At 38.3% G+C, this 72,089-nt stretch overlaps 6 protein-coding genes across 10 annotated transcripts in view; 4 read left to right on the top strand and 2 right to left on the bottom strand.

Annotated features, from left to right (window-relative positions):
• Positions 1–18,321: 18,321 nt before the first annotated feature.
• LOC110696657 (pentatricopeptide repeat-containing protein At2g13600-like) lies at positions 18,322–20,765 on the bottom strand. Its single transcript, XM_021874016.1, has one exon. It carries the CDS (start codon positions 20,747–20,749, stop codon positions 18,887–18,889), a length of 1,863 nt encoding a protein of 620 aa, XP_021729708.1. The 5' UTR covers positions 20,750–20,765; the 3' UTR covers positions 18,322–18,886.
• A 143-nt stretch (positions 20,766–20,908) lies between these two features.
• Positions 20,909–24,425, top strand: LOC110696668 (glutathionyl-hydroquinone reductase YqjG-like). The gene is made up of 6 exons (XM_021874026.1): positions 20,909–21,023; positions 22,837–23,055; positions 23,147–23,323; positions 23,405–23,629; positions 23,754–23,795; positions 23,876–24,425. The coding sequence occupies exons 2-6, from the start codon at positions 22,843–22,845 to the stop codon at positions 24,107–24,109; spliced, it is 891 nt and encodes a 296-aa protein (XP_021729718.1). The 5' UTR covers positions 20,909–21,023; positions 22,837–22,842; the 3' UTR covers positions 24,110–24,425.
• Positions 24,426–28,765: 4,340 nt separating this feature from the next.
• On the top strand, positions 28,766–29,562 carry LOC110696947. Its single transcript, XM_021874287.1, has 2 exons — positions 28,766–29,315; positions 29,399–29,562. Exons 1-2 carry the CDS (start codon positions 28,766–28,768, stop codon positions 29,560–29,562), a joined length of 714 nt encoding a protein of 237 aa, XP_021729979.1.
• Positions 29,563–32,249: 2,687 nt separating this feature from the next.
• LOC110696637 (glutathionyl-hydroquinone reductase YqjG-like) lies at positions 32,250–36,792 on the top strand. Of its 4 annotated transcripts, XM_021873984.1 has the most exons (7): positions 32,250–32,410; positions 33,157–33,295; positions 34,928–35,146; positions 35,232–35,408; positions 35,502–35,726; positions 35,828–35,956; positions 36,262–36,792. In XM_021873984.1, the coding sequence occupies exons 2-7, from the start codon at positions 33,233–33,235 to the stop codon at positions 36,493–36,495; spliced, it is 1,047 nt and encodes a 348-aa protein (XP_021729676.1). In that variant the 5' UTR covers positions 32,250–32,410; positions 33,157–33,232; the 3' UTR covers positions 36,496–36,792. The 4 variants fall into 4 exon arrangements, with proteins under 4 accessions (XP_021729676.1, XP_021729682.1, XP_021729698.1 ...); XM_021873990.1 differs by lacking the exon at positions 33,157–33,295 and having other exon boundaries at positions 32,261–32,410; XM_021874000.1 differs by lacking the exon at positions 33,157–33,295 and having other exon boundaries at positions 32,265–32,410; positions 34,984–35,146.
• A 748-nt stretch (positions 36,793–37,540) lies between these two features.
• LOC110696630 (putative F-box/kelch-repeat protein At3g17570) lies at positions 37,541–41,215 on the bottom strand. The gene is made up of 2 exons (XM_021873971.1): positions 40,710–41,215; positions 37,541–39,133 (listed from the first exon to the last, which is right to left on the bottom strand). Exons 1-2 carry the CDS (start codon positions 40,713–40,715, stop codon positions 37,976–37,978), a joined length of 1,164 nt encoding a protein of 387 aa, XP_021729663.1. The 5' UTR covers positions 40,716–41,215; the 3' UTR covers positions 37,541–37,975.
• Positions 41,216–65,510: 24,295 nt separating this feature from the next.
• LOC110696615 (cell wall integrity protein scw1-like) overlaps positions 65,511–72,089 on the top strand; it is a 13,856-nt gene continuing 7,277 nt past the window's right edge. Inside the window, exons 1-6 of one of the 2 annotated variants that reach the window (XM_021873964.1) lie at positions 65,511–65,817; positions 65,897–66,076; positions 66,171–66,246; positions 68,201–68,330; positions 68,448–68,568; positions 71,086–71,177. In XM_021873964.1, the coding sequence (XP_021729656.1) occupies positions 65,662–65,817; positions 65,897–66,076; positions 66,171–66,246; positions 68,201–68,330; positions 68,448–68,568; positions 71,086–71,177 (755 nt within the window). In that variant the 5' untranslated portion in view covers positions 65,511–65,661. Of the gene's footprint in view, positions 65,818–65,893; positions 66,077–66,170; positions 66,247–68,200; positions 68,331–68,447; positions 68,569–71,085; positions 71,178–72,089 lie in introns of both variants that reach the window. The other variant, XM_021873957.1, reaches the window with a different exon arrangement.

Raw genomic sequence — 72,089 nt, 5'->3', positions numbered from 1 at the left:
CTATGCCCTTCAACCGTTGCCGGGAAGCATCGGCACCAGGCGGCGTCTTCCAACCCCTGCAAGTACATGAAGTTGGTGTAAGCCATTAGGTGGTCTTCTAGGTTGGTAGTACCATCATAGGTACCAACAAACACATTCTTAACCTTGGCCGGCTGAGCTGCCTCTATTATCTCCCTGGAGAACGCAGACGACTGTTCCCCAAGGTTTAGTAGCCGGAGCTTCTAGTCCATAGGCTGGACTTGCTGTGCCGCCGGACCCCCAAAGAGAGCCGGCTGCATGTATGGTGACCCATACGGCATGTATGGCTGTTGGGGTACATACGGAGCCGGCTGGATAATCTGAGGGCAAGTACGTGCGGACATGCCGCGTGACTGACTCTCTCGGTTTGTCTCCGAATACTTCATTGAAGTATTGCAGAAACCGTCTGGATAAGTCGAAGTTGAGGCCGACTCAGAGATTTGTTAACTTCTTTTCTCCTTGATGAAAATCCGGGCGTCAGAGTAAGTCTTTTTTGACCCGTGCGACTGAACTTGCCGGATGGCCTTTCTTTGCCATGATTTAGGGAAACGAAGTCTAGAAAGGTCGATCAGGGGCCCATCCCCCCTCCCCCTTTGGTTTAGGGTGAGGAGTAGGCACCCTTTGATGTGCTTCTTCCCGGAGGGAGAAGGCTTCTTGGACGACTGACCCTTGTTAGAGCCAGTTGACTTCTTTATTATGACCTTGATTTCCCCTTTGAAACTCGTCATGAATTTCATGAGCTCGTCTCTGATGACGGGGGCTATACCTTCCGCCGCCTGGGGTTGCCCAGCAGGCTTGCCGGCTGGGTTGCTTGGACCATCTTTGTCTTCGCCCCGTTCCCTTGTTTCTTTGGATCGGGTGCGCCTTGTTTGGAATGACCCGTCTGGGGCCACGTAGGAGTCGACCTCAAAGTCGTCACCACTATCCTGGTTTGTATGGACCTCAAGTTCGGTCGTAGACCGCTTGCCCTCACCAGGCGGTACAAAATCGGATGCCATCTCGGAAGTACTCTCCTAACAGACGGCGCCAAATGTTTCGGGGTTTTTGGAGTCCCTCGGGAGAGTTATAATTCCGGGAACGCGCGTCAACCGTCTATGCCTGCAAAATCACGAAACTGCGGTTGGGTGGAGTTCCGCCTCCGACGATCAAGTTAGAACGTCTACGGATGTATTAATGTGCGGAAAGTAAATGGATTTTCTCTCTGATTCAGTGAGAATTCTGCAATTCATATTGCTCGGTTTCTATGTTTGTATTTATGAATATGTAATAAATGACGATTTTCCTCTACTTATAGTAGAAGGAGATCAGTTCCCCTATTAGGGTTACGGTGCCATGTGTCAGCATACCATTGGGCCACGTGGCATAGGGTAATTTTGCCCCAAACACATGCCGTTGGATCTCCAACGGTTAAGTTATTAACGTTACAATTTTTGTAACGTTAATAATTTTATAACATATTATTTAATAAAAAAAATACCAACATTCAAAAAAATTTCGTTCTCCATAAATAGACACCCATATTGATATATTTTCGACAATCTCAAAAATTACCTCTTTTTGAAACCATATTTTTTCTTGAAAAAGAAACCATTAGTGTCTTTATTTAATTTCTTCCACAAATCTAGCCAAAAAAATTAAAAACCATGGATCCAATTATTCTTAATTATGCTTTTAAAAATCCAAAGCCTCCAACAAAGCCCAAAAAAAAAAAAAAAAAAAAAAACAACACAACAAAATCCACCCAATTATCCTATACATTAAGAAAATTGTCTTCAAACTCCCCTTAATCACCCACAAAATTATTCACAAGTAATCCCCCAAAGTTTCACCCTGAATTTTGAAGGAAATTGTCAAAATTACCCACCAAGCTTCAACTATGCTCAACCAAGTCAATCAAACTTCTCAAATGAACCAATTAACCAACAAAATTAGGGTGAATATGGTCTAGGGAGTGGTTTCAATATTTCTCATCAGTTAACACCCAGAGGAGGCGAAGCACAAACAAAAATTATGCAGTTGATGACGAAGAAAAAGACGATGATGAGGAGGAGGAATTCGATGTTCCAAGCACCGAGAGGAACTTCACCGCTAACATAGTCGATCTTCCAATCTGCTCCTCAACAACCCATTGAAGAGCCCAATAAAAAAAATGGGGATGATGCCGAGACAACTGCTTTATACTCTCCGTACATGAACACAACCAACGATCAAATTGCTGGAACAAATCAGAAGTCGAATGTATTCTAGAAGAAGGTTTTAGTGTCCTACGACGAAGTAAGAAAAACAATTCCGAAGGAATTCGCCATCAGCACCGTTAGTTGTTTCAAGGGACGATGGTTAAGAATTGCTCCCGCTGTTGTCAAGTGGTGTTGTTTTAGGGTTTCGTAGTGACCCTCACTACGCGGAAAGAAACCCCCCAAGACCCGCCCTGATAACTAAAGCAATTAAAGCATGCAACTATAATTAATATATAATTAAAAGAATAAGGGATAAAGAATTATACCCTAGACGCGTGCTTCGCTCGCTAATAGAGCTCTTACTTCAACCTCGCAAATGCAAGGCCTCCGACGGTTCGTACCCTCGAACCCAACCTGATCATCTTAAGCCCCGAAGGTTTTTCGGGGCCCGGACAAAATATAAACTTTGGAGTTTTACGAAATTAAGGTATTCTCAACAATGGAGATGCCTTTATAGCTCCACTCAAGTGTGTATTCCCAAAATCCCACTCAAGGGGTATTTATAGGGAATGGGGACTTGAACCCCTTGTTCATGATCAATGTGGGATCATGTGCAAATGCATTAATTTATTTAATTCTAAATTAAATAATTAATCAAATGCAATCACAATGCAACAAGTGTCAAGGGGAGAGAGAGAAAGTTTTGTGAAGACTATGTCCATGGGGGGGACCATTGCCTTGCTCCCCAAGGCATGCTCCAAGCATTGGTCCCCACCTCTCACAAAACCGACATCACCAAGGCAGCAAGGCTGGCAGCCAGCTAGCATTGCCAGCATGCACAACCAGCATGCATCAGCCCTAGCCAACACATGCACGCTGCATGCTGCTGTGCTGGTCAATGCCTTCGCTGCTGCTGCTTGCTAGGCGCTGGGCGCTACTAGTGAGCTGCCCAGCCAACGCATATGCACACGCACACGCACAGCCATGCTAGCTGGTGCATGGTGCTGCTGCCTACCCCTTCTCGCATACACTCCCATAGCCAGCATGCGTGCTGCTAGCGAGCCACGCGTGCTGGGCCTTGCCTCGCTAGCCACACACACAACCATGCTTGGTGCTGTGCTAGTGAAGGGTTGTGATGGTGCGACAGCCCTAGGCATACACACGCACGCAAACGCAAGTGCCTAACACTGCGATGGTGCTGTGCTTGTGCGATGGGCTGCGATAGCAATGCTATGCCATGCAAAGACTGCGATGGCATCTAGGCACCCAAGCACACATGTTGCGGTGGTGCTGTGCCATGCGAAGGCACGCACACACGCAAGCATGCTGCTGCGATGGGCTGCCTTGTGCGCCTAGCATACATGGCGCGCCTAGCACACACATGGTGCGCCTAGGCTTGCGATGAGCTAGCCTAGCCTAGCACTTCACATGGCTAGGCCAATGTGATGCTACGACTATGCTCGTACTTGTTGCTTGTGATTTTGCGACGCTCGGTCTCAACGCCCTAGGCTCGATATCCGACGTCTGTGTTCGTAAAACTCCGACGAGTCATTAAACCCTTCGGATTGATTCGTCGTCTCGGATCGGTTGTTCGATTGGGTTCGACCTGAAGGGTTCAGTTAAGATTAAGCTTTAATATTAATTATACCTTAATATTACTGATCGGAAGCGGCCTCCACCTAGGCATTCCGATCACTTGACCTTACTGAAGAATTAGCTCTGTAATAATTCTGAACCCTCTATCAGAATAATACACTTGTTAGAAGGACACCATTCCTTTCAGTTGTAGTATCGACAAGGAAAAAACAAGGAAGCTTAGCGGGTGAAATGTTGATGATGAGATTGCTGAGGCCCACAAGATCTAGAACACCTTTGGAAAGTTCCAGTTCTAAAAAGAGTGGCTCCAACTCAAGAAGTGGGACATATGTCGTCCATCAAAAAATCCCGCGACGATTGACACCCCAAGGAGCAGTAGCAGCGGTAAGAGATCAAGGGATGAAGATGGTGGTTCAACACCAAATACACCAACAAGTGGAGACGTTCTTGCTGATGAGTTTGCACCATGTTCTGATGGTGCGAAGAAGGCTAAGTCGAGGTTGAAGGGCAATTAAGGAAGTAACAACTCAGGCACTTGATACTTTCGAATCTTTTGGTGACAAACTTAAAATGCATGGCGAGATGAGGGATAAGGCCATTGATAGAGATTTAGAGAGGCTAGAATTGGAGAAGAAGAGAGAAGCTAGAAAGAAAAGGCAAATTGAACTGGCTGGAAGAGAGAAACATTCAGATACAATAATATAAAATGAATTGGGACATGTTCCACAATTGCTTGTCAAAGAAGTTTGTGCCCCATGGGAAGATCAGATGATCATCGCACAACAAGAATACTTCAGCATATATAGGGCATTTAATGTTATGTTATGTAATAGGTTGCATTGTGTTAGTGTTGTGTTTTAAGTATTTTTTTCATTCATTGTTTTCCGTTTCATGTTGGGTTTTAGTTGTGTTATGTTTAGTTTAATATGTTTAACCTTCCAATCGGTAATGTTTGTGTAATGAATAGTATTGCAACCATGTAATAAATTTTAAATATTTGTCGTTTAATGTGTGAAACATTGTTCTTGTGATTTGTCAATTCCTTTCCAGAGTCTATTAATACTTTTCAGACTCAATTTGAAGATTCTTCAAAGTCCATTTATTACATGTGATGGCCTTCCATGTGATGACTTTTCAGAATCCATTGACTTGTCAAATCTACATAAAATTTTATTTAATTTACATGTGATGCACTAGTGCATTCACATCATCAATCTTTTTTATATAAATACAAACTACTGCTACGAAAGTGCAATCTGTTTTGGGGTTTTTGGAGTCCCTCGGGAGAGTTACAATTCCAAGAATGGATGTCGACTGCTTGTACCTGCAAAATCACAGAAACTCCGGTTGGGTGGAGTTCCGCCCCCGACGATCAAGTTAGAACGCTTCTTGATGTATAAAAGTGCGGAATGTAAAGGTTTTTCTCTCGGATTCCGAGAGAATTCTGCAATTAATATTGCTCGGGTTTTTTGTGCATATTTATGAGTGTGTAATAAATGAGGATTTTCCTCTATTTATAGTGTAACGGGACCAGTTCCCCTTTCGTGGGTTAGAGTGCCACGTGTCATTAGAGGGTTGGTTCACTCAGAACCTCTCTGATGCTGACACGTGTCAGCACTTAATTCGTCCACATGGACAGGGGTATTTTTACCCTAAACATTTGCCCCTCACAGGTGTGACGTGTCTTGCCACATGGCACCTGTGACAGGTGTCATGCTCTGAGAAGGTAACGTAAACGTCTCCTTCTCTCAATCTTTTTTTTTTGAATTTGAATTCGAATTTGGAAGGTGACGGTTTGCCTTATGGGGTTCTCTATAAGTGGAGACCCCCTCCCCTCATTTTTACACTTTGCAATTTTTGGGAAGTTTTTTTTAGAGAAAAGAGCTCTGATACCAGCTGCTATTTCTTGCGCAACCGTCTTCCTTTTCTTCACTCAACCGGTTACCGTCTGAGTACTCATCACCCAAAACACATTAAAACCGCGTGGGGGTCCTTGCACTGATTCCCTTTGCTTTCAATACACCCATGACGAGGGTTAAATCGGTCGCCACAATCTAACTCTCAATCAAACAATACTTATACGAACACCCTATAACCAAGTACAATGGCAAATAAAGGTTCGGTCCACGAGGAACGAGAGTAATTGCAAATCAATCTTAAACCTAAGCTAGTTCGAAATCAATGGAAAATGGTGTTCTAAAATACTACTAATAAGATGGGATAAACCAGATAAACTAAGACACTAGGGAAGACGGGAATTCACCAAACCATTGGTAACTACGCAACAAGGAATCACAGAGACAAACGGGATATGCAAAGACTATATGTCTGATCAATATCATGAGGTAGGAAGACAACGGGCAATATTAAGCTTGGATTTCTCATGCACTTAACATTACTCGATACATAATCAAACCACATTCAACAATGAAATACTCAATTCACAATCTCTTGTTCAAATCAAGGATATCATGCAATCAAACTCAAGATTCTAGGTTAGCTACTCCTATTACAATGAATTAACATGCAATCGCATATAATCAATTTAATCACAATCCGTTTATCAAAATCAATCCTCAATTACATAGGTTACCTAGGCCGGGTTTCATCCCGAAACCCTAGCTAGGAGACTACTCACACATATTCATAATCAAAGCAATAATGAATTCCAAAAGCATAATAGATATAAACATGAATTTCTTATTAAGGAATAATAAAGCTTGATTAATTAAACAAGAATGAATAATACCAATTGTATTGATGCGAATCAATGGAAAAGTTCAGAACTTTGATATCCGTCGTCAATGAATAATACAAAGAATCTTCACAAATCTTGCTTCAAATCAATCCAAGAAAACTAAAATCGCTAGAATAATCTCTAAGAAAACTAATGAATCTCTAATACTAAGAACGTTCTCCAATAACTCTCTACAAAAGCTCTCAAAAACTATCTCTAAATCTGTCTCTAAATCTCCCCTAAACCCTCACAATAGGGTTATATATATATATATATATATATATGTTTTAATTTAGAAAGCAATTGCGCAGGCTGCCCTTCGTAAATCAGCACGGCCGTGCTAGAAGTGGCACGGCCGTGCAAGCATGGCAGTAGCTGATCCGCAATATATTCAATTTTGGCACGGCCGTGCTGAATTTGGCACGGCCGTGCTAATGCCTGACACGGTCGTGCTAATGCCTGGTACGGCCGTGCTGAATCTGGAGAATGGCACGGCCGTGCTAATGCCTGGCACGGCCGTGCAAGCATAGGCAGGAAGGTTGCAGGCACTTTGGTCTTCTTAAAACAGTCACAACTTCTTATCTAGAGCTCCGTTTGAGGCGTGCAATATATCGTTGGAAAGCTCTTTAAGTCTACTTTCCAATGCAATTGGAATCACACCATTATCATTTGTATACCAAACGTTGTGATCAAAATAGTGAACAGGTGTCATATTTGTGAACTGTTCTGCCTTGCCTGCTACTTAACTTGCCTTTCAAAGCCTTGAGAACCGCATCAAAGTCTTAGCCTGGTGGACTAGGATCGATAACAGCCTGATTACGCACCAATGGTTTGGGACTCGACATAACTTGGTCAACTATACCTGTTAACACACCAAAAACAGACCGAAACCCGTGAAGCACGTATTATGAAGGAAACGAGTGTAACAAGACAATAAACGACCAAAACGGGCCTAAATACATCCAAAATCACCCATTTATATGCCTTAAAGCGCGCCCTAATGTGCGCTTGTCAACCCACAGCCGGTCAACCGTCTGGGGTATCTTCAAGCAAAACTTCTGAGGAACGGCTGGGTTGTTTAACAATTTTCAATTACTCTTCAAGTGGGTACATCCGGGAAACCGTCTGGGTATCTAGCAAGCAACAAAGAGATTTCCGGCTGCTGATCCATATAGCCAACTTTCCCCACACTCAAAGCCCCTTCGAGGTACCGTCTCTACGCCTTGCAACTTTTTTAAGTTTTTCCGATTGTATAGCCTGTAAAGAATAATGGACTCACCCAACACACACACGGCACGACCTAGTATAGTTGTCAGTCGGTCACCGGATACGGCTGAGTCTAGGACTAGGGATGCCGTCTGGGGGTGTTGGGACCACCCTTACTCTTCTGCGAATCCGACCGTCTCTGTTCATGTGCAGGACAAAATGGCTCGGACGAGACGAACGATTGTAGACCCAGACTACCAATCAGACGGCTCAGCCGAAGCTCCGGCTGACCTTGTACATTATGACCATCCGGGAGTACCTAGCACGCCCAGTGATGATATTATATAAGAGTCCGAGGATATAGGCGGTGAAGAGACCGTCCAACAATCAGACTCTTCAAAGTCTACCTTGGAACCGGATGACCCCCCAAGGGGATGAGGAGGCATATAAATGGCCCTCAATTAATAACTCAACAGAGGCGCACATGACCGCCAGGGATGTGGTCACTCTAAACACTACCCTACCCGGATTTTTAAAGATGTGGTCACTCTGACCGCCGGGAAATTGTGGTGCCGCCTGTAGAGGCAACCGTCGTCTGGGATGATGACCTTGATCACATCGACGAATATTTCGGCTGTTATGAGGCGGCATTCAAAACCAGCCTTCGGTTCCCCCTTCATAATATAATAAAAGTCATTCTAAGAGGCTACAACCTTGGCGTTTGGCAGCTAACACCCAATTCTTGGGTGAATATATTAGGATACATTGTCGCCTGCGAGATGCAGGACATAACGCCTAGCTGGGAGGCGTTTGCACATATGCACTACCTCAGCCGTACCCCAGGCAGCTGGAATGCGTGGTATACATTGACTACGCATCCGGAATTCATGATGACGCTTGACAAGCTATCAAAGTGGAGCAGCTGGAAGAGCAAGTTTTACTAAGTTTCTTCCCCATCATTGCGTCTAAACCATCGACTGCGTCATTACAATAAGCACCCGGCTCTCCTTTGAAAGAAATGTGCCCTTCCTAAAGTAACGGAATAGGCCTAGATGCAAATAATGGAGACGAGGCTCTTCAAGAAGACCTCAATGCCTTTGGATGATGGGACTGAAGTCATTATCCCCAAGAACTGGGTCCCTCATCCGGACTGGCTAAAGGACGAGGTGTTCCTTTCCGCCTTTGGCCTTAGCACAATGTTTAGCAGACGTATGTTGACTAATAACCGGCACTTTATGCCGTCTGTATCATGCTTGAATGGGTTTAGACTTTGAATTTCTTTGCAGAGAAAGGATTAGATATGGTGCCTCTAGAGATGACGCCTGCTAAATCTGCTGCTCAGATCCAGAAGGATCAATTGGAGAAGAAGAGGGCCCAACTGGCAGCCAAGGATGATGGGGTAAGCTCTAGCTGAGCTCTTTTACCGTTTGTATAGTTTGATGTTAATTCTGATATTGAGCGGTTGCTTTGTTTCTTTTTCAGACGGGGAGCAAGAATGCTCCTCGCTCCCTAACTAAGACGGGGAGCCCTCCCAGCCTGCTTCCAAATCCAGGAAGGTTCCAGTTGCCCCTCTCTCTTCTGGAAGGTCGCCTGTGCCTGACAGGCCCACCTCAATAGCCAAGACCCTGAAGGACCTTGGCCTAAATACAGGGCCGGCTGAGGTTGAGACAAGGGAGCTTGAAACTCCCTCAAGCCGGCAGCTTTCTGTAGCGAACGGTTCCAATGCGGCTGGGGGTGGGATGACCCCTCAGCCTGAAAATGAAGGTATGGCTTTCACCTTTGATCCTGGCCGCTTGGGCCTATGCGAGTCAAGTCCCAAGCTACCTAATCAGGGAATTCTTCAGGCAGCCGGCAGAATGTGGGTGCCGCCTATGCTCAATACTTAACAAATAAATCTATTGATGCAAATGCCTCTTCCCGTTGGCCTAACCTCCAACAATATGCCAAGAGGATGCTGAGGACCCTCACCCGGTCTAAGAAGGAGGCGATGCCGGGTGTGCACCAGGTCAACATTGACTGTATCAACTCGCTGCTTACTGAGGTAATTTGCCGGTTGGGGTGCTTTTGTACAAATTACTCTTATGCCGGTTGTACCATAATTGAGAGACTAACCCTTTTCCGGCTGACTTTTTAGGTGATACTAAGGGTAGACGGCCTCAAGGTTCCCTTAAGGAAGAAGCAAGAGAGGTAAGAGACGCCAATAGGTGGCGGCTGACCTTATTGATGTTACTCAATACAACACCTTAATGTATGAAATTCAAACTAAAAGCCGGGAGATGAAACAGGAGGAGCTTATCAAGGAGCTCACTGCGGCTGCTGACACGGCCAACAAAAGGCGGCTGACTTCGAGTTGCAAGTAAAAAATCTCCAGGCCAATGTCATAGCAATGGGGGATGCCGACAAGGAGAACACCTAAATGAGGGAAAACGTCTCCCGACTGAAGAACGAGCTGGCCTAGACGCAGGCTGATCACAAGGTCAAGCTAGAAGCCGAGCAAGACCGGTTAGTTGTTGAAAATTAGCAGGACTGCGAGGCTCGCATGAAAATGGCCTGGTCCCTCATCCACCCGGACACCGAATGGGATTTCTTTGAGCTAAGGTACAAGTATGCTACAAAGGTGTACGACGCTCAAACACTTAGGCTTGAGAAGTCGGCTCCCTTCGAGGAATGGGCTGGCATTGTCGAGGAAGATTAGGAGGAGGAGCAGGCGGAAGAACGAGCGTCAGATGATGCTAATCAGGTCCAGCAAACTCAGGATGCTCCTCCATCCGGCTAAGGCCAGACGTCTCAGCCTCCCCAGCATCAATGAACCTTGATTGTTTTTCTTTTTCTATCTCCGGCCTGCGAGCCGAGTATCTCATGTAATCTTCTTTTCCCCGAACGTAGTTCTGGCTGACAATCATCAGTTATTAATAGAATTTACCGACTGAGTCGGTTTTACCCATATTTGCCTTTGCTTCAATTTTTGCACTTTCAAGTATGCTCGTACGAATCTTTTTCTTTTTACCAAGTGACTCAGCACATGCGGCATGCCGGATGCATTGGCTTTACCTGCCCCTGGACGGTTGTTTGCTTGATTAGCAGGCAGCCGTCCAATCAAGCATCCGGACGGATAGACAGACGGTCATTGACCATATTTAAAGAAGTAGAATTATTCTCCAAGTAGAATTAGCAGACGGTGTCGGCTAGGGCCAACGTAGATTATTCGTTTAACCGGCTACGAGTTACCCTTTGGGTAATCTACCATTGTCGTTTGTTAGGATGCACGCGACCGTTGGCCGGGGGTAGGCATCATAACCAGGTTATGAATTAGCTGCTAAGGTTTTGACCTTGCTTAATTTGGATTTGTAACCGGCTGTAGTGCCTTTGGGCAAAGACCGGTTATATTTGACCAAGATATCAGTTACCGTTTGTGTTGCTTTGAAGCAACGACCGGTTATATCTAGGGTTCAATTGATTATTCAAACGGCCGTGAGTTATATTTAACCTAGACAGTAGGTTAAAGTTGCTTGAGTTATGATTTATAGAACGATGTACCACCCAAATGGGAGATGCTCTCTTCGACGAATTCGCCCAAATGGGCATCGTCGGTTGCCTGCTCATGTTGGAGCACGCAATTTAAAGGCTATCTGGCCATTGGCCTTATAAATAGCTGCTAAGTTTGAGACTTAGCTTAAATCTACTCAATTTAGAGCAGACGTATGCCCGGTTGTGCAGTGCGCAAATGGGACTACAAGAAAACATAAATAAAGCATCTTTTCATTAACACTCTTTACAAAGATTTCAAGTCTTTAGAAGTAGTTTTTTTTCAAGTTATCTACATTCCAAGTTCTGTCTAGCTGCCTGCCATCTAGAGTTTCCAGGCGGTAGGTGCCGCCTCTAACCTCTTCGAAAATCCGGTAGGGGCCTTCCCAATTAGGGGGGTCAGCTTTCCTTGCTCATTGGCCCTACCGGTTGCCTCCATTTTGCGTAACACAAAGTCCCCCACTTTTAAGGGCCGTTTGTGCACTCTTATGTTGTAGGCTCTCGTCATTCTCACACGGTATATCTCATGACGCAAGGCGGCATTGCCCCTGCGCTCCGGGAGTGAATCCAATGCTAGACGCATGGCCTCCCAATTAGCCTCTTCATCATAGAGCATGATTCGAAGTGTTGTCTCATAATGTTCAATTGGCAGGACGGCTTCAGTGCCGTACGTCATGAGAAACGGGGTTTCACCGGTAGCCGCTTTTTTAGTTGTTCTGATGGCCCATAGGACGTGAGGTAACTCATCTGCCCATAGACCGCCAGCCCTCTCAATTTTCTTTTTGATGCCGTCTGAGATGAGCTTGTTGAAGGCTTCTACTTGGTCGTTTGCTTGGGGACGGCTAACTGATGCAGAACAATGTAAGATCCCTTGATCTCCCAACCAGCTCTTGAGGGTAGGCGTTTCAAACTGAGGGCCATTGTCAAAGACCATAGACATAGCTATCCCAAACCGGGTGATGATGTTCCTCAAAAAGAAGGAGATGACATCCTTTATCTTTATGCCCTTGACCGCCTCTGCCTCAACCCATTTGGTAAAGTAATCTACAGTAACCAGGAAGTACCTCCGTCCGCCTGTAGCAGGCGTATGTGAACCAAGGATGTCCATGCCCCATTTTGCAAATGAAACCGGGTTGTAGATAGCCGTCAGATCAGTAGCCGGACAGTGTTTGAGTTTGCCGAATTTTTGACATTTATCACACTTCTTCACCATTTCGATGGCATCTGCCTCAAGCGTGGGCCAAAAGTAGCCTTGCCGCCTGGCCCTTTTTGCTAGAGTTCTACCGCCTATATGTGATGCACAAAAGCACGCGTCTAGATCCTCTAGAACTTCTTCCCCCTTTCAGGGGTAACACATTTCAGCAGCGGCTGGAGGTAACCCTTCCTGAAGAGTTCTCCATTATGGACCTCAAAACTTGCGACACGCTTCTTCAGTGCAGGCGCTTCTGAAGGGGCATCCGACAAAGTGTCGTCTGCCAGATAAGCCCGGATGACATCCATCTAGGTCGAGCTTCGGTCCAAAACTCCAATTGGATCATGTTCAATACTTCTTTTTTCTATGACCTCCCAAAAGACTGACCTAGGCGTATCACAGGAGGCGGATGATGCCAGCTTAGAGAGTGCATCCGCCTGGTTGTTTTCTGACCTGGGCACCTGCACATATTTGATCATAGCCGGATGGGTGGCCTCGTAGTCAACATTGTATTGGCTAACGATCAATTGAGAGTCAGAACAGGCATCAACTTTCCTTTCCCCTACCGCTTTACACATACGGATACCGGCTAGCAGGGCCTCATATTCCGCCTCATTATTTGAGGCTTGAAACTTGAACCGTAGTGCATATTCATATTTGTCCCCTTCCGGAGACTTGCAAATTACGCCTGCACCACAGCCGTTCATACTAGAGGTCCCGTCTACATATAACTTCCAAACCTGATCAACATTTTCCGGCTAATCCGGCCTTGTCATTTCGACAATGAAGTCGGCGAACGCCTGACCATTCAATGCCTTTCTTGGTTCGAAAGTTATTTCCAAACTTTGCATTTCAATAGCCCATTTGAGCATTCTGCCGGATGACTCCAAGGTTGTCATTGGCCGCTTAAGGGGTTAGTCTATATAGACCACCACCGGATGTGGCAAGAAGTAAAGTTTCAACTTCTTGATTGCCATGAAAAGAGCAAGGCCAAATTTTTCAACCAAGGGGTACCGTAGCTCAGCATTCCAAAGTAAATGGCTAATGAAATATACCGGGAGCTGATTGCCGTCTCTTTCAGCTAGGAGAACGGCACTGAGGGCATGATCTGAGATGGCCAAATACATATAGAGAGCCTCTCCTACTAGAGGGATAACTAGTCGTGGCAATGAGTGAAGGTGCTCTTTCAATTTCTGGAATGCCGCCTCAGCATTTTCCCCCCATTTGAATCTAGTCTTCTTTTTTATTGCCTGGAAGAAGTAGAGGCACTTGTCACCTGACCGGATGAGGAATCTCCCCAAAGCCGCCAGACAACCGATAAGTTTTTGAACTTCCTTGACAGTGCGGGGTGACTTCATGTCAATTACCGCTTGCACCTTTTCCGGGTTGGCCTCTATCCCCCTTTGATCAATAAAAAATCCAAGAAACTTCCCACACTCAACACAAAAGACACAATTCTTGGGATTAAGCATGACCTTGTGCCGCCTAAGGGTGGTGAATGTTTCTCGGAGGTCAGCAAGGTGATCCGTCTGTAGCTTAGATTTGACTATCATGTCATCAATTTACGCCTCTATATTCCTCCCAATTTGATTAATGAAAACTGTATTAATCATTGGTTGGAAAGTAGCAGGCGCATTCTTCAGCCCATACGGCATCAACGTATAACTGAATAACCCTTGATCAGTGACGAATGTTGTCTTCTCTTGATCTTTTTTCCACAAGGGTATCTGATGGAAGCCTGAGTAGGCGTCCATGAAGCTCATCAAGGCATGACCGGCTGTAGAGTCGACTAGACTATCGATCTTTGGAAGTGGATAGCTATCCTTCAAGCATGCCTTATTCAGATCTGTGTAATCAACACACATCCGCCAGGTACCATTCGACTTTTTAACAAGGACAACGTTTGCTACCCAATCCGGGTAGTAACATTGCCGAATGAACCTAGCATTTATCAGCTTCCTGACCTCGGCGGCAGCCGCTTGAGATCTTTCCTCACCGTGATTTCTTTTCTTTTGCCTAACCGGCTTCTTTTTTGGATCCACGGTGAGTTTGTGGACAGCAAGATCCGAGCTGACGCCTGGCATCTCTTCCACTTCAAAGGGAAAAATGTCTTTGAATTTTATCAGCAGTTGGTGCAAGTCGGCACCCAACTTTGCAAAGGCAGATGTCCCCACCTTAACAGTTCGCTCCGGACGTGCACCGTCTAGAGGGATGTCTATGTGCTCACCAGCCGGCTGGGGACGGAGATCATCTGACCGTTCCCCGATCAGTGATAGTTATTGTTTGTCTTTTTTTACGGCCACCAAGTGGTCCGCCTTTTTCTTTTTGCCGGCTGCTTTGGGAGCAGGCGCGGCTTCCTTGAAGTCATCAAGGTCAATGGGTTCCTCGCCTTAGCCGGCTGCAGCTACAGTAGGCTTGACGTATGAGAGATAGCACTCCCTTGCCGTCTTCTGATCCCCATTCAGGGAACCCACTAACCCATCATCCCTCTCAAATTTCAGCAGCATGAGGGATAGGATGATAACTACCTTGGACTCGTTGAGGGTTGGACGGCCCAAAATCAGATTGTAAGCGATCAATTCCTCAACCACCAAGAACTTGACGACCATGTGCCGTCCCTCTCCCTTTTCTCCTAGCCAAATGGGTAGGTCAATCCTCCCCACCGGATGCACTACTCCTCCCCCAAAACCAACTTAGGGGTGAGAGACTTTGTGCATGATGCTAGGCTTATACTTGAGCTTCGCCAAGCGCCAATAGCTAATAAGGTCAGACGAGCTCCCGGTATCAATAAGGATTCGGCCCACTCGTTGGTTCGCAACCTTGCATTCGATAACTATGGGGTCATCATGAGGCCGCCTGACCTTGCCCCACTCCTTCTCAAAGATGATGACCTTAGGGAAGGTGTCTTTCGACGCCTGGCCCTCATCCACTGAGTTGACCTTCAACTTTCTTATATTATACTTGGTGCCCGGGATGGTAGAACCCCCTTCCACGAAATAGCCTGCTATAGTAAGGATTTACTCTTCATCAGTGTCAGAGCTTATAGCAAGGTTGTTGGGCTTCTTGGACGGCTGACCACTATTTGTCCTGGGGTTACCCTTGGACTTCAGAAGATAGGACTTCAAAGCCCCCTCACCAGCCAGACGATCCAATAATCGCCTGAGGCAATAGCAGCCATTGGTGTCATGCCCTATATCCTCATGGAAATGGCAGTACTTTCTCTTGTCCCAACTTTTGATAGGACTTTTCAGTGCAGCCGGTTTTTCAATAGCCAACCGGTCTTTAATCTCCATGAGGATGGAGGAGTAGTCCTTGTTGAACTCGTACTTGGGGACGTACGACTTCAACTCTTTCTTTTTCTTCTGGGACGGTTGACCAGAATTGTCCGCCACCCAGACTTCTTTTCTTTTCTTGCTCTCTTTTTTTTAGCTTGCTGAGCAGATCGGCTCTCCTTTTTGTTGGACTTTTTAGGGTCCGACAACTGCTTGATGGCACAGAGTTCCGTTGCCTGTATGTAGGCTTTGGCTTCCATCAAAGCTTCTTGGAGGGTAGCAACCCTCTTTCTGACAAGGTTAAACTTACAGGTCGACTCGTCTTTATGACCCTTGAAGAAGTATGTATAGGCAACTTTGTCAGACGGCCCTTGGATCTGAATTCTCATCGGATTGAACCGCCTGACATAGGACCTTAGCCCTTCTCTATCTCCCTGCTGAATAGCCCCTAAATCAAGACTTGTCTTTTTGGCTGGGATGTTCATAGAGAAGTTGGACACGAACAAGTATGCAAGCGTCTTGAAGTTATTGATGCAACCGGCTGGCAGATTGCCAAGCCATCATTGGGCTATGCCCTTCAATGTCGCCGGGAAGCATCGGCACCAGGCAGCGTCATCCAACCCCTGTAAGTACATGAGGTTGGTGTAAGCCATTAGGTGATCTTTCGGGTTGGTGGTACCGTCATAGGTACCGACAAACACATTCTTAACCTTGGCTGGCTGAGCCGCCTCGGTTATCTCCCTGGAGAACGCCGACGGCAGTTCCCGAAGGTTTAGCAACTTGAGCTGCCAGTCCATAGACTGGACATTCAGTGCCGCCTGACCCCCAAAGAGGGTCAGCTGCATGTATGGTGATCCATATGGCATGTATGGTTGTTGGGGCACATACAGAGCCAGTTGGATAATTTGAGGGCCAGTTCGTGCGGTCATGCCGCATGACTGACTCTCTCAGTTTGTCTCCGAATACTTCATCGAAGTATTCTGGAAACTGTCTGGGTAAGTCGACGTTGAAGCCGACTCAGACAACTATTGACTTCTCTTCTGCTGGATTAACATCCAGGAATCTGAGTAAGTCCTTTTTTATCCATCCGGTTGAACTTGCCTGATGACCTTCCTTTTCCCTGGTTCAGGGAAACGGAGCTTTGATAGATCAATCACGGGCCCATTCGTCTCCTTTGGTTTAGGGTGAGTAGTAGGCACACAATCCTTCACATGCTTCTTCCCTGAAGGAGAAGGCTTCTTGGCTGACTAACCTTTGTTGGTGCCAGTCATCTAGTTTATCAGGTCCTTGATTTCCCCTTTGAAACTTGTTATGAATTTCATGAGTTCGTCTCTAGTTACGGGGGCAGCACCCTCCGCCGCCTGGGGTTGCCCAGCCGGCTTGACGGTTGGGTTGCTTGGACCAACTTTGTTTTCGCCCCGTTCCCTTGTTTCCTTGGAACGGGTGCGACTTGTTCAGAGTGACCCGTTTGGGGCCACATAGGTGTCGACATCGAAGTCGTCACCACTCTCTTGGTCTGTATAGACCTCTACTCCGGCCAAAGGCCGGTTTTCATTAGCAGGCGGTACACACTGCTATGAAGCCATCTTAGAAGTACTCTCCCCACATACGGTGTCAAATGTTTCGGGGTTTTTGGAGTCCCTCAGGAGAGTTACAATTCCAAGAATGGTTGTCGACCGTTTGTACTTGCAAAACCACGGAAACTCCGGTTGAGTGGAGTTTCGCCTCCAACGATCAAGTTAGAACGTGTCCAGATGTATAAAAGTGCGGAATGTAAATGTTTTCCTCTCGGATTCCGAGAGAATTCTGCAATTAATATTGCTCATGTTTTTTGTGTATATTTTTGAATGTGTAATAAATGAGGATTTTCCTCTATTTATAGTGTAAGGGGATCAGTTCCCCTTTCATGGGTTGGAGTGCCACGTGTCATCAGAGGGTTGGTTCTCTCATAACCTCTCTGACACGTGTCAGCACGGGATTGATCTACGTGGACAGGGGTATTTTTACCCTAAACACAATCGCTCTTCATCAAAACCATAATCTTATTCTAAAACAAATTCGTTATTTGTGATTAATAATGGTAATAATAATCAATTACATATCACATAAGATTATAATATAGTAAATTATGATGTATCTTAATTTTTGATTAAAGTTAAATTGAGGTTGGGTAGGTAATTGTAAGTTTGTAACATGAACAATTTATTTTTTTTGGTTCATTATTAAGAGAAGGAAGTTGGAAATTATCTGTTTGGTTGATGTATATGAGAGAGGGAGTAATTTTTTTTTGTGAATAGTAACATGAACAATTTATTTTTTTTGGTTCATGAACAAGCACGCTCTTAGACAAGAAGCTGTTGTAATTGCCAATTGATGAACCATGCTAATTTTTTTGTCAGTCAACCTTGTGGATGCTGCATCTGGAGAAATTTTTGCTAATATGCGTAATTTGTTGCAAATCCCATAGTATTTATTTAAATGTCCTTCACTTTGTGATGTACTATAGCATTTCACCTAGATTTTGAGAATCAGTGAAGATTGTGATTGTCCAAAGTGAAATTTTGGAAGCGATTTGTAAAAGAAATAGAAAAACTCCATTATTCATCAAATCCCATCAATCCAAAATTTCTTGGTCCTGACAGAATATTATCCTAATCTTTGTGGATTTTTATGTGTATATCTAGTCTAGAGACCCTAGAAAATACTCCTAGTTACTACTTACTAGTAGCATTGCACTGAAGAATGCTGATACAAATATGTTAATCAATTACCTTCAATTTGCATTTCATGTCGCGATTTCTATGACTAATCCTAAATAAATGTCTAGTTCACTTATTTTTAATTGACAATGATCCTCATATGATTTTTCGAAATATGATATAAACCCTTAAACTGTTTAATTTTTACTGGTTTATTGACACTAAGATGCAAGCTAATCTGAAGAAGCTCAAAGCATACACATTTTATGATTAAGCTCAACAAATGAATTCTGATGTTTAGTCTGATGAACTTTTTGCAAGTTGTTGCTGCAGATCATGCAACTCTTTTTCTGCCCATAGGTAATGTTTCTTCCTTCCCAAAGAAGCTCAAGAACTAGCGAAAACTGCTCAAAGAGGAACAACCGAACGTATAAAAATTAGCAAGACCTTTAAGAATCACGGAATCATTTGTTAGAGAAGCAAAGAATATCCATAGATAATAACAAGCTGCTTCCCTGAACTTTGTTTACATTTCTAGCTTTCAGCATGTCCCTCATTTCTTTTGATCCTTCCCAGTGATTCAAATCCGCAAACAAGTTTGATAACAAGACATATGTCGATGGATCAGTCTGCTTAAGATGGATAGCACACGCTGCTGCTCGCTTTCCTGCTTCAAAATCCCCATGTATATGACAGGCGCCAAGTAGGGTGTTCCAAACTAATGGTCCTGGTTTGAAAGGCATTTTTGAGATAAGTTCTTCTGCTTCTTTGATATGTCCAGTTCGTCCAAGCAGATCAACCATACAAACATAGTGATCCTCTCCCGGTAATATTCCATATTGGTGACTCATTAAAGAAAAATACTTCCATCCTTCCTCCACAAATCCACCTTGGCTACAAGCATAAAGAACACACACAAAACCAATGTAATTTGGCTCAACGCCTTCAGTTATCATTTCATCGAAAACTTGGAGAGCTTCTAATGCTTGGCCATTTTGAGCAAATCCCATAACCATAGTAGTCCATGTAATGGTTGTCCGATCCTTAATACGCCTAAACACCGTCATTGCATTATCAATACAGCCACATTTGACATACATATCAAGCATAGCATTGTCCACAGATACATCCATCTCACTTCCAAGCTTAATTCTCAAGCCATGTGCTTTCTTTCCTTCATCCAAAGAAGCAATATTAGCACATGCTTTGAAGGTAGTGGCAAGACTAAACTGATTTGGTCTTGTACCTGCAATCTTCATTTCTCCAAGGAGCTCTAGCGCCTTACTTGGCGCCCCACAAATCAAGCACCCGGTTGCTATAGTTGTCCAAGACCGAATATTTTTGCCACTGATCTCACGAAAAGCTTTAATCCCTTTAACCAAGTCCCCAGACTTCACATACATATCAACTACTGAATTCCCAACACATGTTTCACTTGCATGGCCAAACTTAACAAGCTGACCATGCATCTGCATTCCAAACTTATCATCACCAACATCACCCAAGGCACTTAGAACAGCTGAAAATGTAAAACCATCAGACTTCGCGCCCTCACGAATCATCCTCAACCAGAAGCTGGGCACTTCTGAGGGTGAAAACTGCAAGTACCCTGACATCAAAGCATTCCAAGAAACAATATCTTTATCTAAACACCCATTAAAAGCCTTAATAGCATTCGTTAATTCTCCATTCGTAACCAAAGCAGTCAAAAATGAATTCTGGACATAAACATTCCATTCAAATCCCAGTTTAATTACCAATGAATAAACTTGATACGCCTGAGAAACAAACCCAGAAAAGGAACAAGCATTAAGTGCACTAACTAAAGTGAACTCATTAGGCCTCACATCAGTGCTAAACATACAGGAGAAATAAAAAAGACCTTGCTTAGCAAAACCACGGCGCACAAAACCAGCAATAAACGAAGACCAAGACACAACATTTCTCTGGGGCATTTCGTCGAACAAGTAGAGTGCACTATCAAGGTCCCCGAATTTAAGGTACATATTAAGCAGAAAATTCTGTAGAAAAATGGAGGAATGCAAACAACAGTTTTTGATGATCTGGGTATGTATTGCTTTTCCATGGGGTAAATCTGAAGTTTGATGGGCATTTTTGAGAAAATTATAGTACCCCCTTTCTTGCTCAGTTAATAATACATCATTACCCAGATTAATGGAAGCTTTTGAGGTTGTAGTTGTGGAAAATTTATAGAAAAAAGATGAATATAAATGGTGGGTTCTCCTCACTTGAGAATAACAAGCAGGAAAAAGCATCACAAAATAACAGAGAGGAAAGAAGAAGCTTCTTTCTAAACAAATGTCCATTTTGGTTTCTGCTTCCTCAATATTAAAAGCAAAAGCAATCTAAATTGGCGTGCTCTCGCGACATTATTTAATTGTTGTATTACTTAGTTCAAATTACATTATCGAAGTGACACTTAATGTCAAATGAGGGAGTAGTTTGATTTGTTTATATTACACCCAATAAAACATTGAAGCTTTTTACCAACTTTTTTTTTTCCTCTTACTTTCCCTCTCAGTTTTCCTCAGGCAACAGCGGAAGAGGCGGCGGCTAGTAAGATCAGTCGAATTATATTGGGTATATTTTGAATAATTCACTGTTTTATATATATGAATGGTGTTTTGAATTTTAAGTTATTGCGGGAATTGTTTGTTCTAGTATTTCTTGTACATAAAATTTGACTAATCTGTTTGAGCAAATTGATTATATAGATTTGGTATATGAGGTACGATTAGTTTTTAAGCTTGTTCATTACTAGATCAAGTGTGTATTATGTTTCAATTTAACAGATCTTGTTTGTCTGATGTACTAGCATTATGTTGTTTACCTCTTAGCAAAATAAGTATTACTAACTGATGTCAAAATCGAAAGCCTTGATCAATAGAGAAATTTCACCAATTTGGTTCCATAAAACACCGATGTATGATAAGGTCGTTCACTAATCATGGTAACAAACATGAGAGGCAAGCTAAATCTGTCACAATTTAACCCAAATACTGTGGTAGTTCAGTATAAGACCCGAATAGGAAGGAAGTGCTGATTTTGATCATGTTCTTTATTAGCTGCACAAGTTGATATATCGTTTTGCTTTGTTTTACATAAATCACCAAAAATCATCTATGTATTAATCCTGATCTAGCTGCAGGATTTGCATAACTTGAAAAGCTAAAGGACAACCAAAGACAATAGTGCTCATATCATTTCATTTAGTCACAAGACTCCCTCTTTCACTGGCTATACCCAGATTATTGAGACTGTCCCTGGTAAGAATCCCCTTGTAGCAAAAATAGGAAGCGAGTTTTAGAATTTGTTATTAGACCTTAAAATTCCTCGGAAATGTTGTTGTGTATACACATTTGAATCTAAACATTTAAGAATTGTAAAGACATGATCTATATACATAAAACTAATTGGTTGCTATTCGCACCAATTTATATCTTAATGATTTTTATGATACAATTGATAATTTGATGTTTTATCTGCTGGAGCAGCTATTAATTGGACAAGTATAGCAATTTCTGCTTCAAGTTTATGAAACTTCTGCCCTTCAAATCATCTGGCACAAAAGCAAACAAATAGAATGAGATTAGAATGAAAGTGAATAAGTGTTGAGGACTTGAGGAGTACGAGGACTTTGCATTAAGATTTATGACATCAATTGTTGTATTACATTTTTATTTATTTTGGAATGTTCAATCTCCCCTTGCTTCAATTGACCTTCAGGCTCAGGTTTCTATATTTTTAGTTCAATCTTCCCTTAATGTAATAATTGCAGTTCTATTTAGAAGCTGCATTCCTTTAAGCCATTGTGTGTGGGTGGGGGGGAGATGAGGGCTCCTGAATTGGTATCACACTAATAGAACCATGTCGGAATTGCAGCTTTCAAGCTATCTTTTTTCCCTGTGTTGTGCATACGTCATGTCCCTTGAGCTATCTATGAAAAACTATATATGATTTTCATATTTTCTATAAAGAATGTTGGGCCCGGGTCACCCACTTTGACAGGTCACACACACACTGCACTCCACATTAGTATGATATCGTCCGCTTTGGCCTAGCTCGCACGATTTTGTTTTTGGGCACCTTCCCAAAAAGCCTCATACTATTAGGAGTATGCACTCACTTATAAGGAAGTCCTCTCTTCCTTATTTCTTTCATGTGGGACTTGGGATGAACTACCCCAACAAAGAAGACAGTAGTAATTTGCTTCAATCACATGCTACAGAATACTGCACAATTATTTGAACTTCGAAGTCTTATTTCACTGCTATTTAGTTGTCCTATATGTTTCTCCGCATCTACTCTCATTTCACATAATAGGTTCTTTAATGAAATTTATTCTCGTCATACGTTAGAAAACATTGCTAACCTGTTCTGTTTTCGGTTTTAGTGTACCATGGCTCAGACTGCAGAAGATACAACAGCAAAGACTGGTGCTTACATTCGCCCTCCATCAGCATTCTGCAATTTTATTTCAAGAGATCCAGAATCAACCTTTCTGCCTGACTCTGGAAGATATCACCTATATATATCTTATGCTTGTCCGTGGGCATGTAGATGCCTTTCTTTCTTGAAGCTTAAAGGGCTTGAAAAGGCAATCAGTTTCTCGGTAAGATGGGCATCTATAACTGAAACAATGTTCGTACCATCATATGTAGAGCCCTAGCTTAGTATAACACATCATTTCCTTGCACTTGCAGTCAGTCAAAACCAAATGGGAAAGAACAAAAGAAGGTGATTCACATATGGGATGGGTTTTTCCTGACTCTGATACGGAAGAACCAGGTGCTGAGCCGGACCCTTTGAATGGTGTAAAGACTATCAGAGAACTGTATGAGCTTGCAAGTGCTAATTACTCTGGCAAATATACAGTTCCTGTATGTATCACTCATTCTATGTCACTAACATGACAGGTTTCGATACTCTTATCTTTTGATTTACAAACTTGTTTCCTACAGGTTATTTGGGACAAGAAACTTCACACAACTGTAAGCAATGAGAGCTCAGAGATTATTCGCATGTTAAACTCTGAGTTCAATGATGTAGCTGAGAATGGGGATTTGGACCTCTATCCCCATCACTTGCGAACTCAAATTGATGAGGTTAACAGATGGATATATGATAAGATCAACAATGGTGTCTACAGATGTGGATTTGCCACTAAGCAAGAACCATATGATCAGGTTAATACCGTTGTTTTTTGAATCTTACCTGATGATCCATCTTTGTTTTGTTGGCTTTTAATAGGCAAAGTTCTGGTGTGCAACATTGTGTCCTGATGATATATTTTTATGATCCGTTTCTTAGGCTGTTGATGGACTGTACGAAGCACTGGAAAAAGTAAATACTGTAAGTCATGCTTTAGATGATTTTCATTTTTTTTTTTCAATCTGATTCTACTCCTATAACTTTAATTTTATTGCTCATAGGTGTATGCTGTTTACTTCAAACGCAACAAGAAACTGATCCGCGAGTACCCAAACTTGTTCAATTACACTAAAGATATCTTCCAAATTCCTGGCATTAGCAGCACAGTGAACATGGAACACATCAAGAAGCACTATTATGGAAGTCATCCATCCCTTAATCCTTACGGGATTATTCCTCGTGGCCCTAATATCGACTTCTCTTCTCCCCATGGTAGAGAAAGGTTTTCTTCTTAGTGATGCTGACAAAACTGTTCAAATTATTGGCATGTAGGCCTTAGATGGTGGCCTTCCTGTATTTGTTACTACGTATACGATTTTTCTTGCTCAAGTAAGATGCATATTCTAGTAAGTGAGCTCATATATAGTTGCTATTGACTATTGTTCTTGTTGATCGGATGATTTATGCTATTGACTATTATGATTTATATTTTCTTCTTCTATTGGTGTGGTTATTGTTTGAAGTAATAGGGAAATACATACTGTATGTTTGGGTTCTATTGTATTAAGAAACTAGTGTTTGTTTTGTTAAAGCTATGTTACTCGAACTCTTTATTTTATCTCAAGTACCTTGTTGGACCCTCGACCCTCGGAGACGGATATGATAGTTGGACACTTCATTTTAGTTCTAAATAGTAGAATTTTCACAAAATAGCCAAGTCTGACACTTATGTACCCATGTCAGACATGGATACCCGAGTCCGATCGAGTAAGGGTAGAAGGAACTAGCATTCGCGTATAGTGTGCATTTCATCTATGGAAAATAACCAAGGTCTAAGCCAACATCTTTTCGAGTATAATGTTCAGAACAGTTTGAGGCAACATAGTAGATAAAATAATATCCTTATAACAATTAACAAATAGTATCATGCACATAGGTTACGATAATTACCTAAGCACCAATAATCTGTCAAACACTATCACAAGCCGCTAATCGAGGTGAATAAATCACAACAATGGTCAATGAGACAATGAGATAATACCAAGAGGATACATTAATATTATCTTCAACATGATAGAAATTCTTGATGTAAAAAACAAAGATATTAGAGAACAAAAGTGAGAAAAAAATCCAACATAAAAGAAAAGGAATGTTTTTCCTATATTTAAATATTGGAGCACTTTAATAGTCGTTAGAGCAATAACAACAATCTCCTCATCCTCATCCTCATCTTCTAATTTACACTTTTATATACCCTACTTTCTTAACACCTCACTTTCTCTTTTTATATACCCTACTTTCTCCATCCTTTTACTTTTCTCATCCTTTATTTCCTTCCACGTCAATAAGGATCTGATCCTCGATTAATCCTCTCATTAATGCAAATGGAGTGCCACGTGTCTATTTATAGTGGCCACATGTTGATGAGTAAAGAAAAAAAAAAATAAACATTGTTTGGGTGAGCTTCCATGCGTCAGACATTGAGCCCAAGAATGTACATCCTCTTAGTGTAGAGGATGTTGCTCTTAGTTGGGAAAGAGGGAGGTGGGTTGTTGTACCCCACATGCACGTCAAGCTAGTCGGCTTGGCCCTGGGACTTGGGTAATGTGATGTGTGGGTGGGCTATTGGGGATAATTCTCTGTTTCTAATTGTGAGAAATAAGTTTTGTTTCTCACGGAGTATGTGTCAAGATTTGGGGCTCCCACTCATGATACACACGCGGTCCCCACCAGTGAAAAACATCACATTATTTTCCAAAATGTCATTATGAGAAACAAAAGTGTTTTTCATAATGAGGAACTGGGGCTCCCTCGGCTATAGGCCCTCTATTTTTTTGGCGATTTATTTTTCTCTTTTGTGCTAATATCCTTTTTAAAATAGGAAAAATTAATGGCAATAATTTGACCTTTTTCCCATTCTTTTTTAATAATCCGACCTTTGGATTATTATTTAATAATCCGACCTTAGGGGGTCTTCAATTATTATTGGTCCCCTTTTACTTGTAACCGGCTAACAAGGTTAAGCATTCTGACGTGGCATTTGGTTCTCTAATTTCTTTAAAAAAGATGCCAAGTCATCTCTCCCTCCTCCCAACCACCCTCGTTAATGTTTGAAAGAACTCCTCATTACTCACTTGAATAGAGCCTGCAAAAGAAGTTCGTCAGTCATAATTGAAGCTTCAACCAGTTGAGTACAGTGCCCTAAAGTGTGAAGCTGTCATTGTCGTTGATATTTGGACTGCAAAGAACTCCATTCAAGGTAAGTTTTGAACCCTAATGTACGCCTGAAATTTTTCTAATTTTGCAAGTGTATGTCGAACCTTAAACAATTAAACTCGAAATTGATGATTTTGCGAATTGTGGGAGTGAATTGTGGTTTGCTTGTCTTATGTTGTGATTATTGTTGTTGGTTTATGTTAATTGAGTTCGAATCCTAAATGCTAGGTTTTTGTTGTGTTGTTGTTGGTTTTTGTTGATTGTGCTAGGTTTTTGTTGTGTTGTTGGTTTTTGTTGAATGTTGATTGTGCTATAGTTCCTGTTAATTTAGGTATGGGTCGTAAATCAAGTAATAAAATAACCTTGAAAATGTGGCATGGAGGGGTGTGTCAGAAGCTTGACAATGGTGGGTTGTGTTATATGAATGGGAAAGGTAGAACTTTTAGTGTAGACCCTAATGAAATATGCTCCTTTTATCTTGTGGAGTTGGTTATGAAGTGTGCTAGATATGATGGTAGAATTCAGGGGTTTTTATACTTAGTTCCTGGACTTAGTATGGTGGATGGTTTGAGGAGGGTGACTGATGATGATAGTATGAGGGAAATGATACAGGTGGCAGAGAAGCACGGGGGGTGGAGGTTTATGCTTTGCATGGTGAGAATGACCCAATACTCTTTCCTACTGAACTACAACCTGCTTCCTCAAAACAGACTCAGCCCAAAACTGTGAGAAAAAAGAAACTACCAATAAAGAGGGGACCACCAGTTAGGTCTAGTCCAAGAAACAAAAGTTAGCCATTGATTATTGATGAACCTTCCCAAAAAGCCCTTGACAGCTCATCAATTCCAAAAAAAGATGCTCCCACTGAAGTTATTCCCAATCCACCAACCATTACCCAATCTACCCAAAGTACATGTAGAATAAAGTATGTTATAAAACCTAATACCACATTTGAAATATCTCAGCCCACTCCCTCTTCCATAGCAGTTGCAAACACAGAAAATAACCTTGTTAACAGTTTTGAGTGGGAAGATTCAAGGCCTGATAGCCCTATCCCCATTAATGACTTGATACCAGATTTTAGCAGTGATAGTGACACTGCTGACCCTAGTTACAACCCATAAGTTGACAAAGGAAAAGGAGTTAGTAGCCAGCCTTTCTTTGGAGAAGTGTATACAGATGACAGTGGGGAGGTGGATGTGTTACATGTAGAGTTTGATGGTGGTGTTGATATAGGTGAAGAGGATTATGATGTTGGTGCTGATATAGGTGAAGAGCATTATGATGATAAGGAGGCAGAGGATGAGTATGAGAAGGAGACTGAAGAGATTTTGAATGAGGAGCTACAGTATCAGTCTGATAGTGAGGATGAAGAATACAACATAGCTAGGCAAAGGGTAAGGGATACAACTGCCTAGCTTGTTGATATTGCAAGGATAATCCAATCTGAAGCAGTTAAGGGTGTAAGCATACAACAGGAGGTTGGGGAAGTTGGAGCTGAGGGCGTAAGCATACAGCAGCAGGTTGGGGAAGCTGGAGCTGGTGAACCTTCTGGCCCCCTGAGTGATTATGAAGAGAGTGATGAGGAAATTCATACCCCACCTGATAGTGGTGAGGAAGACTTGATTCCTATAAGGAGAAAAAGATTGGGTCTATTAGTGTCTAGAGAAACAGAATTTGCAACTTTTGAGTGGAAAGTTGGGCAGAAATTTGCAAATAGAGAGGATTTCAAGGATGCTGTAGCAAAGTATGGAGTGTTGCAGGGAGAGATGTGAGTATTATTATGAGTAACAAAAACAGATCTCAGAGGTTTGGTGTCAAATGCACAGAAAGCTGTCCATTCTATGTGTATGCTTCTTGGGATAGTAGGAGAGCTACAACATTGTGAAGACAGTGAAAGGTGTTCACACTTGTCAGAGAAATATGAAGAGGAACAGGCAGCTAAAATCAAGTTTTATTACAAAGAAATATCTAGATGTGTTTAAAGCCAGGCCACATTGGCCAGTAAAAGAGATTATTGAGTGTGTAAGGAAGGCATATAGGATGTTGGTCACCAAATACTTTGCCTACACAGTTAAGTACACAGCCCATAAACTGTTACATGGGTCAATGCATGACCACTACAACAAGCTAGGAGGGTATTTGAAGGCAATAGAGGAATGCAGTCCTGGAACAGATTTGGAGCTTGTAACTGACACTAAAAAGCAGGCTTCTCCTCCAATTTTCCAGAGACTGTTCATATGTTTTGAAGGTTTGAAAACTGGGTGGATGCAAGGTTGTAGGAAGGTCTTGGCAGTGGATGCCTGTTTTTTGAAGACCTTTATGGGGGGTCAACTGTTGGCTGCTGTTGGCAAGGACAGTAATGACCAGATGTTCCCAGTGTGCTGGGCTGTTGTTGAAGGTGAAAACAACTCCAACTGGGAGTGGTTCTTCATGAAACTTGCTGGTTGTCTAAATCTGGAAGAAGGAGAAGGGATCTCAATCATTTCTGATGAGCATCAGGTATACTTCATTCTTTAGATGAGCTAATTGTATATACTTTGCCTATTGTATGATTAATTGAATTTTGTATTGGTTGTTTTCTAATTTGACAGAGCATAGTGCATAGTATCTCAACTGTTCTGCCTAAGGCAGAGCATAGACACTGTTCTAAACACATATTTGCTCACTGGCACAAGAAGTATAAAGGAGATGAGCTGAAATTGTTGTTTTAGAGAATCGCAAAGGCATACAATATGGTTGATTACAATGAAGGACTTCAGGAGCTTGCTGAGTTGAATGTGGATGCAGCCAATGACTTCAAATTGCATAGGCCTGAATTATTCTGCAGAGCTTTTCTGAATCCTGCAGTCAAGACTGATGCAATTACTTCAAACATAGCAGAGACATTCAATGGGTACATCTTTCAAGCAAGGACCAAGCATTTGCTGTACATGTTAGAAGACATAAGAGGTACTTTGATGCAGAGATTGGTGGTGAAAAGGCAAGCTATGATGAAAGCCACCTCAATACTTTTTCCAAGAATTAAAGCCAAGCTGGAAGCTGAGAAGGCAAAGGCTGCACAATGTGAAGTAATTCCTTCCTCTGAAACCCTTTTCAATGTGAATTATAACTTGGATCAGCTAGTGGTGGATTTGGAAAGAAGGAGTTGTACTTGTAGGAAATGGGATATGCTTGGCATCCCATGTTGCCATGCAGTGGCTTCCATATACTTTCTGGGCAAGGAACCTGAGTTGTTTGTGGATAAATGCTACTACAGGGACACTTATTTGTCAGTGTATGTAGGTAAACCCTTAAGGAATGCATTTTAGCCTTTCTTTTCTGGTTTTTGTTGTGAACTAATGCCTTTCTTTTATGGATTTTGTTAGGCTCCATTCCACCAATTCAAGGTGAAAGACACTGGCCAGTGGTGTCTATGCCTATTGATCCTCCACCAATCAAAATTGGTCCAGGGAGGCCAAGGAAAAATCGAATCAAAGATCCACATGAGAACCCCAAAAAAATCTGGTTCCTTGACAAGAACAGGGATTGAAATGACTTGTTTCCTCTGCCAATTAAAAGGACATAATAAAAGAAAGTGCCCTAACAAGGACAATGTACAACCACCTGAACCTGCTCCAAAAAGGGCTAGAGGGAGGCCTCGCAAGGATGCTGCAGTTGCACCTCAACCTACACCAACATCTGTGCAATCCACTCATGCTACACCCTCTTCTAGGCAACAAATTGATACAACCCACCACTCATTAATAGCTCAACCTAGCATACTTGGTAGAGGAGGAAGAACAATATTAATGGGTAGGGGATCAAGGGGTGGAAGGGGTACAGGAGGTGATGCTGTCAATGCTGGAAGGGGAAGGGGTTCAGATGTTGCTAGTTCTAGCAGAGGTGCTTCAAGTGGGAACAGGGGAGTAGGAAGGGGCAGGGGTAGTACCAGAGGTAGAGGAAGGAACCAAGTATATTTTCTTAGTTGTACATAGCTTATTGTTGTAACTTTTTGTTGCTTAATTGGTGATGTGTTATAACTGTTCAGGTCCCAGAAGGTGTAGGTGTATTCATTGCATCAGATGGATCTACAAGGACTAGTGTAAGTGCCTTTATGTTATCACTTTCTGTGTGTTTGATTTAGCTTGCAATTAATGTTATACTAATGTTAGTTGTTGTATCTGTGTGCAGAGCCAAGCCAATCAAAGGAGAACAACATCAGCTATGGCCTGGTTCCAGTGCAGTCAAGAAAGTCAACTTTCCACCTTACATCAACCAAGTCAATAGTCATCTAAGTAGTGGCATGAACAGTGACTCACTTTTGGTGTAATTAACTCATTCAGTGTTTGCACTTTGTTTCTGTAAGCTTTTGGGAACAGTTTGTTTGGGCATGTTGGCTTATAGAAGTCAATATGCATATTACTTTGAAATGGCATGAACCATGGCAGGGTTCATTTTGTGTCTTTTGGACTAAACATTGTGAACTTATTATGTTCAATATAACAACTATAATGTGTTCAGTTCTATATGATAATTGAAGTTGTAAGCAAATTTTTGTCAAAATAAATTCCTTTTATTCATCAAATCATTGCAGCATACATATCTTGCATAATCTAATGGCTATTTTGACCATACATGTCACAAATGCCCAACATCATCTGCCTAAACTAACTTATTCATTCTAACTAACTATCATCTGCACAACATCACTGTCATGCCTTCAAATACACTAAAAGAAAACCAAAGAAAATCCATGACACAAACAAAGCAATGGAGAAGTTTTTTTCATTCCTTGACGCATTCATTAGTTTAATTCTAGTGTGGCAAAGCTCCATTTTGGTATCATTCAACTCATCCTCCTTTATTCCCAAATTCTTCTCTACTTTTTTCAACTGCTCCTTCATGAAATCAATTTCAATCTCTTTTTCAGCAAGTAGAGTATCTCTTTCAAACACCTGGAATCCTAGATCTTCAACATCTAATTTGTTAGCATTAACCCACTGAAAGAATCCACAATCACCCTCCTGTAAAAAAAAAGAAAAAAAAAACACCCAAAATCAATTGAATTTTAAAACCCTAATTCAATTTTCCCAATGTAATTATCTTAAGTTCAATAGCAAAAACAAAAAAAAATGTCACTTCCCACCACACTTACAGGCCATTTAGGGCATCCATAGAACTTCATACCCACATTATCGCCATTCCTCACCGTCCGAATTACAACTTCTACACCACATTTGCACTTCAATTTTGGCGAACCTTAACCAACTGATCTTGACGAAGATGATCCACTTGACCCAATGTGCCTCCTACTAGCCATTGCAACCAAATTTCAGTGACAATAGAGGGGGGAATTTGAGAGCATCAATGTCGTTTAAGGAAGAGAGGAAACAGAGAAAAGAAGAAGAAGACCCAACAATTAAGGGATGTGGCATTTTAAACAAAAATCAAAATAAATATAAAGGGAAATCACCTTTGGAAGCCACGTAGGACTAATACCGGCTACAACAAGTCAGGCAGCCTGTAGGGACCAATAATAATTGAAGACCCCCTAAGGTCGGATTATTAAATAATAATCCAAAGGTCGGATTATTAAAAAAGAATGGGCAAAAGGTCGGATTATTGCCATGAATTTTTCCTTTAAAATATTGTAATTAGTTACATTATTTTCTGATTGTTGGGGATTGATTATTAACGGCTGGTTGTTACAATGACCATTTTAATGCCTTAATTGTCGATTAACTCGTTGGTCTATTCTTCTTGATTGCTGATTGTCCGTTTCTCTTTCCCTCAAGCCAGCTTTCTCACATTCAAAAAAATAAAACTCAAATGGACAATGGTTGAGGAAGTTTGATTTAGACAACTTTTTTCCTTAATAAAAAATCTAGACAACCTTTTAACAATGGTACGATCTAGACGACTTTGAGAAAAAATCAGCAAATTGATCATCTGTTGAGACATGTACTATCTGTAACGCTCCATCTGCAAAAAATATCAGTCTGTCCAAAAAAACGAATTGAGACATTTTTTTTATTTTATTTTTAATAGTAAACTACAAGAGAGGACCCCACTCTATCACAGTAACGGGGGGCTGTGAGGAGTCAAACCCCATCACATCATGCATCTCCTCACTCCTCAAAACGGATCGAGTCATGAATGACCTCAAGCCATCAAAATTTCTCGCAGAAAAAGGGCATCAGAAAGTCAAAAATGAAAGGGACAAAGCAGCTTCCTTTAAAGCAAAAACAGTGTCACTGGCGGCCTAACAGCAAAGTAATATAAAATGACTCCAAATTAATGAAGTTATCCACCAATTCTTCTCTTCTCTTCTCCTAAGCCTCCTCTTTCTCCCTCTGTTTTGGAAAGCAACCAGAAAAGATCAACAGAATTTTTACTGGGTATTTTTCTAAGTTTTCATTCTTGTTAAATCAACTATTATCTGATTCTTTCTGTTTAAGATTTTCTTGTACTCAATTACATGAGCTTATTACTTTTTTATTGCTTTAATTGATTATAAACATATTGCATACTTGTTATTGTTATGTCTGAATCACTTAACTTTTACTACTGTGAAAAAGTAAACAGAATTATGGTGTATGTAAATTTCTGTCAAGATATCGAAATTCTTGATCGATGGAGGATTTTTGTGGCCGATTTTGTTGCATTAGAATTTTAGATTCTGAGCTGCAATTTCTTTATTTGTATCGTATATAAATCAGAAGGGTCGCAATTCTATGAGAGTGTTAACCCCAATGCTTTCGTATGAGAATGTTAACCCCAATTCTATGAGAATAGGGACTTCTGTGAAAACGTTAACCCCAATGCTTTCGTATGAGAATATTAACCCCAACGTTAACCCCATTGTTAAACCCAATTTCTATGAGAATTGAGACTTCTATGAGAATGTTAACCCCAATGTTGAACCCAATTTCTATTAGAATTGAGACTTCTATGAGAATGTTAACCCCAACGCTTTCGTACAAGACTTGTGTAACAACGAATTCTGAATTTTAAGTCGGGTTTTTAATTAGCTGCATAGCTTTGGCTGATGTCAATGTTTAAGAGTCAAGACAGCATCACCAAAGTTGCTGTCCTTCCGCCTTTTTTCTAATTAGTTGCTACAATTTTTTGCCATATTTCTCAGACAAGGGGGTGTTATTAATCCTAGCCTAGCTGTAGACATTTGGCGTAAACTGAACACCTAGAGGCAACTTGAGAAAATGAGCTCCGTTGTAAGACTCTCTCTTCCACTGGTTACACCCAGGTTGTTGAGACCATCTCTGGTATGAATCCCTTTACCAAATCAGTGGCGTGTATAGGCACTGAGTCTATATTTGCATTAGCCCTATCGCGTTCAATCATCTGTACGACAAGCTGCAGAGCGCCTTAGAAATGCTATGAAACCATTTTAGCTGGTTCAAAATTTTCTAACCTAAAAATATTTTATGTCCTAAAGTGAAAATTATAACCACTTCATCCTTCATATGAAATTGAAAAGTCATTGACATGAAGGACAAATTGCTGTGGTATTCTATTTAGGCATCGTTTTTGGAGGAAGTACCTCTACCCATAGTTGTAGAGTACGTGATATCCTCCTTATTGTGTACTTGATATCCAAACCTCATTAATCATGGAGACCTTAGCCAATATGATTTATATGAATGGAAGTAATTGGTTGCAAATTTGCTATATATAAATTATAAATTTATAATAGACTTAAGGTATATACTAGAGTTGAAAGTTACGAGATTGATCTAACTGTGCTGAGGTGATAGAAGATTCGAGGTTTTCATCTACTTCATCAGCTATAGGTCAAACTGGGTATAGTAATTAATTGACTGTGTCTCTACGTCACTTATCCATTATACCAAGGATCACATTGCTTAAAGCAATCATCATGAAGAGATTAGAATGAAGTAAAAGCGATCAGCTTTAAATTTTGTATTTTTTCTACTTACGTCCTGGTCCAGGCTGCTAGGAATTGATTAAAGTGCTTAAACTTGTAAACACTTACAGCAAAACATGCTGCAAGTTTCCAATTAATGTTTTAATTGCTTCAGGAGCGTTAAAATTTCCCCTCATTTTCTGAAAAAAAAAAAATTGTTGAATACCTGGTCTAATTGTGCTTATGTGGGTTATGCACATAATTAAAGCTGGACTGTACACGTACTACACCTGACTTAGAGAAAAAAAATATTTGTTGAATACCTGGTCTATTGTAAGGGTTCCTAGCATATCCTAATTAAAGCTGGACTGTACACTACACCTGACATAGAGAAAAGACAGACTTAATAAACAATCATTTGCATAATGCCATACTGTCTAGTTAGAGAGTCAAACATATAACCAGTTCATGGCAAACTCGTAGATGATCCTCTTTAGTTTAATGATACATGCTGCTACTCAATAGCACAGAGTGAATGAAAATTTCACCTACATTCTTCTACAGTAATTTGTTTGATATTCAGGTCTAAATAGAAGCTCAATTGTACACCTTTCTTTTGGGGGGGGGGGGGTGGGGGTGTACATTGCTTAGAATCCGAGCTGCCTCCTGATGAAAGTAGGTAAGAAAAAGGGGCAAATACATTAGTAGTAGGGAAAAGTGAAAGGAACCTTGTACCAGTACCATGCTATGATTGTAGAATGATCGTGTTGCCTTGCTCTGTGCATGCCTCAAGTCCTGATCTTTTGAATAGTTTAATTTGTACTTGCTATTCATATTATGTGTGCAGTAGAGTAGTGTGCATCAATTATATATTACAGAATACCAAACAATGAACTGACCCTTTAAAACAATGAACTATTTCTTTTTGTCTCTCCACATCTACTCTCTCTTTCCACATACTTAGGTCCAAAGTGAACTGTATTCTTTCAAATGTCAGAAACGCTGCTAACTAGTTTTTATAAATCATCAGTGTACTATGGCCCGAACTGCAGTTGATGAGATAGAAAAATCTGGTGCTTTTGTTAGGTCTCCTTCAATATTTCGTAATTTTATTTCAAGAGATCAAGGGTCGACCTTTCTGCCTGAGTCTGGAAGATATCATCTATACATATCTTATGCTTGTCCTTGGGCATCCAGGTGCCTTTCTTTCGTGAAGATAAAAAGGCTTGATAAAGCAATAAGTTTCACGGTAACATGGATGTCTATATTTGCTAAAACAATTGCTTGTTAGTGCAAGTACCCTAGCTTAGTATGACGTTTCCTTGCACTTGCAGTCAGTCAAACCCAAATGGGAAAGAACAAAGGAAGGTGATGCACATATGGGATGGGTTTTCCCTGCCTCTGATACAGAAGAACCAGGTGCTGAGCCAGACCCTTTGAATGGTTTAAAGACTATCAGAGACCTTTATGACCTTGCAAGTGCTAATTACTCTGGCAAATATACAGTGCCTGTATGTATCATTCATTTTTCATTCTATGACATCTTTATAATAGGTTTCTTACCGTGTCAAATTGTCAATTGATTCACGAATTGGTTTCCACAGGTCCTTTGGGACAAGAAACTTGAGACAATTGTAAGCAATGAAAGCGCAGAAATTATTCGCATGTTAAACTCCGAGTTCAATGATATAGCAGAGAATGGGGATTTGGACCTTTATCCCCAGCATCTGCGAGCTCGAGTTGATGAGGTTAACGAATGGATATATGATAGAATCAACAATGGTGTCTACAGATGTGGATTTTCCACAAAGCAAGAACCATATGATCAGGTAAACACCGTTCCTTATTTTAATGTCACCTATGATCCATCTTTGTTTTGTTGGCTTCCAATATATGTTCTGAATTCTGATGATTTTGATCCATTTCCTAGGCTGTTGACAAATTGTATAAAGCGCTGGACAAATGCGAAGAGATACTTGCTAAACAGCGATATTTATGTGGCAGCTCACTGACTGAAGCAGATATACGTTTATTCGTAACCTTAATAAGATTTGATGAGGTAAACTGACCATGCGTAGCAGATGATTCATCAATGCTAGTCCTACTGCCTTCCATGTTTAAGTCATTGATTATCGTCATTAGTTAATTTTCAAAATTGTGTACTATTTAGAGGCATGAATTTTATGTACTCCATACTCCAAAGCTACCATACATCAAAATGATAAAGGTGACCAAGCCATTTTTTTCTCATTAACAAATGTAAATTTGATGTAATTTTCAATGTTGTTCTTTAAAATGTTTTTCATTCATTCATTTCTGTCTGGAGTTGCTCTTCACTTAGAATTAAATTTACTTTGTTCACAGGTGTATGCTGTTCACTTCAAATGCAACAAGAAATTGCTGCGCGAGTACCCAAACTTGTTCAATTACACAAAAGAGATCTTCCAAATTCCTGGCATGAGCAACACAGTGTACATGGATCACATTAAGAAGCACTATTATCAAAGTCATACTTCCATTAATCCTTATGGGATCATTCCTCAAGGCCCCAATATTGACTACTCTGCACCCCATGATAGAGAAAGGTTTTCTCTCTAAGATGTTAGAAAAGTATTGTTAAATCCCTGCTAAAATAAAAATAAAGCTTTTCTTCTTTCTTTACTTTCGACTACAGTCAAGAGGTAGCATCTAGCCATCTAAACCTTAAATAATGGCCTTCTCTGTTAGGATTATGTGTGATTTCTCTTTTTTAACAGTACGAGTAAGGTGCATGTTCTTGTGCATAGTAATATCTCTAAGTAAATAGTTTCTCTTATTCATATTGAGTTGGTGTGTATACTTTGATTAGTAATGGTTGCAAAAATGATCATAATCGATTTCTTTGTTTGGTTATCATTTTTATTTTTTTTCCATCTTCTTGGACTCTTGATTTCATTTCAACTCTTCTTGGTGTGTTTTAGTACTCGAACACAAGAACCGACATTTGAAACATGCAAAATTCTAGATTTCAGGAAGTGGTGAGTTTGACACCTGAATGTGTACCAGTGTTCAATGCATTATGCATATATCCTAAGTCTAAACCATTATGAAATTTTGAAATATTAGCAAGACTAGGCAAACAAAGGACAAGCATATGTATAGAACATGATCATTTAGCTTTTGGAATTTTATTTGATCACAATCCTACCAGTATGTGAGGCCTCTCCTCACTCGTATTACATGAAATTGGCTTGTTTACTAGTCGGAGTACTCACCCTTCTGCAATATACTCGTGCCATATCCATAAACCTTGTTTGCAGACTACATACTGTCGATGTCTGTCATTCTTATCTTTAACCACAAGAAAAAGAGAAGGGATGTAGAACAAACTGATGCATCATTTTTTTGTTTAAATGCTAGCAAAATTGAGTAAAAAAAACTAACAGAAGACATTCTTATGAACGTTTGCTAGAGATGTACGGAGAACAAATTGTCGGCAATCACCAATATTTAGAGAAGTTTACTACTACTTCACACTTACAACACATAATCACCTTTAAAACATCTTAATGAGACAATGCTTACTTATCAGCATACAGCGCAGCTTAACCCTTAGCAAACTAACTAAAGATACATGTCCATTCGGGTTACATGCAGACATTAAGACATGCATACTCATTGTTAGCTAACATAAAAGTGAATGTCGAAATGAGCATGATTGTGACAACGATGTTTCACTTCACTTAAGTCTAGCATTCCATTAAAATAGATAAGGCTGCAAAAGATTACTACATTAACCACATTAATCGACCAAATGTACTGTGACTTTTCTCAAAAACTACGGATTCTACACCAGATTTTTGGCAGCAGCCGTATACAGTATGTTCTGGAACAATAAGATTACTGCATCAACCACATTTACTACTAAATGTACGTGACTTCTCTGAAAAACTGCGATTTTTCAACAGAATTTTGGCAGCCATATGCAGTATTTTAGGAACAAAAGGCTAGTAACTATTTAACAGGTAGAACCTAGTAACACCAATTGCGTAGTTGCAATATGCATGTACCCAAAAATAAGAAGGGGCAGATAAACCATCTAGGAATCAGCCACTGATGCCATAGTGACAGAATACGGAACCACTGTTGCACCAACAAATTCATGACCAAGATCAAGCATGTCACACAGAAAACAAATCCTCCTTGTCTGAATGTCAAAAGAGTAGGCAGAATTGGAGACCCTTAAGAACAGTTTGCCATCTTTGAACGCCAAAAGTTGCATCCATGGGACTTTTTCTCCAACAGATGTTGAAACTCTTTCTGCCAAATTGCATAGATATTGTGGATTTTCTTCTTCCATCACCTCGAAGGATATGAACGACCTGAGGTCCCAGTTGGAGCTGAAACAGTCCTCAAGGGCCCAAATCATAAGTCCTTCCGGTGATACCACTACACAATGCAGCTCTCCATCAGATTCTCCAAGACAAATTTCAGGGAGCTTACCTTCAGTGAAAGGAATAGGGAGAGTAATGAGCAAAGAGAGCTCATTTGCAATGTCGAACATAAGAAGTATGTGACCATCTGTCAGCCAGTATAAAATACCCTTAACCAAAACATATTTGGTGATGCACAAAGAATCTTCACAATGACAAATTTCCTTAGATTTAACCCATACCCTTCTTTCCCAATTGTATGTTTCAAAAGTGAAGTAGAATTCTTCCTTCCCAGGAGTATGCACATCAACTTCAAACACCCTAACTAGATTATAGTCTGTGTTCTCATTCATGGAGGAAGTAGAAGATGGTTCGAAGGAGAAAGCAATATAGTCCTTCCTGTTGATTCTATCCCACTTCACAGTCATCCATTTCTTACTCACAGGATTGCAGATGTATATCAATGGGTCGGGAGAAGGGATACAACTCCTACAGCAGACTAGACCATTGCTTGATCCCAAAATAGTAACCTTCTCAGGCAAAAACTCTAGGATATTCTGATAAATTTTGGTTTCCTTGGCTTTAATGGGAATGTAACTGAGCTTTTCAACATCGATATCACAGTACAGATACTTTTCCTGGAAGAAGTATCCTGAAATCAAAATTGGTTCTGCCATCTTCATCTGCAAGCGCATGAAGTCAGGATCTGCAATGAAGTGCTGCCACCCTTTTGAGACCATCTTCAGCTGGACCAATATATCAGCAGGCAGTCGAGACAGTATATTATATGAGATATCAGTGTTCAGTAAACAAAGATCCATATCCTGAAATGTACATTGCAATATTCAGCGACAAAAATCTGATAGTAATCAAAATTTCTTATCAAGACTATCATCTTATAAAAAAGAATTAACAAGTGCTAGCTAGTACTTCTTATACATTAAGATATGCAAGAGTATTTTCAGAGTTAGGACAGAGATCTACTTGCTCTTCATAAGATGACTGAGTAATATACATTCCTTATAAGATGCATATTAAGCAGCTGAATGAAAAATTAATGCTGGTGCACTAAGATTAACGGTGCTCTAGTTAAGTGATCAAATATATTGCATCTTTGAAATCCTATTCTTTAGCACTTACTATGTGAGACTTCACTGTCCCCTCATTACATTCACTCTAACACAAAACATGCACAATAAATGAAACATGACCCATGAATAAGAACTAAAGTAGACATCATTAACTCTCATCATCCAAACAAAGCTACTTTGTTGAACGGAGTTAGATGATGTTGGATATACATTATGCCTTATTCCTGGTTAACAAAAGGGCTAGAACCTTAGTCCTTCCGTTCATTGTAGTCCTATTTAAGATCTAATAAATATCAATGCAAATAGAATATAATATCTTGTTGATAATTGTGAAAGACTCCTACAACAAAGATCTATGTGTAAAACGTTCAAGGTTTTAGCATTATACATTCACTAAATTGGTACTATTAGCTAATCATGCATCGGAGTAATTAATGTTGTGTTTTATGCCTAACAATGTCGCCATTCTATGTTCTACTTATTTATTATGGATGCGCAATTTAAGAAAAATATTGAAAAATGTGGGTTTGTGTAAAATAAATTACGATAAAATTGTAAAAATATATCATTATTGCAGAGTTGAAAGAGTAACATTAAATAAAAAAATCGAATAAAAATGGAAAGTGAGTATTTAAAAATAAATAAATAAATAAATTACTACTTCATCCATCTGAAATCTTATGATACTGGTTGCTTCAAAAAAAATAAAAAATAAAAAATAAAACTTATGATACTGGTATAAAAATCTTCTAAAATTTGTCTATGTATAAGAAAAAAAAAAAAAAAAAAAAAAAAAAAAAAGGTTATACTACTAATATCTAATTTTAATAATGGATAAATAGAGATATTTGCAATGATAAATGTAAATGGAAACATTGTTTAAAAATGGATGGGGTACATAGTTACTCACTTTGTAGAGAATGTGACCAACAAAATGGGATATTAATGTGCAAATGTAATAATCATTTATTTTCAGAAACAAAGCAATAATCATACTTCGTAGTAGATTCTACGTCAAACCTCAAAATCTCGCACAACCACACACACACAAAAATTAAAAATTAAAAAAAAAAACTCTGTTTTCCCAAAGTCATATTCAAACAAACAAGGTAAAATTTATAAAAGACATATTTTTTCCCGTTTTTATCTCACTTTTAAGAGTTTATTATAACACCTATATATCAAACTTTCACCTAAAATGAAAAAAATACCCAAACTAAAAAAAAAAAAAAACAGACAAATGCTTTATTGAAGAAAACTCGCAAGGAAAAACGAGATGAAATAATATTGAAGATGATGAGCTTAGTACCTCCATAGCAGGTGATTTGGGGTTAATGGAAAAAGAGGAGAGAAAGGAAGAAGTGGGTTTTGCAGCAATGAGCTACTCCAAAAGGCTGGCACTATGTAAAGCTGCCAGTCCCTGCCACTATGTATTCTAGCGTTTTATTTTTTGATGCCTTTTTAATTTGTTGTCTTTTCGCCTTCGCCTTTGTAATCCTCCTCGGACCAGAACATTCCCATTTCATGCTAATGTATTTTTTGTCCGTGTTTTCTTTGTATAGTACATTCCTAGCACTGTCAAAAACCGAACCGAACCGGTGAAACCGAACCGATTCAAACCGATTCGAATGAGAACCGAACCGATTAAAAACCGATTTTTTGAAACCGAAAACCGACCCGAACCGCATTTTAGTAAACCCGAAACCGAACCGATCCGAGTAATGTTAAACCGTTTTAGAACCGAACCAAATCTAAACCGAACTGGAAAGGAAACCGAACCGAAAATAAACCGAACCGTTTCTAACCCGAAACCGTTTAAACTGGCATAAAAACCGTTATAAACCGAACCGTTTACAAACCGAACCGTTTACAAACCGAACCGTTTACAAACCGAACCGTTTATAAACCGGACCGTTTATAAACCGAACCATTTATAAACCGAACTGTTTATGAACCGAATCCTTATAAATCGAACCGTTTACAAACTACTTACTACTAGGAGTGGTTATTGGGTGGGTCAGTGTGGGTCGATGCAGATCATTTACGAAGTGAGTCGGTTGCAGGTCAAGATGAATATTTAGCGGGACATAAATAATAACCAATAACTCGAGATAAAAAAAGGAACAACATATCAATATGTAATGTGACTAAAACTATTAATACTTGTTCTATGAGATTAAAACATTTTAGCAATGAAGCAACACAATATATATTAAGCATCACCAGTTCACTACAATACAACATCCATGTCTTCTTAATTAGATGCAAAACTTTCATCTATCACTTCTTTACCAATTTCAAGGACGTCTTCTTCAATATCACAATCATAACCACGTAACCAATTTTGTGTGGTCACCAACGCCTCAACATTCTTAGGCAAAAGCGCACTCCTATACTTGTTTAAAATACGACCACCCATGCTAAAAGAAGACTCTGAGGCTACCGATGTAATAGGAATGGCCAAAACATCCCTAGCCATAACAGCTAATATGGGGTACACACTACTTTGAGATTCCCAATACTTAAGAACATCGTACTTCTGCCCTTCATAAATTGGTTGTCGAGGAGTACACAAATAAGAATCAATCTCCATCGATGGCCGATTTGATGTGTCATCCTCCTCATCATCATCATTATCAACATACTAGAAAAGTTCAAACAAAATGCTTTTATTAAATAATAAAATTAAAACATAAAATTATTAATTTTGTAAACCACAATAATCAGAAATTGAATACCTTGAATATATCATCATCCAAGTGACTATTTGAATTTTCGATAACAGCTGGGATGGAGGGTGGAGCATTTGTACTTGATGTAAAACCGGAAGACAAAGAAGAATAAAAGTTATACAACTCCAAAAGAGCATCTTTAATCACCTTCGCCTTTTCAACACATGCCTCATCAACATAAAGCACTTTTAACATCTTCATCACTCGAACAAGCTTATAACGAGGATCAAGAACAATAGCAATTGATAGGATCAAACTATATTCATCCCAATAGCCCTCAAACTTTTCAAGCATAACTTTTGCCATGGGTGCAAGTTTAGGATCTATATGGGCTTTACTTATTGTGTGCTCAATTTTTAAAACACTAGCAAAATACAAATTTGCAGTAGGATATTCTGAACCAGAAAATAACACAGTGATTTCATGAAATGGCTTTAGGAAATTACATATTTTAGTAAGGGTATCCCATTCATCATTCGAAAGTTTGAATTCATAACCTATAAACCTATCAATAACCAATTTCAAGGCTTCCTTTGCTTCCAAAGCTTTTCGAATCATCGTATATGTGGCATTCCAACAAGTCACAACATCAAGACGTAACTTTCCATTAAACACACAGTTAACCTCATGAAGAGCATGCTCAAATTGAGTGAGTCTAGAATCTGAAGAATCAATATATTTACAAACCTCACGCAATTTTTGAACACTACTATCAACTTCTTTTAAACCTCTTTGAACAATAATGTTCAAGACATGAGCTGAACATCGAATATGAAAAAATTTACCATTACAAGGAAGAGGAGAAGTCAACACTAAATCTTTCTTCAAAAGGTTAACCATAACATCCATGGATCGAGCATTATCAAGCGTCATTGCAAAAGCTTTACCCTGAAGGTTCCACTCCCCAATAAGTTTTAACACAAATTTTTCTACCTCAACACCAGTATGAGGAGGACCACAATATCTAAAATTCAGAATTTTAGACCTAAGACACCAATTTTTATCAACATAATGTGCCGTTAAAGTAAGATAACCTCGATTAGTACATGCTGTCCACAAGTCACAAGTGAAGCTAACTCTACCTTCAATTCCCGAAAAAGATTGCAACAACAAAGACTTAAACTTATCATGCTCATCAATACAATGTTTCAAAATAGTGTTTCTACACACATGATTCACGTTGGGGTTCAAATTCGTAAAAACTTCCCTAAGGCCATGATGCTCCACAATACTTAAAGGATAGGAATGCAAAATTATAGCTCTAGCAAGCAATTGTAAATGACGTGTTTGATTAAACAGGAGCTCAACACCACTTTCATGATTTCCAGGATGGTGTGGATTTTTATTCATGCATGTCTTAGTATGAGCTTTACAAGTTGAAGTACCAGCATTACCTGGAGTTTTATATTCATTACCGCAAACATTGCATCGAGCATATTTTATCGGAGCAAGACCAACCATCTTATCAAAAAAGGTGTAATACCTCCAAACATCTGATGTTCGTCCACGCTTACTACCACTAGTGGTACGTTGAGTAGAATCTTGATTCTGAACAGTAGAATCTTGATTCTTTACAGTAGAATCCTCATCAAAACCAATAAACTCTTGCTCCATTGCTGAAAAAACAAAAACACAACAGTATAAATCAAGTGAAAAAAAGGCAAATTAAGGGCAAATAAAAAAAAATAGGCAAATTAACACAGCAGCTCCGGACCTGCTTGCTTCAAGCAAAGCACACCAGCAACCTAGCCCAGCAACAGACAGACAACACAGCCCAGCTAACACAAGACGACAGCAAAACCACAGCTGCAATACCCTAGAAAACCAGCAGCAACCAACCCCAGCACCCAGCCTGCAGCAGAGACATCAACTAGGACAGCACAAACCATGGCCAGAAAGACTCTGCTCTGAACAGGGCAGAAAACACCCAGCAGATCCTACAATCTAGCCTTGTACATCTAGCAGATCTGGCCAGACATTAGAACAGCAGCAGCACAGGACAGACCCTAGCTAGTACTACATGCTCTAAGCTGAGGTAGTCCATCTACAATTCAGTCCTAAAATATACTAAACACTATTAGACAACTCCTATCTGAATGCACTTGCACTTTTGCAACAAAACAAAACCCAAACTTAAATCAAAAAATCCTGCTAGCATTCAGCATTAACCCACATAAACAGAAACACTAATGAGAGAACAATGCAGCTGATAGAACAAAGGATAGCATTCAGTATATTTGAAGACTAATAGAGCATTATAGACAAAGCCATACATTTTAAATGCTCAACAAACAGCAAACAGTCACAAAGGCAGACCAGCAACAACACAGCAGCCTGAAAAAAACCAAGCACAATTAATAACACGAAAAGAAACCACGAGCATGAATAAGGTAACCAAATCAACTCAATTGTTGCTCATGGTACTACAACCACAACCCTGATCAGAACTGAGCATAGCCAAAGCTGGTAAGGCCAGAACACCTCACAAATAGATATAACAAAAAATGAACAACAAGAACAATAAAATTAAAAAATCAGAAATTAAATGAACAACAAGAACAATAAAATTAAAAATTACATGAACAACATCAAAAAATCAGAAATTATATGAACAAATCAGAAGTAAAAATCAAAAAATAAAGACATGCAAATCCTGCAAACAACGAATCAGCAACATAAAACCGAAATGAAAACAAAAAAATTAACATAAAATTACCTTTGAGCAGTGACGGCTTGAAGGAGAGGAAGATTTGAAGATGGAGAACTGGAGAATGAAAAAAAAAAACGAGAATGGAGAGATCGAAAAAAAATCGAAAAAAACGAAACGAAAACAAAAACAATTAACTAAAATTTACCTTTGAGCTATTGAAGGCTAAGAGTTCAGAGCTTGAGAGTTGAGAACTTGAGAGTGAGTGAGGATTCAACGCTTCGATTTGAGGATGAAGAAGAAGAACGGTGAATGCTGTGGAATGAAGAGGATGAATGAAGAGGATGAATGAAGAACCTAATTGCCTTTCAGTCTTTCACAGTTTCACGTTTCACTTTTTTTTTTTTTTTTTTTCTCTTTTGCATAATATATGAACCACATGTTTATTTAATTATTAAAGAATCAAAATATCTAAATTCTAAATCTAAAATGTGTTTTTCCTTTTGGTTTTTGGAGGGAAATTTCCCACCATATTTTGTTGAAATTGTCAACCAAAAAAATGAAATTAATTTTCCACTTTGTAAAAATCAAAATTTTTAATTTTATTTTAATAACATTAAACAAACTTTTATACAATTAATTAATTACATGACTTAAAAAAAAACTAATTACATTTCTCGGATCCCGATAAAACGATATTCACCTTCATAATATCAGCTTTTATAATTTTTTTTAACACACACATTAAAATATTAAGTTCTTTAAATTATAAAATGTGAATCGGTTAGCGTGTAATTTCTAGGCGTTGCGATTAATAAAAAATCGAAAATTGTTCAATAAATAATGATGTCATATCTTAGAGAGTTAGAAGTACTACGGATTTGTTATATGGTTATATTTATATCAGTTTAGCTGTACCTATAAGCAATACACTTGTAATCGTGTAAACTTATAAATGATATAGTTGACTAGTAGATTAGTACATAAATACAAATTACTTAATTAGATATGAGTTATGTCTACATGAGTGATTGACTAATATGACTATATGAGCAATTGTCAATTTAGCATAGCTGCATAACAGATTAGCAGCGTACTAGACTATCATACTCGGTAATATACTAATACCATTTCAGTATTTGATCTACTAGACTCAAGTTAAAAGTTACTCTTTCTGATTAACTTGTTAGTCTAATTAAGTAATTACTAATTACTAATAGTGACTTAAGCCTTAAGGGTAAACCAGTAAAGGATATACAAAAATATAATAATCTTATGTTTCTCATCCCTTTATACTAATAATATCTAACTATGAGAATATGAGATGGTTATATGTTATGTATCTGTATAATCGATTGAAGGAATCAACATTACCTTCTTCTTCATTAATGTTTTCTTTCATTATACAAATCAAACTACTCTGTAATATCTTCATGTATAACTTTATGCAAATATATAATGATAAACGAGTCTTAATTATCAGTCTTGTTGACTAATTAAGTATCGAATACCAAATTGCAAATTTCGATGTCACAACAACTCATCAAATCATGATTATGACACTATTAACTAAATGATCAAATCAGAAGCAGATAATAATCTGATAGTAAAACAATAATACATTAATGCACTAAACTTTTATAATCTACTTCATAATAAACTAGTAAGATCAGTATAGCTAAACTTAAATCATAACATGATATGTATTTATAAAATTAATGAGAATTTGCATATAATATGATGCCTCAATATGAAGTGATGAAGTCTCGGCTTGATATAAAACTTGTTAACTAGCAAAAAGTTAGAAAGTAGTACAAAATTTTTTGAAATCAAAAACAGACTCGAACCGTAATTTAGTAAATCTGAAATAAAACCGATCTAAATAATGTTAAATCGTAGAAGAACCAAACCCGTGAACGAACCGAACCAGTTATAACCGAACTAAAATAAAACTAAACCAAAAAACAACCGAACCGTTTCCAACCTGAAACTGTTTGAACCGGGATAATAACCATTTACACCGAACCGTTAACAAACCGCAACCCGTCTGCACCGAACCGTTTACTACCTGGAATTTTTACAACCCGCACCGTTTACAAACCGAACCGAATTTAAACCGGGTTAAAAACCATTTACACCGAACCGTTAACAAACCGCAACCCGTCTGCACCGAACCGTTTACAACCCGAACCAAATTTAAACCGGGTTAAAAACCGTTTACACCGAACCGTTAACAAACCGCAACCCGTTTGCACCGAACCGTTTACTACCCGGACCGTTTACAACCCGAACCGAATTTAAACCGGGTTAAAAACCGTTTACACCGAACCGTTAACAAACCGCAACCCGTTTGCACTGTATCGTTTACTAACCGAACCGTTTATAACCCGAACCGAATTTAAACCGTTCAAGAATAAACCGAAACCGAACCGAACCGATAATTATTTAAACCGAACCGAAACCGACCCGTAAGACATTTGAACCGATTTCAAACCGACCCGATTTCAAACCGAACCGATTTCAAACCGAACCGAAACCGAACTGTCAAACCGTTTTGACAGTGCTATACATTCCCATTCCGCGTTTTATTTTTTTGATGCCTTTTTAATTTGTTGTCTTTTCGCCTTCGCCTTTGTAATCCTCCTCGGACCAGAACATTCCCATTTCATGCTAATGTATTTTTTGTCCGTGTTTTCCTTGTATTTCATGATATGTTGGACTTTTTTTCACTATTTATGCATTAGATTTGACCATAATTTTTACTAACATAACAAAAATATATTTTACTAACATAACAAAAATATATTTTACCATAAAATATGTTTTTGTTAAAAGAAACTTTATCAAGAGAAAATTTTATAAGAAGTGAAGTAGAATGGATGGAAAATTATTTCATTCTTTACTATGTGAATGGAGTTTTTATGTATAGGAACAATATTACAATATAATATTGAACATTATTGCACTTTGTGCATATAATTGTCATAAATGCTACATACATGCATGTGAACTTCATTTTTGTTTTTATTCTCAACACTCCCCCTTGAACGTTCACATGAAATGGAGTATGGGTTGTCTCGTGAAATTTGCTAGGTAAAACCTTATGAGATAAAACTATAGCTAAAAAATATTATATGCTTTAATATATAGCCTCATTAGAAACCTTGTCAGGAAAAACTTAGTGGGATAAAAACCTGATCGAAGGGAAAAAGAGTGCAGTGCATGTAATACTCCCCCTGATTTCAGCATAGTTTACGAAGATCTCACATTCCAATTTTGTGAACTAATAGCTAAAATTTCTTGGAAGGAAGTGATTTGGTGAACAGGTCGGCAAGGTTGTCACAAGACTGAATTTGCTGGATATCTATTTCCTCATCCTTTTGCAGATCATGTGTGCAAAATAGTTTTGGGGATACATGTTTTGTCCTATCTCCCTTAATATATCCTTCAGTTACTTGAGAGATGCATGTTGTATTGTCTTCAAAGATGGTGGTTGGATTTTCTGTTATTGCTTTCATTCCACACTCTTCTTGGATATTACTAATCATCGACCTCAGCCATACACATCCTCGTCCTGCTTCATAAAGAGCTATCAACTCTGCATGATTTGAGGATGTCGCAGTCAATGTCTGCTTTGTTGATTTCCATGAAATTGCAATGCCGCCATAAGTGAACATATATCCATTTTGTGACTTGGCATTTTGAGGATCCGATAAATGTCGAGCTTCGACATACCCAATGAGGGCAGCATCTTGTTTCGGTTGATAATATAGATTAAGGTCTTGTGTCCCTCGTAGGTACCGGAGTAGGTGTCGGACTCCCTTCCAATGCCTATATGTTGGTGCATTGATGTGCCTGGCTAACAAGTTCATAGAGAAAGCTATGTCAAGTCTAGTGTTGTTAGCTAAGTACATTAAGGCTCCAATTGCACTTTAGTATGGTACTTCTGGACCAAGATTTTTTTCATTTTCTTCTTGTGGTCAAATAACGAACAACCATTGGGAAGTTGATTGGAGTTACTTTGTCATGAAGAGTATTTTCAAAATTCTTTCTGTATAGTTTGATTGATGGACAAAAATACCAAGACTCAAGTGCTCAATTAGCAATCCAAGGCAAAATTTAGTTTTTCCAAGGTCTTTCATCTCAAATTCTTTCATCAAGTATTTTGCAGCTTTCTCAAGTTCATTTGGGGTTCCGATGATATTCAAATCATCAACATAAACTGCAATAATAGCGAATCCTGATTGTGATCACTTTATGAAAACATAGGGACTAATTTGGTTGTTCTTGAACCCTTCTCTCACAAGGTATTCACTGAGACGATTATACCACATCCTTCCAGATTGTTTCAATCCATAAAGTGACCTTTTTAGTTTTATGGAAAGTTATTGTCTAGGCTTGTGGTTTTCTGGTAGTTTTAATCCTTCGGGGACTTTCATGTAAATGTCTATCGAGTGACCCATACAAATACGCAGTCACTACATCCATTAATCGCATTTGCAGTCCTTTTGTGACTGTCAAACTTACCAGAAATCTTAATGTAGTTGCATCAACTACTGGAGAATATGTTTCTTCATAATCAATCCTTGGAATTTGAGAAAATCATTGGGCTACAAGCCTCGCCTTATATCTAACTATCTCATTTTTCTCATTACGTTTTCTCATAAATACCCATTTGTATCCAACGGGTTATACACCTGCTGGTGTAAGAGTTATTTTTCCGAAAACTTCTCGTTTTTCAAGTGACTTCAACTCAGCCAACATTGCCTCCTTCCACTTTGGCCAATCACTCCTGTGTTGACATTCTTCCACTGTTCTTGGTTCAACATCATTTTCATCAGACACAATGTCAATTGCGATGGAATTTGCAAATATTTCATCCACGATAACATCTTTCCTATTCCACTCAGTCTTGGTAGAGACGTAATTCATTGAAATGTCATTGTTATCGATGTTTTGAACATCTTGTTCATTCCCCGTAGGGTTGTTTTCTTGTTCGTCCCCTTTTGGATTATCATCATTTTCTTTACTTTCATCCATATTTAGTCTTTCTTGACCTTCTGATGGGGGAACATCATTAGTCTCATTTTCTATTCTATCCAATCTTTTCAATTTCCTTGGTTTAGAATCTTTTATACCAAGTGGTCTCCCACGCTTTCTGCGTGCTTGAGATTCATTCTCAATGGCCTTATTATCAGTTGGGATTTCAGTACGTGCAGGGGCATTTTCTGCTGGTATATGTGATTTTGTCACCTTCTTTGTGTCTACAAATGTATCAGGCAATTGATTTGCAACACTTTGTAAATGAACAATTTTCTTGACTTCTTGTTCACACATATTTGTTCGTGGGTCTAACATCAACAGTTGTGTTGCATTCCAAATAAGTTTTATTTCTTTCTTGCGTGGGTCCACTTTCTCTCCCCTTAAGGCTGGGAATACTGCTTCATTAAAGTGACAGTCAGCAAATCTAGCCGTAAATAAGTCACCAGTCAATGGTTCAAGATATTTCATTATAGAGGGAGATTCAAACCCGGCATAAATTCCCAGCCTTCTTTGTGGACCCATTTTTGTTCGTTGGGGTGGAGTAATGAGAACATATATAGCACAACCAAATATTTTTAGATGTGAGATACTTGGTTCTCTACCACAAACAAGTTGTAGTGGTAAGAATTTATGATAAGCTATAGGTCTCAATCTAATTAGTGCTCCTGCATGTATTATAGCATGTCCCCAACCAGATGATGGCAATTTTGATCTCATTAATAATGGTCTTGCAATCAATTGTAATCTCTTAATTAGTGATTCAGCTAGACCATTTTTGTGTATGAACATGAGCTACTGGGTGTTCAACATCAATTCTGATTGACATACAATAATCATTAAATGTTTGGGATGTAAATTCCCCAGCATTGTCGAGTCTTATTTTCTTTATTGTATGATCTGGGAATTGTGCTCTTAATTTGATAATTTGGGCAAGTAATTTTGCAAAGACAACATTTCTACTTGAAAGCAGACTGACATGTGACCATCGTGTAGAAGCATCAATTAAAACCATGAAATATCGAAATGGTCCACATGCCGGATTAATTGGCTGACAAGCGCACATTAGGGCGCGCTTTAAGGCATATAAATGGGTGATTTTGGATGTATTTAGGCCCGTTTTGGTCGTTTATTGCCTTGTTACACTCGTTTCCTTCATATTACGTGCTTCACGGGTTTCGGTCTGTTTTTGGTGTGTTAAAAGGTATAGTTGACCAAGTTATGTCGAGTCCCGAACCATTGGTGCGTAATCAGGCTATTATCGATCCTAGCCCACCAAGCTAAGGCTTTGCTGCGGTTCTCAAGGCCTTGAAAGGCAAGTTAAGTAGCAGGCAAGGCAGAACAGTTCACAAATATGACACCTGTTCACTATTTTGCTCACAACTTTTGGTATACAAATGATAATGGTGTGATTCCAATTGCATTGGAAAGTAGACTTGAAGAGCTTTCCAACGATATATTGCACGCCTCAAACGGAGCTCTAGATAAGAAGTTGTGACTATTTTAAGAAGACCAAAGTGCCTGCAACCTTCCTGCCTATGCTTGCACGGCCGTGCCAGACATTAGCACGGTCGTGCCAAATTCAGCACGGCCGTGCCAAAATTGAATATATTGCGGATCAGCTACTGCCATGCTTGCACGGCCGTGCCACTTCTAGCACGGCCGTGCTGATTTACAAAGGGCAGCCTGCGCAATTGCTTTCTAAATTAAAACATATATATATATATATATATATATATATATATATATATATATATATATATATATATATATATATATATATATAACCCTATTGTGAGGGTTAAGAGGGGAGAGATTTAGAGAAAGTTTTTGAGAGCTTTTGTAGAGAGTTATTGGAGAACGTTCTTAGTATTAGAGATTCTTTAGTTTTCTTAAAGATTATTCTATCGATTTTAGTTTCTTGGATTGATTTGAAGCAAGATTTGTGAAGATTCTTTGTATTATTCATTGACGACGGATATCAAAGTTCTAAACTTTTCCATTGATTCGCATCAATACAATTGGTATTATTCATTCTTGTTTATTAATCAAGCTTTATTATTCCTTAATCTGAATTCATGTTTATATCTATTATGCTTTTGGAATTCATTATTGCTTTGATTATGAATATGTGTGAGTAGTCTCCTAGCTAGGGTTTCGGGATGAAACCCGGCCTAGGTAATCTATGTAATTGAGGATTGGTTTTGATAAACGGATTGTGATTAAACTGATTATATGCGATTGCATGTTAATTCACTATAATAGGAGTAGCTAACCTAGAGTCTTGAATTTGATTGCATGTTATTCTTGGTTTGAACAAGAGATTGTGAATTGGGTATTTCATTATTGAATGTGGTTTGATTATGTATCGAGTAATGTTAAGTGCATGAGAAATCCAAGCTTGGTATTGCCCGTTGTCTTCCTATCACACGATATTGATCAGACATATAGTCTTTGCTTATCCCGTTTGTCTCTATGATTCCTTGTTGCGTAGTTACCGATGGTTTGGTGAATTCCCGTTCTCCCTAGTGTCTTAGTTTATTTGGTTTATCCCATCTTATTAGTAGTATTTTAGAACACCATTTTCATTGATTTCGAACTAGCTTAGGTTTAAGATTGATTTGCATTTACTCTCGTTCCTCGTGGACCGAACCTTTATTTGCCATTGTACTTGGTATTAGGGTGTTCGTATAAGAATTGTTTGATTGAGAGTTAGATTGTAGCGACCGATTTAACCCTCGTCAAAATGGCGCCGTTGCCGGGGATGCGGTGTTTGTTAATTGCTTTTTGATTTCTTGAGTCTAGTTCATCATAAAAAAAAGCACAAAAAGATTTTTCCCTTTTGGCTACACTTGTAGCCTTGCTATTTAATTGGTTTGGTTAGTGTGTATGCGCAGGTCTAAACAGAGAGAATTAATACCCTTCGATCCAGAAATCGAAAGAACTTTGAAGAGCAATCGTAAATCTCGATTGACGTCATCAAACTCTCAAGGAAAGGAACACAACACACCACAGGTTCCAATGACAGACATACCGCGCCAACCTAATCGGCCAGCACCACGACCCCTTAAGGAGTTGGGAACTCCTGGGGCGTATAGAGCTTCAAGTGGGATTGCTCCACCCACTACTGAGGCCAATGATTTCGAGATCCGGCCGCCTATGATCACCCTCATCGAGAGAAGGCAGTTTAGTGGTGCCAAGCATGAGAGCCCTTTGGCTCATTTGAACGAATTTGAGAAGTACTGCAATACCATCAAGGTTAATGGGGTGAATCAAGAGTTCGTGAGATTGAAGCTTTTCCCCTTTTCACTTATTGGGAGAGCTCTCGAATGGTTAGAGAAGGAGGTGAAGCCGAACTCACTACACACTTGGGATGATGTCACGACAGCATTCTTGGGAAGATTTTATTCCCAAAAGAAGACGGCTGGTGCTAGAGCTTTGATCTAGGGATTTCGGCAAAGGAGTGGGGAGTCAATCTACGAAGCATGGGAAAGGTACAAGGAGTACCAAAGAGAGTGCCCACACCACGGAATCCCAACATATCAAGTTTTACAGATATTCTATGGAGGATTAAGTCCTCGAGGGAATACCAGTTTGGATGCGGGAGCAGGTGGCCCCATTATGAACAAAACCGAAGAAGAAGTCATTGATATCATAGAAGATGTGGTACGACACCACATGGATTGGCAAGACGGCGAGCGAGATGCTGTGAACAAGAGTGGAGGAGCGGTCTATTCAGTGGACCACCTCAATGCCATTAGCAACCTGACATCACAAATTACGAACCTCGGGAAGGAGATGTCAGTGATTAAAGCCAAGCTCGATTCCGTGCCATTGCAAGATCTTCCCTCCCAATCTAAGGGGAGAGGTATGAATCCTAATCCTTCCGTTTCTAATATGCCTGTAGGATGTATTTTCTGTGAAAACTGTGGGTCTTATGATCATTATACTAATGCTTGTAATTTTGATCCCTCATATGATCCTAATAATAATGATGGTAATAGATATAATAATGAATAGGTCAATGCTATGTCTTATGATAACGGACCTAGGAATGACAATAATAGATATCTGCCACCTAATCAAAGAGGGAACAATTATAATCAGGGAGGTAATGATTTTGATTATCAAAACCAGTGGGGAAATAGGGGCCAAAGGGACCAAAATCCCCAAGGACCCTATAATCAACATGGTGGTTTTGGAAATCAAAACCAATACCAACAGGGTAATCAAATAAATCATAATTCCCAAGGGCAATTCAATCAAGGGGGAAACGGCATTAATAACAGGGGAAACTGGAATAATAATAAGGGGTACTCTAATCAAAATCCCCAACAATCTAATGTGCGTGGTTCCCGAGCTACAAATGATAATTATTATGCTCAAGGACCACCACAGAGATCTAGTTTGGAGGAAATGATGGAGTCCCAGGCCAAAATGTTCAACACTTTTATGTCCACCACTGATAAAAAGTTTAGTGAAGTGATGACACATAATAAGATGCTTGAAACCCAGATTTCTCAGTTGGCTAGTGCTATAAAAGATGGGGTTGGAGTTTCAAAACTACCGCCTCAAGGTATTGACCCTAAAAATTATGTGAATGCTATCACCACTAGGAGTGGAAAGACTTTGATAGGGAGCGATAATGTAATACCACCAAAGAGTCAACCTGTGACTCCACCTATCACTGATAATGTTGTAGAAAGTGAGGATGAGAGGACCAGAGAAAAAGATAAAATTATTGAGGTCCCAAAGGAACAGGTGGGAGCACAAACCAATGAACCCGACCTATTACATAGACTCCCCTACCCCCAAAAATATGTGAGACATAAGCTAGATGCCCAATTCGGGAAGTTTTTAGAGACCTTGAGAGAAGTCCACCTTTCTATACCATTCACTGATGCTATCAAGCAAATGCCTAACTATGCTAGGTTTTTAAAAGATTTATTGAGTGGTAGAAGAAACTGTGAAGGGGTAGAAACTGTTAACCTCACTGAACACTGTAGTGCTATAATAATGAACAAAATGCCTCCTAAGTTAGGAGATCCGGGTAACTTTTCAATCCCTTGTGCTATAAACAAAATGAATATTGATAATGCTTTGTGTGATCTTGGAGCTAGTGTTAGTCTCATGCCATATTCTGTTTATCAACGATTAAATATAGGAGAACTTCTTCCCACTAACATATCCCTTCAATTAGCCGATCGATCGATCAAATTTCCAAAGGGTAAGGTGGAAGATGTTCCCCTAAGGGTGGGGAAGTTTGTCAAACCTGTTGACTTTGTGGTCCTAGATATGGATGAGGATGTTCATATACCTATAATTCTAGGACGTCCTTTCCTAGCTACTTCGGGGGCCCTTATTGATGTAAAGGGTGCCAAGATTTCATTGAAAGTAGGAAAGGAGGTTTTAGATTTTGATTTAAATAAAACTATGAAATATCCTTGTTCTAATTCTGATAATTGCATGATGGTTGACACTGTTGATTCCATTGTCTCTGATATGCGTAACGAATTATTCTATACTAATCATGATTTTGAGTTGAATGAGAACAAGGAAAACAGGGACATGGAGGAGCAATTTCTAGATGCATTAGATGTGGCCACTGCAAAGGAGGCTAATGAAGCACCAAAGGTAAAGCTTAAACCCCTTCCAACACATCAAGGAAGGGTTTCCCCTGTGTTTGTAGTACCTAAGAAAGGGGCGGTGACTATTGTCAAGAATAAGAATGGTGAGCTTATCTCCACTGCAATGGCAAGTATTGATTATGGGTAACATGTAATCCATGTGTTGCGTCAAGCTAATGACGTTAAAGAAGCGCTTCCGGGAGGCAACCCGAGACCCAGTCAATGAGGTACTTTTCTCTTTCCCTTTTTGCCTTCTAGGTAGTCTCTCGATGCCTGACATTGAGGACAATGTCTATACTAGCTTGGGGGGTGAATGGTTTCCTTGTTGATTTTCCCTTGTTTTTCTTCATATTCCTATAAAAAAAATAAAAAAAACACGAGTTTCTTTTGGTTTCGTTTTGGTTTGTTTCTATCTAAACCTGTGCAGATATGAAGACTCATGGAGGTAGCATTAGGAGCTTCGCCGCATATCATGTTGTCTTAGTGTGTTTTCAAGAAGCATTTGGTGAAATCTTTCCCTTTTTCCTTTAGTTTTTTTTGTTTTTGTGTGCTTAGGATAGTTTAGTTTAGGAAGAAGTTGAATGGTTCGAGGATGTTTGATCGGTTCTAAAGAACCTGGGATCATTGATGTTGATATCAATTGATCACTCGTTTGTCGATTGGGATTATTATGTGATTTTCATGCCTCTTTATGAGCCATTTAGCTTGTTTAGATTACTTAGTTGTTTATATATGTGTGCAATATAGGAAAAGCTTCTGTTATGAGAATGTGTAGTCTAGTTTATATGATTTGCCTCATAGTCTTTTCCTATATTTTTGGATCGTGATAAACTTGTCTAATTGCATAAACTTTTGGAATAATGCTCATATTTGGATTCGAAACGTGAATGAATGTGTGTGGAATATCTATTTCTACTTAAGCCAGTGATGAATACACAGTTTGAGTCTATTGTTGATCAATGTAGACGAGTCTAGGCGAAGGTAGTTGGTTAGAACACTTTTGTCATGTGAAACTCTATGCCTTTGGGCTGTGGTAAGATGGAGTCGCTTCCCATTTGTGGATTTGATCCCCTTAATTGGTAGTTGCTTTGTTTTTGAATCCCGTGAGGTTTTATTGTTCTAGCTTTCATCATTCTTCTTGAGTGGCATATTTGGATCCTTGATTACGCATGTTTCGATCTTTGTGTTGACTTGTAGCTCCCAAGACCGACTTGACACTTTTAAGGGAGGAAGAGGGCACCTTTTTCATTTTTCTTATTCTTGTTCCTTTTGTTTTGTTACAAATTAATTTTCTTTTTACATCATCTTACTTGCTAACCATGTTGAGCCTTTAATTCCATTCTTGGTTACCCATGTTACAAACCCGATGGCCGATGTTTTACCAACCCTTAGTTGTGAAGCGTTTACCTCGCAAGGTTTGTTTGAGCTTATTGTGTATAAATCAAGAATAATGATCGATAGTTGGTTTGAGCAAGTTTGAAAGTGAGCTTAATTGTAAAAATGTAATATGAAAATTTGTTTTTGAAAAAAAAAAGAAGAAAAAAAAAGGAAAAGAAAATCAAAAAAAAAAAAAAGGAGAAAAGCCGTCCGAATTGTGAAAAAGGCGAAGACATATGAATAAAAGCTTTGAAGTTTGAAAAAGGTGATTTGAGTGTGTATAACATAGAGAGTTTGGGATGTGTAAAAGTGTGATCAATGTTTATTGTGGAATGTGAATTGCATCTCTTGAGCTTTGTTTTTGAGAATCGTGATTCTTGCGCTTCATTTAGGATTTAACTCCACTTTTTGAATTTTTTTCACCACCTTACCCATTGCCAATACATTACAACCTTGTAAGACCCTTAGACTTTAGAGGTGTTCAGTTTTCAAACGGTGGAGGGAGATACCTTTCAACCCTATGGAAAGATTATGCGTAATCGAGATGTCGGGATACCTTTGTTATTTCCTCAAAATATCACTTTTTTCGGTTCCTTCGAGGGATCACGAGGGGCCAATTAGGGTGGTGATTTGAAGCAAAAGGGGGAGGACGTGGCCGGTTTGGTAGGGTTTAGAGGGAAGCATGACTTATTTGTTCTCTATGCTTGGTTTAGGTTTTGTTTGCATTTTGATCAACGATACCTTAAGTGAAGTAGAATGGATGGAAAATTATTTCATTCTTTACTATGTGAATGGAGTTCCTATATATAGGAACAATATTACACTATAATATTGAACATTATTGCACTTTGTGCATATAATTGTCTTAAATGCTACATACATACATGTGAACTTCATTTTGGTTTTTATTCTCAACAGTTTTTAGATAGATTTTAATATAAAGTTTCATAATATAATTTTTAAAATAATTTTCATTAATATTTAATTACATAATATAAAGTCAAATTAATGCATTGGCATGTGTGCAATGTTTGACTGTATCATGAATTATGGGACAGAGGAAGTAATACTCCCTCCGTTTTTTTTATTTGCATCATTTTCCTTTTATGGGTGTTTATTTTTAAATACATCACTTTTTATATTTGATAACTTTATATTATATTTTATCATTTCTCTTTTACTTTAAACTCCACTCAAATTATTTTATCATTTCTCTCTTTTTCATGATCCTCACTTAAATAATAAAAATACCCATCCTCCCTCACATACTTTCTCTTTTATGGTCCCCATCTTACTTTTACTATAATATTTTAATCACCCACTCACAATATTATATTACTCTTCTAAAACTATGTGCATTCTAAAGTGATGCAAATAAAAAAAAATGGAGGGAGTATCTCCTTTCGACCTCCGTATACTTTCTCCGTTTTTTTAGTTGCATCACTTAGCAAATTGTAGATTTTGAGGAAAATATTTTGAAATTAGAGAGATATAGAATTAAAAAAATTGGACTCATGTGATATGAGAGAGAAAAAAAGAGTTTATTAACCAAAAAGGTATGTGATACAACTAATTTGAAATTTCCGTTTCAGGTTAGTGATGCAATTAAAAAGAAACAAAGAAAGTACGATTAATTGCAACATTTTGCCTTTTATTTTCGCTTTTTAAAGCAAAATATAACAAGAATAGTTCAACATCTGCTTGATTCACCCATAATAATCTTACCTTTTTTTCTATATAAAAACTCATAAAGGGCTAAATTAAATACGAGTAATTAATTGATTAAATTAGACGAAGCAAGTTTAACAATATGAGTAGGGATTACATCATTCCACATCAACACAAATTATCTTACATTTCGATTATTCCTAAATAAAGCAACCCTAATATGTGTGAAACTTTATACACCCGGGTACAAAATTCACCAAGGTTATTTTTGATAATTAAATGGGCAATAACCATCCTTTAACTTCATCATCAAAATAAGCACAAAAAAAAATAAAAATAAAATACTTGGATGAACTGTGCACCCGGGTGTACATAATAACCTTTGTAGCAAGTCACCTTACCAATTACAACAGGTTGTCAATTCACGTGTCACTTCCTTATTGGTTAATTTTTTAATTTTTAATTTTTAATTTTTAATTTAAAACAATTTTATATTTTGATAATTAAAATTAACAAAAAAAAAAACATTCTTTCTCTCTTCCCCTTCCTACTTCTTTCTTTCTCCTCTCCCTTCCTTGGTCTTCCTCCATTACCACCACCTTCATCGATTCCTCTATTACCACTAGATTTGGCAATCCTGACCCCATCTAAATGACCCGACCCATACCCGAAAATTGACCCAAAATCATTGACCCAAACCTCGAAGTGGAGTTGACCTGAACGTGACCTACAACCCAAAGTGACCGGACACAAATGACCCGACTTGAAATTGACCAGAACCCGACCCGAAGTGACTCGACCCAATTTTAAACCCGAATTAATTGACCCGAAATGACCCAACCCGAAGCGTTGACCCCAAATTTGACCCAAAACCCGAATTGATCCGACCCGACCTATACCCGACCCAAATATTTGTTGATCTGAAATCGACCCGATCCAAACTCAATCCGAATGACCCATTTGTTAGGTCTAATTACCACCTCACCTCCCACTTACCCACCAATTAACAACAACTCACACCAACATCAACATAAACCTTACCACCACCCCCACTCATCATGAGCCACCTACCACGACCACTCAAATCACACACAAACCTCACTACAATGTTATTAAAATCATGATTTGAATCGTAAAATCGCACGATTCTACGATTCAAATCTTTGATAACTTGTTATTTTATTTGATTTAAGAGTGATTTTGAACCTTAGAATTGTGAGAAATCAATGACTTAATTCACTAATTACTCTATTTTTATGCATTTTTTGTGTATCATATGCTTCACGAGTTTGCTAGTGTTTTGGTGCATATTTAGGTATAAGTATGGCACTTTGAAGCTTTTAGACAAAGAAGAAAAGAAGTTGGAGACAAGAAGAGGAAATAAGGGAGCTATGGAAGAATGAAAGAAGCAAGGAAAAGTGTCCAAGAGTGAAATAAGAGCATTTGGAAGGGTTTTGGAAGGATTTTTTCACTTAGGTCAACTTCAAAATGACCATAACTTTTTTTCTACTTAAGTTTTTGAAGTGATTCAAATTGGAGATTAAAGTTCATCTCAAGAGATTTCCAACGACTAGTTACTTGCCTTATCCAAATGAGTAATGAAGAAGTTATGACCTTCCGAAACGAAGCTGTTTCGCCAGAAAAAGCTGCACGTCCGTGCCAAGTTATGCACGTCCGTGCAAGGTCAGGCAGTTGCTACTGTTCTCATTTTAATAGGTTTGCACGTCCGTGCAACCTTTGGCACGTTCGTGCTGACCTGTAGACGGGCTGATTCTTGTTTTCTCCATCCTTTTACTTGGGGGTTATATAATATTCCTTTAGCTTCATTTGGAAAATAATTTTTTTTTCTGTAGTTTTTAGCTTAGGTTAGGGTTTTTAGAGAGAGAAACTCTCATTTTCTAGAGAGAGAAAGTAAGAGAAACCTGTTGAAATCTTGGATTATGAAGAATTGAAGAAAGGAGACTTGAAGATTTGAATACTCCTTGCAATATCAATGAGAATTTCTTACTCTCTCTCCTATTTTGTTATTTTATTTACTTATTTTTGTATCTTTTCATCCTTAATTACTTGTTTATGTTATATTAGTGTTTGATTTCATGTTCTTAGTTGTTAATTCCTTTAGTTTTGCAATTTATTATGATTTGTGAGTAGTTCTTTTACTTGGGATGGTTGAAACCATTGATGAATTCACAAATACTTGTTTGTGTGTGTTGATTTAGCTAATGTGGGATGTTAATTAGTTGAGTTTAAGTGGTTTCACTGTTAGTTCTTGTAAGTGGCCATTGTTAGAACTATTTATCTAAGCTTTCTCAACGAAGGATCGAGAATTGAACTTGAGTTAGCTCCCTTATACTTAATTGACTTAAAATGCCATGAGAATAGGAATTTCTAGTCAAGGGAATGCTTATGTCATCGTGATTATGCTTTACCACTTGTTTTATGCTTTGTAACCACGAGAGTAGGTTATATTCATGACTCAAGTAATCCCTCTAGCTTGAGAGAGTAGTTGGGTGCCTTAGATGACTTCCCCTAATTTATCTCCAAATTGCTATGTCTTGTATGTTAAATTGTAGTTTGTGAATGACTTAATTGGTGGATACCTTCCTAAGATCCTTTTTATTATTGTTTGTAGTTTTTCTTCATAACTCAATACCCAAAAAGACTTGACTTAGCTTATCACAAATCGATATTTATTAGTGCTCCCCTTAGTCCTTGTGGGATCGACCCTTACTTGCCCTTTCTACCCATTAGAGAGACCAAGTTAGGTTTTTATCTTTGGTAGGCTTGACGACGGCCTATCAATCTTGCAAACGACTTGAATTGGTAGTAAAATCGTTGGCAAGCAAAATTGGCCACAGAATCGGTGGAATCATTCAAAATCGGTGGAATCGCGATTTTTGTACAATTTTAGCGATTCTGACTAAAGCCCATAAATTGGAATCTTAAATGTGTCTAACTTTATATTGGGCCATAACTGTAACACCCTAGAAATTCCTTTCCTTTAAAATACCTATTTGCCCTTTTTAAAATACGAAATAGGAAAATCTAAGACATTACCGCCACCGTGAAAACGGCTAAGGCTAATATCAAATACTCACACAGCAGAAGACTATCTTTAATGCCATTTAAAACAATTCAACTTTAAAAAGTCAAACCAAATGAAAGTAAAAGTCAAACAAAGTCAACCTACAACTTGGAACCATTGTAGGCCCTTAAAACCCAAACAATAATAAAAACCTTTGCGTCAGTCTCATGAATAGAATAAAATAAATAATATTCAAAGCAAATAAAACACATCATATTCCTATGAAACTAAGCATGATACACTTTTCACTTATGCCCATCATGAATATGCTTCTTCACCTGAAAAGCTTCTCTCACCCGTCCCCACTACTCGCCATTAGAAATGGGTCGTTGTAGGGCCAAGGTAAAGACAAGGCCAAACAAACATACAAACACACGATCAACAATGCTGAGTACATAAGCGTAATAAACACACTAACATGCTTTCACCCCATCATCATACAACTTACCGTGTTGCACCTGTTTACAAGCATACAAAACATTCAACACCTAACTAGACAAATACTAACGTTCATTTAATTTTGATTACACATCGAACGGATTTCCAACCAGATCCCTGCCTCAAATAAATTGAGGTAAACTACACCGGGAGCTAACCGGGTAGGCAAATGTCACATGAAGTGACTGGACGTCCTGCACATAAAATAAATAAAAAGGAAAATACATCGTCCGGTACTCCCAGTAGAGGTCATGGTTAAATATAAAACCCCATAACTCCCCCCATATGTTCATACTCAAGGTATATACGTTCCAAGAGTTTTGGTGTGCAATCTCTTTCACTTTACGTTGTTTACATATTACTAGACTCAGTGATGACTCTCAAACCATAACACAATCAAACACTATAATTCATTCAAGCAATCAACCATACCAATTTAATTTGTCAATAATTAGTGTCCACATAAATTTAATAGTTGAACCCTTTTTAATCTACCTCGGTGTCAAAGACACCTTAAAAGCATAATGCGCCGCAAATCTTATCCCTCGGTGTTAGAAACACCTTAAGTGCACATAAGCACCGCAATATAATTTATTCTTGTGTACTAAGACACTTGATAGCTTAATTCCCATGCTTAAAGCATCAATAAAAATTATATGAACCATAATAAAATTCCCTTTTCATATTCTAAACCAAATTAAACATTTAGTTTAATTAAACATGCTCTCTAACATGCCAAAAATAAAAGTGTGGTTCATAATCAATATGCCAACATAACTAATCCAATCACCAATTCATCACAAATAATTCATACATCATTGATCATTCACCAACATCAATCCAATCAACAAATTTCAACCAATACCTATCATGATACTACTTAGAATTAATTAAACAAGGCCTAGCATGTCTCTACATATTCAAATAATTACTAAGTACGCGAACATACCTTGAATATGATCTCAAAATCGCCACGACTAAATAAAATCACTCACTTGAAAGTCTCCTACAAACCAAAATTACAAAGAAGTATTAATACCTCTTCCACACAAATTTCTAGCAATATATACACACTTTAAATCACTCATAAACCCTCTAAAATAAGCTGAAATTTTATTTAAAACCCTTACTTTATTCCCAATTAATGGGTAATTAAAAATCCTTTCAAGAAACATAATTATAGGTTATATATAAAAATTCCAGCATTATTAAACCATGTAAAATTGCTGTAATTATGTTTAAAAACACTTATTTCAATAATTTAAATCACCCATAAATAATTCTCATCAATATATATCAATTTAGAAACCTAGGGTTTTCAATTTGGGGCTTTTTAATTAAAACCAAATCTGAAAATTTATATACAAAATACTTATCATCAAACATATAAAATCATCACAAAACCCAAAAAATAATAATTAAATTTAGGCTAGATTTAATTAAAATAAAAAAGAGTAAATAATTAAAAAAAATTTAATATGGCGCACGAACCACCATGGCTGGGCGGCTGCCGCGCGCCCGTCTGGTGGCCGTCGCTGTTGGTGGTGTGTGGTGGTGGTCGGCCGGTGTGTGGTGGTGTGTGTGAGTGGTGATTAGACAAAAATAAAATAAAGAAAGGGGAAGGGGAAAATTAAGGGGAAAAGAAAATAAGAGGAGAGAGAGAGTGTGTGTTTACCTTTGGGTGCACTCCACCTTAGGCATATGATGGGTATTTATACCCCCTCCTGCTACTTAAAATTCCTTTGCTACCCTTAATGATCCCTTTCCTAGTCAAACTAGTATTTTGACTTTCCTTAAATACCATTGACTTTTAAAAATTATCTTTTTATAAAATAATATGCCCCAATATTTCCAAATCATAAAATAAAATATTTTCAAGATTATTAAATAATTAAAAATAAACTTTTAATTAAAATAATTCTTTTTAAATTAATAAAAACCATAAATAATTCATTTCGAATTATTCAAATACTTTAAGAAATACTTCTTTAAATCAAAATACGTATAAAAATACGGGGTATTACAATAACCCATATAAAAGGCTGATTAATTTCTCTCTTCTTACCGTACATAGTCTACATATTTCTTAAACCCTTCTTTCATATGCATATAAAATGAGTAAATAGGTGAAACATTTGAGTATTATTTCATATTTTTGCAAAAGTTGTAGAATCAGTCGACGATTCGATTCTACCCCTCTCTTCCGATTCTAATAACATTGCCTCATTGGCACCATGAACCACGAACTTCACCACCCTTTTTCACATTCTACCATCACCACAAAACCAAAGCAACCACAAATTTAAAACTCAATCAGTGTGGTGATAGGCTTTTATGTTATTTTTCCAAAATATTAGGTCGGAGATGTGTGCTTTATTATAATATTGTTCACGGAGGAAGGTTGACGATGGGCTGGTGGTGGTTGTTTTAAGAAGGATTGGAGGAGAGAGAAATTGGATTGAGAGAGAGAAGATCGAGGTGAGGGTGACAGGGTGAGGAAGAAAGGGCGGTGAGTGCTGGTGGCGACTGTTAGGAAGGCGGGGTTGTTGTATTGTGGTGGTGTTTAAAGGAGGCTGCCATCCATTGATGTCAATAAGGAGGAGAGAATAAGAGGGGGAAAAAAGGAAAAATAAATAAAATTAATGATAATAAAAAAACTTACCTGAAATTAAGGTTACTGGTCTCATGGGTTTCGTTGGGTGAAAATGGGTAGCAAAGATTTGATTATTAAGGAATAATTGACAGGTAGGATTATTTTGGGAGAATCAGACAATGGTGTTTCAATCCTTTCTTCCTCCATTTCCCTTCTCTCACTAATCACCATAACCATGGCAGCTCAAGATTTCACCATCATTGTTGTTGAGATGGAGATGATGCCGCGAAGAAGATGCTTTTCCTAAGGGGTTAGTATGGTCCTACTTTGCACTTTTTGCTACTAGGATGTCTTTTTGTTCCGCTACGAAGCAGCGTTGAGGGATTGAGGCCATTGTCGTTGAGGAAGGAAGAAGAAGTTTAGGACGTCGGGTATACGATTAGATTGGCAGGAAGACAGAGACGGTGATAGTTGTGTTGGACTGGGATAACCTCTTTCGTATAATGATTTTTTTTTTGTTTGACGAGATCTTATAATGATTTATTAACGCTTTATAAGTTTATTTAAAGGCATATTAAGTTATTGACGACTCAATATTTTGTCCGTTATTGTGTCCTAATGACATTATGTCAAATCCGCAAATTCTCACACGTTACCAAGAATATTCATACATGATAAGATAACTAACTAATCAATGTTTATCCAAATACATGTTTTTTTTTTCCTTTAGAGGATTTAAGAGATTCCGTCAAATCTAGTAACCCATAAGATATCAAGTCAACTACTTCAACCCCCAAAAATAATGCCAACTCACGTAATAGGCAATAAAATACCAAGTCAATCTTCAAAATATACAAATTTTACTTCCAAGTGGTAATTCTATGTCTTAAAAAAAGACTAGCACTTCGTTTAAAACTCCTTAAACTTAAATCATGAGCCTCATTACTACTAATGAGTGGCATTGCACTAATCAACCACTCCTTCAATTAGGGTTTATAACATCGCACGAACTCCTCTAAACCATTCATCAAAAAAACCTTCGATTTCTACAACAATGGCGGGTGCTGGAATTCATCCTTATCACCACCACCAACAATGGCCGCCAACTCCGGTACCTCCACTAGCCCCGGCCGCCGTTGCTCCGCCTCCGCCGCCTAATTCCGTCGTCTCCATGCCACCGCCTTCTCTCGATAATCGCCTTTCCGATGATGTCAGTTTTTTGCACTTTCGTCTGATTTTTAGGGTTTTGATTTGATTTTTGATGAATTATTTTGATGAATTTTCAGCAGGTGAGGACGATTTTTATATCTGGATTGCCGGAAGATGTGAAGGAGAGAGAATTGCAGAATTTGCTGCGATGGTTGCCTGGTTATGAGGCGTCTCAAATTAATCATAAAGGAGAACATCCTATGGGTTTTGCTCTTTTCTCTTCGCCTGAGTTTGCTCATGCTGCTAAAGACGCTCTTCAGGTGTTTAATTTTTGTTGTTTGCCATTGGATTGTTCTTATTGAATTGTTGAATTGTTTAATTTTGCTTATTTTTATTTGATCCACTTGTATGTAGAATATGGTTTTTGATGCGGATTCGAAGGCGGTTTTGCACACAGAGATGGCAAAGAAGAATTTGTTTGTGAAGAGAGGTTTGTGTTTTTGATTTTATTTATTATGTTCGTTTAGTCTGTTTTTTGTAATGGTAATTGTTTAGTCAATGTTGATGTTGATTATAATTGGTGAGGAGCTGAGGGACGTAAGGAGTTTTCGTATTAGGATCAGTGTTGGTTGTCGTGTATTATTCAATTGAGATGGCATAAAGATTAGATCACCTGTTTTTCTGTGTTGTAATAAAAAGTGTATGTTAGGTTTAGAGTGGTATGCAGCTCAGAAGTTAGATGATTTGGAAAGATTAAGTGCTTAGTTGAAGGGTTGCTTTGACGTTGAAAAGCTGGCCTTCACTTTGGTCTTTAGTCGAGCTCTAATGATGACTGGTATTGTCTTTCTACGTCCTCCTCAAGGTGGAAAATATAAATGGAAATACATGAAGTGGGTTAAGTTATTGTGCACTTGAACTATATATGTAATGCCCAATTGACATATTCAGTGTCAGACAACGGAGAATTTTGTAGTGTAAACCCCCTACCAATACCATGACACTAAGGATCTTGAGACTAGTTTGATTTCCTTATATTTATTTAGAAATTAAGCATTAAAACGAATATAAGATTTTAGTTTTACTGTCAAAAGTATTATGCATCACTTTACTTGCTTTTCCGAAGGGTGGAGAAGAAAAGGAGTGTTCTTTTACCAATGATGCAATGACATGGGAATGCAATGTATGAATATTCTTGGCACTGAAATGTGATATGACTTGTAGATACATCTTATTTTAATAAATATAATATATTAATGATAGCAAGGTAGCAACTGCTCCTACAACTCTGATTAGTGTTTATATTCTTGTTGGGATTTGCATGTATATTACGGAGTAATATGGATAATGGTACACAGTATGACACAGCACATTTCTAAAATCTTTAGAGCAAGTATTGGTGCATGTGTAATTGGGAATTTTAATCAACATAAACAATAGAAAATAAATGAATCACATTCAAGTTTTTATTAATGTTTTGGAAAGCAGGAAGGTTCTAAGTCAATCCATTATTTAGCCTTTTTTTTCATGGAGGTCTAAAATCAATCCATTTTTATAATCTTTGGAGTAAGTATTGGTGTATGTGTAATATGATATTAATATGTTATCCCCCATCTTATCAATAGAGAGACTCTTTTCAAAGAACACTAATTTATGCCCCAACACCTATTTGAATAACCTAAATTTTATCTTAGCCCCCATCTTAGGCTTAGTTTTCTGACAAATTACCTAAATTATGCCCTAACACCTAGCTACACTTTCATCCCTCCCACCCCCCCCCCCCCCAAAACTTAATGTTCCTCTTATTTTTTGAGGTATTAGGAGCATATTTAATTATTTGAATGCTTAATTTCTATATAAGGTATGTAGTCAATCTGATTATTAGCAAAATTGCAGTTATTAGCATTAAATTATACTAACTTTGTTTTTTCTTTAAATGCAACCATTCGACCAGCACATCTGTTGAGAAATAACTTTGACCAATAATATTTGTAAATGTTTATATTTTTATAAATTATAAAAACTTGATATTATGAAAATAAACATCTAGGCTACTTCAACACCCTGTACTTCAGAGTCGGATCCTTTGATACGACACGACACCCATCTATACAGTGGTCTTGTATGAAATTTTTATTAAATCTAGTCATCTTAAGTGTCGACACCGTATCGGAAACGGCACCCAAATCCGAGTTTGAGCAACATATATATACATCTTGTTTGTGTCATATTTTGCTTAAGAATGCAGCCTATACAGTGTACTGGCTTTTAGCTGTGTTAATTGCTGTTCATTTATGATTATTTCTGCTTGCTATAATTGTTAACTACTTGCCTTATTCAGGCTTTTATCTTTCTGCGTCTTTTGTCCTTTTTTCTTCCTGTCTGGTGGGAGGACTGCTGTTTGATGTATAACAATTTTCATGTCTTCTTTTCTCTTATTGTAATAGGCATTGTAACAGACACAAATGCTTATGACCAAAGTAAACGTTTACGAACTGGTGGTGACTTTACGCATACTGGTTATGCCAGTCCATCACCATTTCACCCTCCTCCAGCACCTGTTTGGGGACCACATGGGTATAGTTTCAACGCTGATTCTCAGTGAAAACACTGTCTAGTGAATAACATACTAGTTCAGCTGAAAGTTTTCTTATCGAATGGAGACAATAATAATTTTTATTTTTTATGTTTTAGGTATATGGCTCCCCCTCCTCCACCATATGATGCATATGGAGGATATCCTGTACCTCCAGTTCCAATGCCTGCTCCTGCACCTGCTCCTGTACCTGCACCAAGTAGTTATGTTCCTGTGCAGGTACTTTCTCCTTGACTTCTATCTCATGAATGAAATTGAATAATAATGGACAATGGCATGGATTATCAAGTTAAGGTCTTTACAATAATAAATCAATCATGCTTACCAATAATATTGAACTTCACGTATAAGAATATTCTTAGCTACTACTCCATTTTAAGTACAATGTATATAACTGTGTAGCTTTGTGAACTTTTAAAAATGTCTTTTTTTTTTTCATAATTAAATGCTGAGACATATGGAATGTCAAATGAGCCCCCTCCCTTTCTCTCTCTCTCTCCCAAAAGAAATATTTATGCAGTATGAAATAATGGACAAACACATGATTGTACTCCGTAACATTGAAGTTTACACATATAAATACAATGCTAATCAGATGTTTTGAACTTTTTTGGACAGCGACCATTGTTTATCATGCTTGAATACAAAAAAAACAACTGTATTTATTTATTTATTGTTGTTGTTTTGGTGCCTAATTAATATTATTGACATATCTAGGTGAATATGTAGACTTTTTAATGCTACTGTAGAGTCTAAATGTGGTTTGTTGCATTTTTTTTCTTTTTTTTTTTTTAATTTTTAAAAATTTTTCTAGGAGTTATGTTTCTTTGCATATTTATATATTTTTCATCCAGCTATTTAAACTGAAGACTCAAAAATGTAAAAGCTTTGATGTTAAAGTCGTACAAAACACTTTTTTGTAGTCTTAATTTTTACATATTAATCTTAATGCTTAAGCTTTTTTTCTTTTTGTTTGTTTTGGAATGTCAATTAATTTCCTTAGGACTTTATGGAGTTCTTTTGATGTGGAAACAATCTCCATTAGTTGATGATGAGGTGGTAGAAGCTCCACATATCATGGTTATTTGTTACCTTTGTGGCTACATGTGATCGTTGATGCGGAAACAATTAATTTCTGTAGGACTTTATGGGATTCTTTTGATGCGGAAACAATACATCTTAGTTGATGATGAGGTGATAGAAGTTCCACATTTTCATGGTTACCAATTGTCCAATTACCATACTCTGCCCTTAATTAGGACTACTTTCATGTTTTGCGTGAGGCCAAATTGCATTAAGTCTTGGTTGTGAGTTAGCAAGATGATTGGATATCTTAAGGATGAACCTTGAAGCTAACATGAACAAATTCAGCCTTGTGCTAGTCATGCAAGTCATCGGACAGCTTTATATTCAACATTAGTCCCAAACGGTCATGAAAGATGGCATGCTCGTGCCTAAATCTGCATGAGCAGTCAGCATGATTTAGCAACACACCAATAAAATTCTCAGGTTCCACCCTACGGTTGTGCATATTGCTCGATTGTTCAATATATACTCCTTTGTTATTTAGCGATTAGGATTTCTTTTTCCCAATGATAAATTATTGTTTAACTTTTGATCCTAGCCTTTTGATTGTAATCTAATGGCCCTTATATTGAGGTCACTTCTTAGTTATATTAGCCTTCCTATAATTATAATGTACGAGGGAACATGCCCTTATGCTTTTTGTTGAATTAAGATATGGAAATTCCTCCCTTTAGTACTTTGTAAACTATCTTTTGTGGAAACATCAGAATTTTGTGATCTTTCCTTGCTGGCAAACCCTTGGCCTTTTTAATCTCTATTTTGTTTGTTTGATTATTAAACTTAGTTGTTTAATAGGTTCTTTGTGCTAAATTTCTTTAAGTCTTACCTTTTATGTTATTTTGATCTTCATGCTATCCAATGTGGAGCTCAGAATATTGTTCCAAAATTTTAGGTTATCGGGTTTTAGTTTAACAATCGTAATATCAAGAGCAAAGGTTATATAGCCTTATGGATTCTTTGGCAAGATGATTTGAGGATCATGAAAGGTGTTTATAGGATTTTTTGTGAGTGAAAAGTCAAAACCTAAAAATTTAAACTTTTTAGTTTTTTTTTGGCTCTGTATCCGTAATCTTTCTTCTTTTACGCAAAATATTTCAAAATCTCATACAGCCATTTATCAAAAATATTTCAACTTCTCCTTAACCTTTGTTCTATCACACTCCCAAAGTTTTATCAATACACATGATGGTTTAAATAATGTTTTACAAAAGCTAATTTGGTAAACCAAAAATCTATAATAGATGTTGTAATATTATTTTCAAATCACACCTATGGACTGACAGGTCCAGAATTCGTTACTAAAAAGCCATAATATAATGGATTGGCCTTGTTTATTTCCGTGGCACCACATGTCACGGTTTGTAGTTTTTGACTAAGGGTTGTTTTGTGCTGAATCTTCTCTGTTTGTCATGCAATCCGCTTTAAAATCCTAAAATTTTTGTTCCTAAAACCTAAAATTTCTTACTTTTGCTTATGCGAATCATTTTTATTTATTGCTTCTTGAAATTAGGAACTACCTAGTATTTTTACTTTTTATTATCGATTTAAATTTTTTAATCTCTTTGATTTGTATATCTTGCCTTGCATAGTTCAGCACTGAATTTTATTTCTCTTGTTCTCATTACTGTATATATTTTTGTTGTTGTGCAGAACACAAAAGATAATCCTCCTTGTAATACTCTATTCATTGGTAACCTTGGGGAGAACATTAATGAGGATGAGCTGAGGGGTTTGTTTAGCATGTAAGCATGTCTCCTCCTTGGTTTGAATGCTATTTTAGTTTTCTTTTTCAATATTTATTGGGGGGTGGGTGGGGGTAGCAGTAGTTTAGTTTAGCCATTTTTTTTATTTTTGGTAAATAGAAATAACATTACCATAAAGAAAAGCCAAAACGGCAAGTACAAGCCCACAAGGCCACAAGGCGATAACCGCCCACCAAAGACTACAAGTCCAAGGGCAACAAAACACAAGCCAGAGGTCCGGGAACCAAAAGCCACCTTCTAGGAAGGGAATTGTTGTTTGTTTTAAATGTCTATTAATTTATATATTTCTTTTCTTCCCTTTGAAGCTTATTAGATTTATGGTTAGGGTCTTTATGAGTCATGAGGATCAACATTTGGGTCAGATCCAATGGTGACTCTCATGCCACATTATTGTTATCTCTTCTTTCATGTTGAAACCCTATTTGAGACATATTATGCTTATGCCTTTAAAGGTTTAATCATAAGACCCTAAAAAATAAATTTTTTCTTCTGTTTTTGTACCCTCTAAGATTATTTGCCCAAAAATCTTGTCCTTAAATTAAAGTTTCATTCCACCTTTATATTTATTCACATTTACTAAACCAAACTTCATCATCATTATTATTATTATTATTATTATTATTATTATTATTATTATTATTATTATTATTATTATTATTATTATTATTATTATTATTATTATTATCATCATCATCATTCCACCTTTATATTTATTCACATTTACTAAACCAAACTTCATCATCATCATTATTATTATTATTATTATTATTATTATTATCATCATCATCATTTATTATTCAGTTTTTTTTTTTTTTTTTTTTTTTTTTTTTTTTTTTTTTTTTTTCTCAAAGCACATATATTTCGGTCATTATAATGATTCAAATATTGTTT

Source organism: Chenopodium quinoa, unplaced genomic scaffold, assembly GCF_001683475.1.
Source record: "Chenopodium quinoa cultivar QQ74 unplaced genomic scaffold, ASM168347v1, whole genome shotgun sequence".
Classification (NCBI taxonomy): domain Eukaryota; kingdom Viridiplantae; phylum Streptophyta; class Magnoliopsida; order Caryophyllales; family Amaranthaceae; genus Chenopodium; species Chenopodium quinoa.
Note: the sequence above shows the minus strand (reverse complement) of the source record. Positions and strands in the feature narration are given on the sequence as shown.

Excerpts from the sequence above, each read along its gene's own strand:
- LOC110696657 (XM_021874016.1), bottom strand. The coding sequence starts at position 20,749 with ATGGACATTTGTTTAGAAAGAAGCTTCTTCTTTCCTCTCTGTTATTTT.
- LOC110696668 (XM_021874026.1), top strand. The coding sequence starts at position 22,843 with ATGGCTCAGACTGCAGAAGATACAACAGCAAAGACTGGTGCTTACATT. Across the intron at positions 23,056-23,146 it reads AAAAGGCAATCAGTTTCTCG|TCAGTCAAAACCAAATGGGA; the intron begins GTAAGATGGGCA and ends TTGCACTTGCAG. Across the intron at positions 23,796-23,875 it reads CACTGGAAAAAGTAAATACT|GTGTATGCTGTTTACTTCAA; the intron begins GTAAGTCATGCT and ends TATTGCTCATAG.
- LOC110696947 (XM_021874287.1), top strand. The coding sequence starts at position 28,766 with ATGGTTGATTACAATGAAGGACTTCAGGAGCTTGCTGAGTTGAATGTG. Across the intron at positions 29,316-29,398 it reads TTATTTGTCAGTGTATGTAG|GCTCCATTCCACCAATTCAA; the intron begins GTAAACCCTTAA and ends GGATTTTGTTAG.
- LOC110696637 (XM_021873984.1), top strand. The coding sequence starts at position 33,233 with ATGAGCTCCGTTGTAAGACTCTCTCTTCCACTGGTTACACCCAGGTTG. Across the intron at positions 35,409-35,501 it reads CTGGCAAATATACAGTGCCT|GTCCTTTGGGACAAGAAACT; the intron begins GTATGTATCATT and ends TGGTTTCCACAG. Across the intron at positions 35,727-35,827 it reads AGCAAGAACCATATGATCAG|GCTGTTGACAAATTGTATAA; the intron begins GTAAACACCGTT and ends TCCATTTCCTAG.